Source organism: Camarhynchus parvulus, chromosome 1 (genome assembly GCF_901933205.1).
Source record: "Camarhynchus parvulus chromosome 1, STF_HiC, whole genome shotgun sequence".
Classification (NCBI taxonomy): Eukaryota; Metazoa; Chordata; class Aves; order Passeriformes; family Thraupidae; genus Camarhynchus; species Camarhynchus parvulus.
This window is the reverse complement of record NC_044571.1, coordinates 115191447-115261070: the sequence shown is the minus strand read 5'-3', so window position 1 is coordinate 115261070 and position 69624 is coordinate 115191447. Positions and strand designations below refer to the sequence as shown.

At 46.0% G+C, this 69624-nt stretch overlaps 4 protein-coding genes across 13 annotated transcripts in view; 3 read left to right on the top strand and 1 right to left on the bottom strand.

The window, feature by feature from the left end:
* SYNJ1 (synaptojanin 1) overlaps positions 1-1701 on the top strand; it is a 48124-nt gene extending 46423 nt beyond the window's left edge. For all 9 annotated transcript variants that reach the window (XM_030945592.1, XM_030945676.1, XM_030946010.1 and 6 more), the window contains one exon: positions 1-1701. This exon is cut by the window's left edge. In XM_030945592.1, the coding sequence (XP_030801452.1) occupies positions 1-432 (432 nt within the window). In that variant the 3' untranslated portion in view covers positions 433-1701.
* Positions 1702-2882: 1181 nt separating this feature from the next.
* On the top strand, positions 2883-10014 carry LOC115902757 (cilia- and flagella-associated protein 298-like). Its single transcript, XM_030946565.1, has 7 exons — positions 2883-3537; positions 4606-4773; positions 5951-6018; positions 7515-7673; positions 8002-8133; positions 9429-9524; positions 9617-10014. Exons 1-7 carry the CDS (start codon positions 3399-3401, stop codon positions 9725-9727), a joined length of 873 nt encoding a protein of 290 aa, XP_030802425.1. The 5' UTR covers positions 2883-3398; the 3' UTR covers positions 9728-10014.
* Positions 10015-14258: 4244 nt separating this feature from the next.
* Positions 14259-46354, bottom strand: EVA1C (eva-1 homolog C). Its single transcript, XM_030960417.1, has 8 exons — positions 46192-46354; positions 33321-33517; positions 29906-30029; positions 26830-26982; positions 19598-19741; positions 16327-16398; positions 15611-15703; positions 14259-14790 (listed from the first exon to the last, which is right to left on the bottom strand). Exons 1-8 carry the CDS (start codon positions 46316-46318, stop codon positions 14393-14395), a joined length of 1308 nt encoding a protein of 435 aa, XP_030816277.1. The 5' UTR covers positions 46319-46354; the 3' UTR covers positions 14259-14392.
* An 8975-nt stretch (positions 46355-55329) lies between these two features.
* The window catches only part of URB1 (URB1 ribosome biogenesis homolog), a 39172-nt gene continuing 24877 nt past the window's right edge, over positions 55330-69624 (top strand). For both annotated transcript variants that reach the window (XR_004060866.1, XM_030951778.1), the window contains exons 1-14: positions 55330-55492; positions 55958-56097; positions 57284-57435; positions 58920-59052; positions 60978-61074; positions 62193-62278; positions 63396-63521; positions 64200-64330; positions 64619-64814; positions 65271-65408; positions 65799-65972; positions 66544-66691; positions 69054-69176; positions 69450-69562. Coding sequence is in view for 1 of the 2 variants with exons in the window: in XM_030951778.1 (XP_030807638.1) it covers positions 55354-55492; positions 55958-56097; positions 57284-57435; positions 58920-59052; positions 60978-61074; positions 62193-62278; positions 63396-63521; positions 64200-64330; positions 64619-64814; positions 65271-65408; positions 65799-65972; positions 66544-66691; positions 69054-69176; positions 69450-69562 (1896 nt within the window). In the remaining variant the exon portion in view is untranslated. The remainder of the gene's footprint in view (positions 55493-55957; positions 56098-57283; positions 57436-58919; positions 59053-60977; positions 61075-62192; positions 62279-63395; positions 63522-64199; positions 64331-64618; positions 64815-65270; positions 65409-65798; positions 65973-66543; positions 66692-69053; positions 69177-69449; positions 69563-69624) is intronic.

Here is a 69624-nt window from a genome sequence, read left to right as displayed (position 1 = left end):
CTGCCCCCGCCCAGCTGTGGCACAAGCAAGCCTCTGTTTCCTGTGGGTGCAGCTGAAAACGCGTTTTGCCTGCGCAGTAAATCTCTCAAGGTGGAGAACGTGCAGCCCAGGGGGTGGGTGACGTTTGACGAGGACGAGAACTTTACCGCAAAGCTGAAGCCATCCGCCAGCGTTCCGGATTTTACACAGCTCAGCTCCGGGAAACCGGCCGGGTGCCCGGCCCTGCTGGGAGCTGAGCACAAGACCTTCCTCGCTTCAGACTTTCCCTTTGATGGTGACTGGGGTCAAAGTGCTGCTGATTGCTTCTGTACGCTGCCAGCCAGAAAGCCACCTGCCCCCCCTGTGCCATCCAGAGCAGCCAGCAACAGGTCCCCTGCAGAGCCTTCTCTGGCACCCAGGGTGTCACCAAGTCATGGTTTTACAGAGAGATAGGTGGTCAGAGATGCAGAAGGTTGTATTCGTTCCTACATTTTATCCAGTAGAATAATTGGGCATTTGAGATTATTCTGTGTGCAATAATTAATCGTTAAATGCACTGAAACGTAACTCTGCTCGTAAACAGCCACTTCAGCTTGTGTATAAATTTTGAATGTGTATATATGGTAGAGCACAAAAAATGGTCAGAAGTTTATGAAAATCTCGGTGTAATAGTATTTGAATAGACAAAAAGAGAAGAAGGGTGAGCTACTGTCTCACTAAAACCTGTCAATCCTGGACACAGATTTTGCTTAGGGAGCTCTTTCATTTCTGTTCTCCTCTGTGGAATTCCACAAGAAGAGGCTCCCTGCTGGCAGCCTCCCCCTCCCTTTTGACTGTTTTGTTAGTTGATATTTATAAGTATTTACCAAAGAGCTGCCAAAGTTTATGGAGATTTGAATGTTGACAAGTATTGTTTAGAAGCTGTTTAATTTATAACAGAGGCTATGGGTATTTGTAAGGCTTATATCTGAATTTGAGGCACAACAAAAATAGTTTACTTTCAAAATAGAAACAAAACTTTGCATATTAATATATTCAATTAATCTCCTGTGTCAGTACATTTCAGTTGTTAGATCATATTGTGACATACACTCACTAGCACTAATTCAGAATAATTGTTCCATATCATCCATTTATTCATTACTATTTTAACTATACTTTTTTTTTCCACAAACGGGAAACAGCTGATACAGCAAGCTTTTCCTCAACCTCTGGAAAAAAGCCCCCTTGGCTTTTGAGATACAAAGCAGTATTTGCCAGTTGCAGGCCACGTAGTGTGCCAGCCAGGGGGTGAAACAGCACAATTAGATTGTATGTAGAGTAGTGAAATATCCCAGGGCAGCACGCTTTTGGAATCCTCAAACGCTCTCACAACATGATCCGTGAGATAATCCATTAAATAATCCACTATTCCTTCGGACAGCCCCTGGTGAGCCACGAGCTGCAGCCGCCTAGAGGAGTGATAGTGAGTTTCTATTGCGCTTTTTTCTGTTCAGGTCATTCCAGTTGTACACTCGGAACAGCAGTGGTACTACCTGTGCTTCGGTGTGTGAGTTCCTTGTTTCACGCTGTTGCTGCAGACATCCTTGTGGTTGATGTTTTGGTATATCCTTACATTAGCAAACCAAATTCGGGGGGAACTTTTGCTAGTGGGAGTCACGTGATAAAATATGTTGTCGAATATTTAATTGCAGTGATTAAAAACTATCTGTCTGAACTGTACCCGGCGTGCGGCTCCTCTGCGCCTCACAGGACTGTGGGGACCACAGGGAATGCTCCCGAATTTCGGGGTCTGTATATATATGTGTATGTATATATATATCGTGAGCTGCAGTGAGGCCCTGCCATGTGTTGATGGGAGCAATGAGCAGCAGCAGACGCTCTGCAAACACGGAGGATGGAGGTGAGACCCACTCCCCACCTGTCCCTGGACTCTGTTTCCGTGGCTGTATCCCCCGGGACACCCAGGTATGCCTGAAATACTCCCATTCTTATGGTCATTCTCTTTCTGTGCCCCTGTGCTACCAAATCCTCCTAAATTGTCAGGATAAATAAAACCCTCTACAAACTGTCTTTTTAGTGTCAGAAAATTAGGCATTCCTTTATTCTTGGCCAGGGGCTGTGTGGCTGACAGAATTCCGACCTCCACATGGACACTGATACGGAGCTTTTTCACTTATTTAAACATTTTTAGTAAACAAAGACATTAATGTTCATGGGTTCTAAATTACATCATCATCTTTATTTAATTAGTATTCTGTCATTTACTAGTGATTGATTTTCTCACTTCTTATGCTAATTAGTGCATATTTTTAGTCTTTTTGTATCTTTCCCTTTAGTAGGGAATTTCCAGTGCATATACTGAGGTTTTTATCTGGTATTTTCTGCATAGTGTCCTTGTGATCCATAAATTCTGCATTCTAGATGTCCAACCTCCCCAATCCCTCTTTCTCTCCCGGGCTTTGTTCATTGGTAATACCAGAGTTACTTTATCAAAACTGAATGTTTCAGGCCTTTTCCCAGGCTGTCCCCACAGAAGTAACTTGTAACAATTTCGCTAAATACTGCTTGAGTGTAATTTAAGAATAGTCCACTACTTATAATTTATATACATATAGCTGATGATTATTTAGAACAATTAATTTAAGAGGTAATTAAACTCTTTACCTTCAGTTAGTAAGGCGTTCTGCCGTTCCCCACACGGGGCAGGGTGCGCGGGCCCTTTAAGGGCTCCCGTGCCCTCACGGGGAGGCCGGCAGTACCTCTACTTATAATTGATATAAATATAGCTGATAATTACTTAGAACATTATAATTGATATAAATATAGCTGATGATTAATTAGAACATTATAATTGATATAAATATAGCTGATGATTAATTAAAACAATTAATTTAGGAGGTAATTAAACTCTTTACCTTCAGTTAGTAAGGCGTTCTGCCGTTCCCCACACGGGGCAGGGTGCGCGGGCCCTTTAAGGGCTCCCGTGCCCTCACGGGGAGGCCGGCATTACCACTACTTCTAATTTATATAAATATAGCTGATGATTAATTAGAATTAATTAGAACAATTAATTTAAGAGGTAATTAAACTCCTTACCTGCAGTTAGTGAGACGTTCGGTCGTTGCCCACACGGGGCAGGGCGCGCGGGCCCTTTAAGCGCTCCCGTGCCCTCACGGGGAGGCCGGAAGGGGAAGCGGCGGCGGCACCGGCGGAGGCGCCGTTGCGGCGGGACCGGAGCCTCCCGAAGGATCCCGGCGGATCCCGAAGAGTCCCGGTGCTACCGGCGGGGGCGGCAGCGGTCCCCCCGCGCCCTCAGGGCCTCCCGGAGCGGCGGGCGCGGCCGGTGCTCGCGCTGCCTCCCTGCCGCCGGTATCCAGGGACTCGGCTCCGTTGCTGAGGGGCCGCCCGAGCCGGCCATGGTGCGGCTGCACGTCAAGCGCGGCGGCGAGAGCGAGTTCCTGCTGGAGGCGCCGGGCAGCGCCCGCCTGGCCGAGCTGGCGCCGCTGGTCGCCCGCATCCACAACGGGCGGCTGAAGGTGCAGCGCCTGTGCGCAGGTACCGCGGGGCCGCGGCGGGCGGGAGCGGCTCCGGCAGCTGCCCGGGCAGCGGGAGCGCGCCGCCTCCGCTCCTGATGGGCTCCGTGCGAATTCCCGCCTTCGGTGTTCAGTGAGGGCGCTGCAAAGCGCTGAAACCTCTCCTGCTTCGTGTGCCAGTAGCGGCTGCTTAAATCAGGGAATCGCGGAATGCTTTGGTTTGGTTTGGACCTTAGAGCTCTCGCAGTCCCACCCCTGCTATGGGCAGGGACACCTTCCACTGTCCCAGGTGCTCCAAGCCCCGTCCAGCCTGGCCTTGGACACTGCCAGGGTTCTGGAACCAGGCACAGCTGCTCTGGGCACCCTGTGCCAGGGCCTCAGCACCCTCGCAGGGAAGCATTTCTCCTCAGTATCCCATCTAACCCTGCCCTGTGGCGGTTTGAAGCCATTCCCGCTTGTCCTGTTACTCTGTCCAAAGTCGTCCTTCCGGGCACTGTGAGGTGCTCCCTCCTGACCAGCAGTGCCTCAGTGTGTGTGTGAAGTTATTCTGGCCAGCATCCCCTGCCATGTGATGGAGTCAGTGACATGTCTGAATTAGCGCTGAGTCCACTTCTGAGGCAGCTTTAAAAAACATTTCCTGCCCTGCCGTGGGGCTGTGAGAGCAGAGATTGCTGTCAGGTAAGCCTGACCTGGGGCTGCAGCCCACCCACACCTGCTGTGCAACAGCCACGGTGTTTGTGGGGTGTCTGAGGCCATACTGACGCTGCTCTGAAATCTAAAAAAATCTAACCAGGGAAATACCAAAAAGAAAAGGTTTATGGCCACTAAATACCATGAGGGTTTGCATCCTGCACATGTCATTTGCTACATTGTTTTATGGGTATGTAAAATGTATAAATTTCAACATAATTACACCATCCCTATCTATATATGTCTGTTTATATCCCTTATTCTTTATTCCCTTATATTTACCTATTTAGAAACTAAAAGCTAGGGGCAAGTTTTGCTTGCATGTACATCATGTGAAAGGCTTTTGTAAATGGACTATAGTAACGGAGACTTTTAATATTTTTCTCTAAACTCTCTGAAGAGATGGAGGAGCTGGCAGAGCATGGTATTTCCTTACCTTACAACATGCAAGGACTGACAGAGGAGCAGATCGAAGAGCTGAAGTTAAAGGACGAGTGGGCAGAGAAGTGTGTCCCAAGCGGTGGAAGCGTCTTCAGGAAGGATGAACTGGGGCGAAGAAATGGATTTGGTAAGTCAAATGTCAGTGCTTGTTCTTTCCCTTCAGGCACAGACAATCCATAATATCACAGGGAGCAACACATCCCTGACTCAGGAATTGGGTAGCCAAACTGTAAGTTCCACACACAGGAATTCTGTCTTGGGTCAGAATCTGGGGTAATGCTGATTAACAAGCCTAAAGAGCAGTGTCTCTCTTCAGCACATAAACAATCACCAGGAGCAAGTTTGACTGTTCCAGTTCAGTTTACTCTCCCCATTTGTAAATGTACACTTAAGAACTGGGTTTCCCCAGGGACTCAAGATACATTAAGGGTTGTTTTTTTTAATATTTCTCCCTTTTTCTCCTTGACTGGGGTTCAGATTCACCAAGCATGTTTTTGTAAGTGGGAATTTAGCCTTGTGATATTGACAAAGTTAGAAAATGGAACAGGGTGTGTATGTAACCCAAACCAAGTGCTATCAGATGATGCACCCAAGTGGGACGTAAGCTGGGAATGAGTATGGTTTAGCTGGATTTTTGTTTTTGAGGACAGGCTTTTTATAGCATTAATAAATAGATAGCTGTGATATGAAATAGATAGATAGAAATAGATAACTGTGATATGAAATGTACAGTGTGTTTGTGAAACTGTCTTAGTTGTTAGATTGAGATTTCAATTAGAAAAGGAAGCTGCAAGCCGTTTTGCCCAGTTAAGGCATGTCTGCCAGTACAGCCCACAATAGTCCAGCAGGGAAGGAGCCTTGGGTTGCTGGGGAGGGTATGGGATTATGGTTGTTGCTTTCTACTGAGGACTTTTGTCCCAAATGAAGTTCAGATCGTAGAACCATGGAATCACAGAATAGCTTGGCTTGGAAAGGACCTCAAAGCTCATCCACTTGCACTCCCCTGCCATGGGCAAGGACACATTCCACTAGACCACACTGCTCCAAGCCCTGTCCAGCCTGGCCTGGAACACTTCCAGGGATCCAGGGGCAAATGTCAGTCACATGGCTTTGGGAAAAGTCAGTTTGTTTGTCCCAGGAAAAATACTGCTGATTTCTTAAGTTAGTAGGAAATACAGGAATGAACTGTATAACTGCTTTATGATACAATACCGTTTCATTTGCTCACAGTAGAGTCTGCACAGGATGTGTGCTTGGTTTCTTTACAGTAAGCATAGACTGTGAGATGTGTCTCTTACTTTTAGCTCCAAATGAAAAAATGCAGCAAGTTATAAAGAAGACAATAGAAGAAGCCAAGGCATTGATCTCTAAGGTAAGTTTCCTCAAGTGATGTGTGGGGCTTTCCTAATAAGTGCTGTCGAGTCGGGCATCTTAAATAAAATCAGAGTTTTTTCCATGCAAGAGCTGATAGTTGTTGAGAAATGCCATGAAGTGATGTGAATAGTCTAATAAAACCTGACATTTTGGTTAATGTTTTTCTTTAAGGCTTTTGGCAAGTGGTTCAACAGGTTAAGGAATCAGATCCAAACTCCAAGGGAATGCTGGCAGCCCAGCCCATGTGGAACCATTAAATCACATTCAGTTTTATCCTTGCAATTTGCTACTGCTGTGTTCTTTGGGTGAATGCTTGTCGTGCCTTCTGGTGAAAAATTAACTGCATTCTGTGCTGTTCTTGGAGTTAATGAAGTGTTTTGACTTTTATGGATAATTAATTGAAAAATGTGTTATAATCTCTTAGGTTATCACAGAATCACAGATGGTTTGGTTTGGAAGGGACCTTAAAGCTCCTCCAGTGCCGCCCCAGTGCCATGGGCAGGGATGCCTTCCACTGGAGCAGGCTGCTCAGAGCTCAGTGCAGCCTGAACACTTCCAGGGATCCAGGAGCAGGGCTTAGGCCTTGGATTGACTTGCAGTCATGCGCAGTCCTGCTGAGTGCGCGTGTGTTCAAAGACAAGCACAAGGTTTGCCCTGATGTGCTCTCAGGCATTCAAATTCACGTTGCCAAACCTGTAGGTGCTCTCTGTGGTGTTTCAGCCTTCGTTTGACTGTGAAACACAAATTTAGTAATATTTATGGATGGAGTTAAGGATAGTTTGGAAAGTGGTTTGTTTGGTTTGCCACTTTATAATGACAAAATAAAGAAACATGCCTGTGTATTTGGGGTTGTACTGGCCAGTTAACCAGATCAAGAACGTCCACAAGGAGGCAACATTCCCTTACCCTAGCACTTGAGAAACTGTTAAATCTGCAGGGAAGACCTTTACTTCTTTTCTTCCAGATGTGTCATGTTTCTCCTTTATCCTTGCAGTAGGGTTTGGAATGATCTCAAGTACTTGTTCTTACAGTTCTCTGCATGAGCTGTGCAGTTTGCCAAGCTTTACACTTCTGCTCACATGTGCTCTATTTTTTTCTCAAGTTTTAATCCCCTTCTCTATCCCTCACTTGAATTTTGCTTGCTTGAATCACGTTCATGAGTCACAAGTGCTTGGAGCCACAGCAGCCCTGTCTGGTGTTTGTGGTCACACGTGTCCTGGTTTGAGTCCTGTGTTCCAGGGACAGTTGTCTCCTCACAGCTTAGTGAAGATCTCCCCTTTTTGTTTTCTCCCCCACCCCACTAACCAGGCTAAACAGAGGGCCCTAAGGTGAGAGATGTACTCCCGAGTCAGTATTCCAGTGAGGAGATTTGCACTCCTAATGTCTTTGTGCAGCCTGTCGGCTCTGCTCAGATGTCCCATCACTTCACCTCTGACCTGACCACTCTTCCTGCAGGTTTGCTTGCCTTGCCACTGATCCCTGTGTGTGTTTCAGAAACAAGTTCAGGCCGGTGTGTGTGTTGGTGTGGAGACGGTGACAGATGCCTTGGAGCAGCTCCGAGGGGCTGTTCTGATCGTGTATCCCATGGGATTGCCTCCGCATGATCCCATCAGGATGGAGTTGGAAGATAAAGAAGACTTGTCAGGAACTCATGTAAGCAGTAATGTATTCCCATTGTGTGTAGTCCTGGATTAAACGTGGCCTGTGCTGTTCCTCATCTTATCAGTGAAAGTTGTTTTCACCTTCAGGATGGAGAATTTGTGTCCCAAAGCGTTTATATTAGATCAAGATTGAATGGAATATAAATAAAAATGCCATAGATGAATATGAGGAGAAAGATGTAGGAGTGTAAAATTACACTTCATGTTAGGAATTCCAGAAAGATTTTTTTTTCCCCTGGAAAAAAATCTGGTTTTGAAAAAAAAAACAAAAACCAAGAAACAACACCCTCCAACTCTTCACCTTGTTTATTTTGTCACAGGCTGGAACTGAAGTTATAAAAGAATCCGAAGCACAGTTGTGGTGGGCAGGAAAGCAGTTAGAAGAAACAAAGTTGCTCTCCGACTATGTAGGCAAAAATGAGAAAACAACCATCATTGTCAAGATCCAGAAAGTGAGTATTGCTGGGAGACTGCTCTGCAAGTTCCTCACCCTTGGTTGGCTGTTCTCTGTGGAAGAGAACTATCCATAGGAGTATAAAATGGATTAGATTAGTTCCAGCTTGAGCATCTTAAAAACTCTGCATCTATTTTAAGGTTTGAATGGATTATACTCTGAGTTGTTCTTCAGTAACTCTTTAGCCTGTCAGTTACATACTGTAGTTGCTGTTTCTTGCTCCATGGTGTTTTTGTGAAGTACAACAAGGAGGTATTTAAAGAATAGAGGGAATACAAACTGGGAAGTTTTATGGCAAATCTTGCCACCTGCAGTGGGTTCTGCGGTGCATCCCTGAGAGGTAAGTCAGGTGATTTATGTGGTTTAGGTGATTTATTTAGAAGACCAGATTTGCTTTCCCTTTCCTCCCAGGGTTACTGGGAAATGGTGTGGCATCTCAATATCCCCTGAAGTGTGGGCTCCAGGAATGCTGTCTGCTTAATTACTTGAAGGACTTGCTCAAAGAGCAAGGGCAGTACAGGGGTTCCTCTGTGCCCAAACTGCCCCAGACCCCGTTTGTCTCGAGAGCATCCAAGTCCCCGTTTGTTCTCGAGAGCATCCACCATCTCTGTGTAAGATGCTGTGCTTGCACTTGCTGACAGCACGTGTTTTCTGCTTTGCCCATGATTTCTTCCAGGGCCACAGTGGCCTGGATAAGAAATTTCCTTTCATTTGTAGTGGTTTGTAACTCCCTTACTTCCCTGCTTTACTGAATCCTATGCCAAGCTGTGTCTGTATTAGTAGGGGAGCTAAAGAGAAACGTAGAGTGACCTTAAAACAGATTTATTATATCTTTTAAAGTGGAAATTTATGTCAAATAGACTTAATCCTGTTTGCATCTTCCATTGATGTCCGCAGAATTGACAGCATGATTCAGACACAGAGATGAAAAAATAGCCCTCACTTCCCTGTGAGGGTGCTGAGGCCCTGGCCCAGGTTGCCCAGAGAAGCTGTGGCTGCCTCATCCCTGGAAGTGTTCCAGGCCAGGCTGCATGGGGCTTGGAGCACCCTGGGACAGTGGAAAGTGTCCCTGCCCACAACAGGGGGATGGAATTAAATGATCTTCAAGGTCCCTTCCAACTCAAACCATTCTGTGGTTCTATGAATGCAGCCACAGTTTCTCAGCATTTATTTTCCTGTGCTGAGGGACCTTATTAAATCCAGTTGTCTGAAGAAAGGTTTTGATGTCTCTGTGTAGCAGCTTCTCCTTTGTATGACAAATGGCACCAGCATCATTTGCAATTTCCCTTGCAGAAAGGACAGGGAGCCCCGGGGCGGGAGCCCGTGATCAGCCACGAGGAGCAGAAGGAGATGATGCTGTACTACTACAGGAAGCAGGAGGAGCTGAAGGTGGGTGTTCCTCTGGTGCCCAGAGCTGGGCTGCTCTGACGGGACAGAGCTCAGGCTGTGCCCTCACTGCCTCCCTCCCCTCTCTGCCACAGAAACTGGAGGAGGAGGACGACGACTCCTTTCTAAATGCTGAGTGGGCAGACAACCATGCTCTGAAAAGGCAATTTCATGGTGTCAAAGACATCAAATGGGGTCCAAGATGAAGCCCTGCACACCCCTTCTTAAGCTGCTCGGTTGATGCTCTTGTTTGCAGCAAGGAGTTGTGTTGTGTGTGGTAGATTCTTCAGACAGCAGCTGAAATTGTCACTTCTGTGGCCTTAGATGTTCAATAAATGTTCCTATTTCTCTGTGACTGCAGCAGCACTTTCCTCTGCAAAGAAGTGAACAGATTCTACTGACGTTTGGTATTTTATTAGAAACTTGTAATTTGGAATTGGAACTGTCAATTGTTTCATAGGTAAGAGATGTAGTAAATATGCACTGGAATATTGGTGTTGTTCTGAGTGCTCTTTATACTCTCTTCTCACTCCTGCATTGCTGTTAGATGGTGTGCTCTGGAGGAGGTAAGTTATTTTATAGGAAATCAGTTTCCCCTGACTAATCCAGGGAGAATTAAGGGTTTTTATGTGCTTGTTCACGTTTCAACATAGCTATTTCCAAACTGTCATTTTGAAATTACTTAACCTCTTAATAATTGTTTAAAGGAAATGTTTTTATATAAACACTAGTGACATCCTCGTGCTTCATTTTCATTCTTCGGGTTTAGTTTTTCTTGCTGGTATATAGAGGTTGACAGTAATTTGTGTACAAAAATAAGCATCACTTGCAGGTAGATTGGATAAACTCAAGTTTAATAGGACCAGGTCTTTTAGGGTGGAAGTAAAAAATCATCATAATTTTCTGTATTAGTATGGTTGAGGAGACACTAATCAAGTTGAAAGTCAAGTGTTTGCTGAACTTGCAGCTTGAATATTGGATGCAGAACAGGTAACGAATGCCATTCAGTGAACTATTAATGGTGGTTTTACTTCAATCACTGATTTTTTTACTTTCAGGGAAGTTTGATGTCTGGTAGTTTTTCTTGAATCTCAACTTTACAGTAACATGACTTTTTACAAAAAGAAAAATTTGCATTTCTGAGTTGAAAAACTTAAAATATTTTTAATTTAAAAATTATTTGGGATTATGTCACATGGCAAGAAAGGTTCTTGAAAAAACACTTTGTTCTTACACTTCCTAAGAGGAAAATCAATGTCCTGGAGTTTGTAATATTCTCATTTCCTCTCTGAAAGCAAGGGAAAAGCAGGCATAGCAAACATTTAACACAGATTCTGTGCCCCTTTGACTGCTGTTCTCTGCTGTAATTGGTGCTGGTTTTTTCTTTAGCTGAGCAAACTTTCCATAGCATTGATGCTTTTTGGAATTCTCACAACAGTGTTTGTGGCTCTGCTGGATTCATTTATTGTGGCTGAAATGGAATGTCAGTGGAAAATGACTGACAAGTACTGGAACCCAGGAAAACCTGTGGGTATTTAACTGTCCAAGGAGATAATGACATAGAAACACCACATGCAGGTTTGCAACTTGGCACAAGCGAAGTTTTGTTTTTCTTGTAAACTACTTATTTTTGGGAGTTTGAGAGTAGCTGTGCCCTTTGATGGAGGAAATCCATTTTCTCTCCAAGGAGACACACAGCAGAACATTGCTAAAATGTTTGTTTTGTGGCCATATCTCCATCCTGATCAATGGAAATGGTTTCCACACCTGGTTTCATTCCTTTTCTCCTTTTCACGGTTTTGCTTTCCCACATTGCTCTATTCTCTGCCTCACCCAGGATTTGGAAGGATTTATTTATTGCTTCCTGCAACCTCACCCAGCGTTCCTGTGACAAACTTGAGGGCTGATTTCAAGGCAGGAGTGGGGAGTTCAAACAGCCACACCAGCAAGTTCAGCTGTTGATGCTGGGTCACAGAATTTCCAGATGTGTGTCATGCCCACAGCTGTGTGTGAGGCATGAAGCAGTTAGTCCAAACAACGTGCTAGCTCTCCTTTGCAGTGCTTTCCCCTTAGGCTGCTCTTCTGGGAAACTGCAAGGATATTCCTGCTGAAGCTCCATCCCACAGGCAGCCCTGAGTGTCCTTCCCACAGCATTGCTGCTGCCTCATGGCACCCTCCCTGTCGATCCCTCAGCCCAGAGAGGTTCCAGCTGTGGCACTTCAGCTGCTGGTTTTTAGGGCTTGGGACAGAGAAGTGCATACCTCATTCATTTTCTGTTTTGTCTGCTGGTACTTTGGGTGTTGTTTCAGAAAGATCTAAGTAATTCAATGTCTGTTTATCAGGTTTTTCTGTGTTTATCTTCATTCTGACTCAGACTGCTGCAAACAGTGAGTATTTGGAAATGAGGTAAACCACTAATTGACAGCTTTCCCCAATTAGACTCGGAAAGTTTATGCAAAAATAATAAAATAGCAACTCGAATGCAGAACCATAAATAGTTCAGTCAAAGGAACAGATCCTGAGTGAAGCCTCACCTCCCAGCCTGGAGCAAAAGCTGCTCCCCTGCCCTGCTGGGTTGCTCCTGCTGCTGGGGTTTGGGTCTGTCACTGTGTTTGAGGATCCATTTAAACAGGCATGCATTATTAAGCACTGCACTGTTTTTTCCCTCAAAACACCTTCCCAGTGTCTGTGAAATGCTCCATCTTGGGAAGCAGCTGCTTCTCTGGCACCTGGAGGAATTTCTGTCTGTCTGCCTGCTGGTGAGTGGTGGCATGCAGGAGGTAAGTCAGGAGGGGATCAGGTCATCAGTTAAATCACTATTTCAGTGTAAAATGTCTTTTTCCTCCAAGGCTGTAAAGGCAAGGAGAGGACTGGGAGTTGGGAAAAGCGAAACGTTTTGGCCCAAGGAAGGGACTAACCTTAGGTTTCTGCTGCTCTGCTGCCACTGCAGTTGTTTTGCCACCAGGAGTGAAGACCCAGGTTTGAGCTGGGAATCCCAACGAGAGAGGTACCAGGTGGATGGAGGTGTGGATGGAGTGAACCGGGTGGGGAAAGCTCCTGTGTGCCCAGTGGCAGGAGCAAAGGCAATGGACACAAAGTGGAACGCAAGAGGGTCCCTGTGAACACCAGGGAACACTCTGTCACTGTGGGGGTGGCCAAGCACTGGCACAGGGTGCCCAGAAAGGTTGTGGAGTCCCCTCTTTGGCTGGACCAGGTGTTCTCCAGGTGGCCACCACCAGGGCATGCTGACTTTACCTTGTCTTGAGTAAAGTGAAGTCTGAAGGAAAGATAACTCCCAGCTTTTGTTAGGATGTCTGCTTATGGGCTGAAACCCCACTGAGGCTTCCCAGTAAAAATGAGGGAAGAAAATGCACAGATTTTAGTGACTATAACCATTAACTGCCAGCCAGATAACTTCCAAAAAAGATCAGCTGGGCTCTGGGCCCCAGGCTCTCCAGAAGGGAGTGTGACCAGGACTCGGAGTTTTGGGGAGCCCCTGGAGCCCCTGCCCTCAGCCCTGCAGGTCAGAGCCCAGCCTGCTCCATACAAAGATGAGGATCAGGCTTTTGTCACTAGCATGGTTTGTCAGCAGGAGGAATTGCTGGGCTGTAGGTCAGTCCCTTTGTGTCTGACTGGGAGATGGGTGGCACCTGCCCCATGAGTCGGGAGGAAGGAGCCAGATCTGGCCCAGGGCCCTCCCCAAAGGCCAACTTGCCTTCTTCACCCTCAGGATCAAAGCAAGGGCTTCTCCAGAGCTAAACCCAATGATCAATAATCAATATTGTGCACAGCACAGGCTATGATGAATTCCTGCTGAAGGGGAGAGCAGCAGGATTGCAGCCAGGCTCTTGGGCTGTGCCGGCCTCTCCTGCAGTTTCCCAGTGCTCTGGTGACCTCAGCCCTCCGTCCAGCTCCTCAGCTTCTCTTCCTTCCGCTGATAGGATGCTGCTTGCTGGTGAGATTTTCCAGTTGAGCACAGGATTGTGCCTTAGTCATCTGAGCAAGGTCCCTTCCTCCCTTTAAAGCTTTTCCAGGATTAATTTGACTTTGTAGCAGCAGGAAATGACAAGCCATGTCACTGTTTTCTTTCCCAGTGTTTCATACTACACTCTACCTGGGCACATGGCATCTAAGTGGGGAAGCACAGTGAACCCATGAAGTATTACCAGTAGGAAGTGACATTTTTCCTCCTTTTGTTCAGTAAATTCCCTGTGGGCTGCAGCAAAAATATTGGAGACATTTTTAAGACAGGAAGGCTGTTCTGGTTTCAGCTTAGACACATTACTGATTTAATTTGCTCTCCAACTGAAACCAAATCTGACTAGGCTAACAATTTTCAAGCGAAGATTGTGAACTGATAAGAAGTCCTGAGAATATGACCTGCGTTGAAGTGCTGGCTCTAACCCTGCTTTAGGATCAGAAAAATGAACCCAGTGTTTCCCTTCAGTAAAGTGTTCTTGGCGTGTGGCAACTTCAAGAGTCCTTTATGAGAGCAGCAGCCATTTTGAAGCTTGTCCTTCACAGATTGGCCAGCACAGGTAGCAGCAGGAGCACATCTTGGGCAGGTCTGTTCTGATGGTTGAATACATCTGATTAAATGTTTTCCACCTTTTTTAATATTCCCGAACATGCATTTGGCAGTTACAGTGAAACTGTAAATTACAGTGGAAAGTAATCCGTACCATTAGTTAAAACTGTAGGGTGTTTTTCACAGAAGGATTTCTTGACAGTCAAGGGTATGAAACCCTCTTTTTATTGTATATATTTCTTTTTATTTTACAAATAATTATATTCACTGATAACGAAAGTTCCTTCACAGAAGGTACATTTTTTTTTTAAAAAGGGGTAGAGTGTCATCCAAAATAAGCCATTTATTGTTCATTAATATAAAATGTATTCATATTCCTAGGGGGTGTCATATCCAAGCCACTGTTCATCCAGATTTCCTGTATGATCTGCTCCCTGCGCTCAATCCTTTCGGCCAGCTCCGCTGCCTCTGCCGAGTTATAACCTGAGTAAGGAGGTCTGTACAGTCCGTCTGGCTCATCCTGGGTGTCTGAAAGGGAGGAATCCTCCCCCTCCTCTTCCTCCTGCTCCTGTTCAGTGCTCCTGTAGGCTCTGGCGCTCTGTGGCACCAGCTGATCCCTCTTCCCGTGCAGTTTCCGGATGTCACCAGGACAGAGCACGCAGATCACTAAGGCACACAGCGTGAAGATCAACCCCACACAAACGCTGGACACAAAGAGCAGAGCGAGTCTTTCAGGGTGATCTGCAGGCAAGAGAGCCAGGCCTTAATGTCTGTGCAGACTGCCCAGGCTGGTTACAAACCCCAGCAGCCATTCCCCGGTGTTCCGTAGCCACAGGGCGCCCAAACCTCCTGACACTGCCCAACCCTGCCAGCTCTGCCTCTCCAACTGCTGGGCAAAAATCCATTCTGGTTATAGCACTGTAAAATAACAGCATGGCCCCAGCCCTTTGTGAGCAGCTCAGCGCTGTTGTCAGCCAGCTGCCAGAACTCTGCACGCCTTGTTTGGTCTCTCCAGCCATGCTGCCAGAACAAACAGGACCATGAGCAGAGTGACTCTGGGCTCTGCAGGGCCTCAGCAGCACCTCCAGGCCAGGCTGAGGAGGGAGCACTTTTCTTCCTTTGCTCTTAGTGTTGCTAAGTCACAGAACCTGCTTCGTCTCACAGCAGAGAAGGCTGGCTTTGGGATGGCTTTTTCCTTTTTTCTTACTCCTTGATGATCCATGTATGTATGCAACCCAACCTTTCCAAAGATTGATGTCTCCAGTGCTCTCACACGTCAGGGCTGGGTTTTCAAAAGTACTGAACAACCAACAGTCCCCATCGAAAATTTAAAAATATCTTGGCTGCAGTTGCTAAGAGAGTTTGATTTCCTTCAAGGCAAGGAATATTCCCTGAATATCAACTATGCTGGGATTGTCTCATCCACAAGATTGTGATGATACTGTAATAATATCATTACTATAAACATGGGATTACTAGTTGTAACCTTTGGAGTTGATCCCCCCTTTTCCCACAATGCCACAATCCAGTGAGCCAAACAATGTGAGCCTCATTTTCCTACCTCTAATGTATGCGAAAGTAGCCAAGTAGTTGGAGCTAACAACAGTTCCATCTTTCTTTGGAAGCCTCGATTCCCTTGGATCAAGGTCGGCACCTGTGACACGAGGAGGTAAAGCAAATTCAGTGAAGTTACTAAACTGATGTTTTATAAACCCAGTAACTTTTCCACCCAAAACACAGGCAGGCCAGTGCTGTGCTCAAGGAGCTGCAGAACACTAGACCAAACAACGGCTGGTAAGTTAAATAGAGTAGAAATAACAAATTGTTGAAAATATCAAACGTCTAGAAAATGGCAAATTCATTTAAAAGAGTCTGTTGCCAAGTGAAACCCCTTGTGCCTATTCCCACTGGGGTTTCTGAAATAATTTTACTTCATGAGGCTTCACAGTTCTCCAGTGGCCTTCCCAGCCCAACCAGGCCATGTGCTCCTGTTACTGGGGACACGCATCAGGCTCATCCTTAACTTGCGGCCTTTGAGAGGAGCTGTTGTTGGCAAAACTTGTAAAAGATTCTCCACCCTGAAACAGCTACAGTTTCACTTTTACTCTTCCCAGCATGCTGGCTCTGGGCAGGTCACTCTTCTGCAGCTTTGCTGACTGCAGGACTCTGCGCACACCCCACTCCCAGGCTGTCCTCTGCTCTCCAATGGGAAGAGCAGCTCTCTCAGCAGGGTTTCCAGTGCTCCATCCCAAGCCCTGTGTCTGTGCTGGTACCTACCATCGTTCTGGTTGATGGAAGACTTGTTATCAGGGACCAGGGGGTTGACTGCTGTGAGGATAAATTTGGGAACTGCAGAGACAAAAGGTAAATTGTGTTCTGTTAGTTTTAAGAACCCTCTCCCCAGGTGATTCCGAATCCCACTGCTCACCCTGGGGTTGTTAACTGGGTTTCTGAGAGTGGTATTGAAGGTTGGACTCTATCTTGGAGCTCTTTTCCAGCATGAATGACTGTGTGGTTCGTGTGAAGCCAGGGCAGCTCTGGGCTGTGACTGGATTCATTCCAGCCTGCTCCAGGAACATCAGTGCGTCTCCATCCAGCCTGGCACCCTGCCCCTTGTCCTCAGCCCCTCAAGGGTGTGCCAGCCATGGATGGAGACAAAACTGGCCTCTAAATTCAGCACAAACTGGGCTACAGACAGATGCTGAGTTGCATTTAAACGCTGGGTTTGGAGGAGGATAATTCAGTGTCATTCTAAGATAAATGGTGAAGTCTTGTGTGATGTCATTTGCAAAGCCCTGAGATGGACAGTTGCTGAGGAGGGGAATCAACGAGCTGCATCTTTCTCATTTCATTATTTTATTCTCTTGATAAGTGTTCACAGCCTTCTTCGAGTAATTAAAAGAACTGCAAGCAGGTGCATTGTACAGGCATTGGGAGTTCACATGTTCTGTAATGGATGAGTGGCCCCTTCAGCCACCCAGACCTTGGCACCTGTTCCTGTGCTATGGGAAGGCAGATTGATTGAGTGATTGATTTTCAAACTGACAGGGGGGGTTAAAAAGGAAGAAATTTCAAGTATGACACTCACCTCTATCCCACATAGAAACACTTGCCAAGAAATAGTGTTGAGAGAGTTAAATGGAACAGAGGAGACTGAGGTTTGCAGCTTAGCATAGTTTTCGCTTGGAAAACAACTAAAAATAGCACTTCTTTCTCAGCAGAACTTTTCTTTCTGTGTGGGCTCAAAGTCAGAGCTGTTTCCTTTCCTGATGAAGGAATCCTTCTGGGAGTCTTAGCTCCTGTTTGCAGTGGAAAGCCAACAGATCGAGGGGTAAATAAGCTCATTTCTATTTTGTCCTGTACCTCGTGGTAGTTTGTAGCTGTTTTCCAGCAGCAGAATACTTTCCCTGGCATGTGGGGCAGACAGAAGCAGGATTGTTTCCAGCCTGCATTTGCAGGCCTGGCTGTTCTGAACAACATCCTGGGAGGATGCACCTTCTCCAGTGCAAAGCTCCTGTTGTGGCCTGGGGCTCCTTCACCTGTGCTGATGTTCCTCCTCCTAGGGGAGCTCCCCAGGGCTTCACTTGTTCTTTCCCCCTGTGCATTCAAATATTTATTGCAGGGGAATGTTTAGTTCAGAATGGCATGGACAGAAAGAGCCCCTGGCTGCTTGCATTGCTTGTGTTCATTGTGGTGCCTTTCAGATGCAAGGATTTGTCTGGTATAGGCTACATCAGGTCACTGAACAGAACAGCTGGGACCAGGATAGGAATTTTTATTAAGACAATCACATCTGTATTACAACTTGTGCCAGCACTGCTTTGGCAAGTAGGAGTCAGTCACCTCCTGCCAAAGGCAGCCCACAAAGGGACTCTGGTGTCCAGGGAGTGCTAAACACCACAGGGCTGAGGGAGCCTTGTTTCCTGAGAGAGGTTCCCTGATCCTGAAGGGCAGGCTCAGCCAGAGCCAGGAGGTCCCACCTGGCACAGACAGGAGCTGATGCTGAGCAGATCTCTGGGGGCACTGAGACTTCAATAAACCAGCACCTCCCAGCTCCTGTCATGTTTTACTGTCAGGAATGAAGTGCCAGTGTAAGAATGCAGCCAGACACGCTCCCCATAAACAGCTGCTGAGCACTGGGTGGGCAGTGTGGGGTTTTTCACACTCCTGACCGTGCTAGAAATACTTTGAAGTGTGGCACGGCCCTGAGAACAACACTGCTGTGCTCTGTTGAGTTCCTGCCACTACAGGGGGAGATCTATTTGCATTATCTTGGGAAGCATCAGATTAGCAGGCATCCTCTAGTGAGGAGAATGAATGGAAACTGCCATTCTGGAATATTCTTCCCATGTTCCTTAGACGATTACAAAATAATCGGATCAGCAAATCATTGGCTAATGCTTCAGACTGCACAGCCCAGTAAGATTTGGCAGGAGAAAAACTCTTCCAAATGTGCAAGCAGCACAAAAGAACGCTATTTGTTACCCACGTGTTTTTGCAAAACCACATCCCTAAATAACAGAATGCATAATTCCAGTGCTAACAAACAAACTCACTCTGCCTTTCTGGTACACAGACATGCAAAGAGGAAGAACTTCTTGTAATTAGAGAGAATTCCATTAGCTCATTCATAAAGGCAGCTGCACAATAATATAATGTATTGGTCCAATGGCAGATTCCCAGATCTCTCCAGTAATAGGAAGCTGAATTGCTGCACCACCTTTCACAGCTGACAAACCAATTCCTGGGGACACTGAAAATCTCCTGGGGCTCATTTTCCTCTGATCCTCAGGTAGAGGGGATCTGGCCATCAATCTTAGTGTTCTTAAAGCATGTCTCAGGTAACCTGTGCCCTTCGAGTGCTGCTCACGAGGGATGCAGCCACAGGACTCTGCAGGATGTACCTGTGGAGCTGCTCCTATTGAGGTGTTGTAGGGAATTCTGCTTGCCTCTTATGAAATTATATTAGTCTAGAGCAAACAATATGGAAAACTGTTCCCTCTTGTTTGAGGAATGAGCTGAAGTACTTTTCAGCCCTGCAAGGGATGTATAACCTCAAGCCTTTACTTTTCATAAACCTTCCCTTCCCTTTCCATGAGGAAGGAAACCCCTCTGTGAGGGGGAAGCTGCAGATGTACTCACATGAGTCGGGTTTCAGGACTGGCTTGTACACAGTGCTTCAATTATGCTGGGCTGTTTTACCTGCACTGATGCCAGGCAATGCCAGTTTGTTTTTCCTAGCTCTGCTGCAGGTGAGCTCTATGGAACAAACTCTTATCTTGATAGTATTTCTCAAAAATATTGAACTACACAGTTGATATTTTATGGTTGGTTGCATTTTTTATAGCAAAAACCCCCTTAATGCCAGAGTCTTTGTGAGGTGCCGCTGTGCCCAGGGGGTTGTTCACCTGTTTTGTACAGCTGTGTCACAAACTTCCTGTGATAAAGGGAAATGGGTATTTAGGAAGGCTCAGTGCCTGTATGTGGACATGTGTGTGTCTCTGCAAGCAGACACGAGGCCCTGGAAATGATGTGCATTTGCTCTTACCACATGCATAGCTGACATTTAGGGATTTTGTCACTCCAGGCAGGCACGGACTCCCAAAATCCCGGCTAGTGACAATGACTTTGCATCTCTGTTTCCCATAGCACCTTTTTGATAACACTTCCAGCGCTGTGTAAGACAAACAGTCTGAAAGAAAAAATGCACACAATAAATATACAGCACCCTGGTGCTATCTGAAATGAGAGCTGCTGGATGCATGACTAGAGACAAAATCTGCACCTGATCTCAGGTGTAACTTGGCCTTAGCAGGACCTCAGGGTTAAATATTAAGATTTGTCAATGCAAGGAAGTCAGGTGCAATACAAATGTGAACTTGCAGTGAGGTAACTCTCCCATGTTGCCTTACAGGTGCGTACTAAGGGTGCAGAAAGTCTCATCAAGCTCCAAACAGGTGCCCAATGTAAGGTCTCAATGTTCCATTCAGGATGTGTTGGAAAGAATGAGCGCATCCAAGCAGCTCTCCATCTATGCCATCTCACATCTAGAGAGATTAAATGCTCTTTCCAAGTCTGTTTCTCAGTCCTGGGTTACTGAGATGACTCAACTGGAGATCCAAGTTCAGTTCAAGTCAGGTGAGATCAGTTTTTATGTGTTGCAGCAGCTCAGGTTACAGGGAAGTTCAGGGTATTAAAAAGTAGCTTTTGGTTTGCTATGAAGAGGTCAAAATGGGCTCAATATTTAACCAGGGAAACGTGTGCCTTCCAGTAATGGGTTTTGCACTGGAGCTGAAATTATTTGAGTGGGAAAGTGTGTGAGTCACACTCTGCTTTAAAAAAAAGAACATCTCTAAATGTGATTAAGTTATTTGTATCCACATGAACTAAACTCCAAGCCACAAAGCAAAAAACACCCTGTAGTTTTGGTTTCTAAACAGAAAGGCTGCAGAAAGGACAAGTGTGGAGGCAGTAATACTTCTCTGAATCTTGGTGCATCGCCCCACAGACTGCAGCTTTCTGTGTATGCCAGATGTTTCACTCCAAGCTTCTGAGGCAAGGGGCTCTAAAGGTCTGGAATGTCATTGTCTGGGGATTAAAATAGTCCCTACAGTAAAGGATGGCCTCCAGCCGCCTGCAACTGCAGAAGCTCAGTTGTGCCTCTGTAGAGGAAGGACAAACACTGTTTGCAAAGATACTCCAAAGGTTCCACGAATCTGTTTGAACAGAAGAGAAGGTTTGAGACTGAGTTCTTGACATTTAATGTTTGAAAATGGGGCAGATTTGTGATTTTTGGAGTTAACTCCCTGACACCAGTACTAAATAAGTCCTACACCTGGGCAAAGCTATCAGGAGATACTGGGCTGATCTGTCATGGGGTGCTTTGGACATGGATTTTAGGACAAAACTCTTTGACTTTTCAGAGACCTAGAATCCCAATACCTGTGTGTCCCAAGAGAGTGCTGGGAAGGCAGGGAAGGGCTGACCTAAAGCACTGAGTAGTTCTGATTAAGTAACTCAGCTGTTTTAGTTTCCCTCCCTGGCAATTCCAGATGAGTGAGGATATATTTGGATGGATGTTTTAGGCTTACTTTGGCAAGTACAAAACCAGCTGGTGAATATCAGGAGGAGTTGTCAAGTGGTTAATAAATTAATAGATTGGGAGCACAAAAGCAAACTGGCAAACCGAATTATGTTTTCTATAGAATTTCCTGCCCTGGGAGCTACTCTTGGTGCCTTATAAAGCCAGGAGGATGCTGTGCTGATGGTTTTCTACATATTCAGTGATATGGCAGGTGTATGTTTCATTGTGCCTTTGCTCATGTTTCTGTGGGACTGAGTAGCTTCTTATCCTCTCTATCCATGTTGGATTTGGCTCCTCTGCCTCAGGAACCAGTCATTATAGCCTGCAGGTTCTGGGCAGGCCAGCTTTGGAGAGCCCCCAAGGCTTGCCTGGTGTCACAGGTGAGTAAATGCAAACTGGGCCTGCTTCTTCTGCAGGACAGGACAGACATTACCTGGAAAGTGTTGTAACACAAAAAAACGTATTTAAAACTTGGTGCATTCTGAAAAGGTTTTGGGTTTTGGTGATTTAGTAAAAATTCCTGTCTGGTTTCCATGTGGCCTTGCTACCTTCCTAGCAGTTGTATGATGGGATTAACTTGAATAACTAACTCTCCTCCTGGTCCAACACCTTATTGCAGTGACTGAATGAGGAGAGGTCAGGCTGTGTTTGGAGTAAAGGAATCCCATGGAATGGCCCCAGAGACACCATGAACTGGGAGATGAACATAAATACACCACGTGGCTTCTTCCTGACCAGGTCTTTTTGGTGTGCATAGCTATCCCTGGGGTCTGTCAGACTGGTACATCCATTTTCCATAAGCTGCCTCTGGAGAGACACATTCCCAGAATGCTCCAAGGCTGGTGGCATCCAGCGGTGGCGGACAAGGCAGCAGTGTGTGCCTGGGAACGCTCTCCATTCTCCATGCCTCTCTCCCAGAGCTGCTTGTGACACACCCAGGCTGTCGTGGCTCCTTTGTCCCAGACCCTGCTGTGGATGGCACGGGGACACGGGTGTCAGGAAAGGTTCTCAATGCAGCAAGAAAGTATCCAGTCTGACTGCAGCTATTTAACAGTTGGAGCAGAAAGCCTTGTTTCTGCAGGAAAGGCTCTTTCAGCTCCCTAATTAGCTTTGTTTTGGAAAGTTTTGGCATGCAAATGACATGCCATAAATCACACAGGCTTTAATGAGAAGTAATTTGTCTTCTGCTTTCTTAAAGCTGCTCTCAATTCAGACAGGAGGAGCTTTCCCTCCCTTCTTGCCACCCTGCCACACAAAACCTGCAGGTGCTGGGGCATCTTGTGCCTGTGTCAACCTCTCCAAATGCTTCCAGCTGCTTTCATCCCCAACTGCTCCTCCCTTACTGTGCCCACACACAGAAGAATAAGGAGCTGGCTTTTAAAATCAACTGAAAGCAAAGATTTCACACCTCCAAATCAGGATGGCTTGTGCTTTGTGGAGCCCAGAGATCAGCTGTGGGGACATGAACGGACAAGGGGAAACTGTGGAGTTTGGAGCAAGCTGAGGCTGCAGGCTCCTAAAGGAAGTTGCTGAAATAAGATGGTAATTTATGCAAGAGCATGGCACACAGGGTCCTGCCTGTGCATCAGAAAAGGGCCACTGGAACTGCTGATTCCAGCAGAAACACACAATTGAGCAGCAGCACTTGTGTACAAAAACAAAGCCCCAAACTTGGTGTCTCTGTCCTCCTTGCAGATGTGAGTGCAGAGTGGGGGGTCCATCCCACCAAGGGCCAGGTGTGGCTGGATCTCCATCTCCTGAGAGCAGGAACCACGCTCCCAGCTCCTGCACAGGCACGAGCTCCTGTTAGACTTGAGGGCCAAGGGTACTTTCCAAACCCTTCACAAATGTGAGCCATGACAAAAATAGACCCAAGAAACCCCTGAACTGCTGGTAAAGAAAACATTACTGGTTGAAGGGATGTGTGTCTCAGCGTGCTCCAAGCAAATTCCACCAGCAAAATCTGTTCATCTCAGAGGAAAGTTATTTGGACTCTAAAAATGGTGGCTGGTCTCCTCCTCCCTTCAAACAATCACTCCTCATCCTGCTGCTGCACTGGAAACCTCTTCTTTTAAGGGAGTTTTGTCTTGACAACATTCACTGGGGCAGAGGGGTGCAATGGCTCCTACTGGCACCTCTTGGGGCCCGAAGCACCAATTTATCTTCTCAGTTTGCTCAGGCTGACACAGGCAAGGACCTTTCCATAGCTGATGTGTGCACCTAGAGAGAGCTGACTTAAGGAGTTTTGTGGTGGAAGCAAAACTGAACTGTTTTACCCTTACTTTTGCATCCACAAAATTCATTTGGTTCCTGTCTCCCATGCCCAGAGTGCCAGGGCAGTGTGGAAGCATTTCCAGATCTGCCTAAAGCTGCTTGTACCTTCCCAGGGCACAGGCAAAGAGAGAGAAACCAAAAGCTTTTCAATCAGTCAGTGAATAAGAGGCCCTTTGAATTGGCTACAATATCCAAGCAAACAAACAAACAAAAATAATCACAGCATCATAGAATCCTGTTACATTAAAAAAATCATGACACCTGGTTGGACTGGAAGGAACCTGCAGGATTTTGAAAATCCCCCTTGCTTGACTTGCTCAGCCCTTGTTCTTACCTGAATTCCACTGGGAATAAAGCGGAGAGCAGGCAAAGCCCAAGCCCAGGGTATGCCTTGGCACAGTGCAAGCTGTGAGGAGAGTTTGAATTCTCCACGTCCGCTCTGAACCCTCCAAAGTGGGGCTGGGTAAAAGAGAGGGCAGTACTGGAAGGAGCCCCACCTTGCAGCAATGAGAACCGTGGCAGGGCTGTAACTCGGGGCTCTGCTGGCCGTGGTGCTTGAGGGAACACACATCTGACCAGCCAGTGTGCATCCAGAGAATTTCTGGGAAGGATATTGCAGTGTTCTGGCTTGCAAGTTGAACCTGGAGACGACCTGCTACTAAGCCTTCTTTCAAGTATTTTCATGTATTAACAAGAGTAATTTATTATTTGAGAGGTGTTTGTTGACCTGAATCTTCCTGGTGCTCTCTATGGTAACCTGTTCTGGCAGAATTCTTTAACTTTTTCTGACCAATAAATTTTCTGTTTCCTCATGCACATGTTAGTACAAATAGAAAAGAGATAATGGGTCAGAAAAGGCAGCAATTCTCACAGGAACAAACTGCTATGGTTTCCTGTTGGGGCACAATGGATTCCTCTAGGCAGAACAGACAATCTGCTCCAGAACCACACCCAGAATTTTCTTGTGAAGTTTTTGATAGTCTTAGTAAAACAGCAAAGTTGCTGGCTGGAAATTCTGTACAGGTTTAACAGTGCCAGGCATTGGGACAGCTGCAGAAGCTGGCTTTTACCATCAAACTGGCTCAGAAAACCAGCTCCATGACTAGATACTCATGCTAAATGTGGAGGCTCAGGGTCCTACAAGTGCCCAAGGCCACACAGATACCTCCCACAGCAGAGATGGGTTTATATAGTTTATTTCCTATATGGGAAAGAGCCTTTATGCCAAAGAAATGTTATGTTTTCCTGGGTTCCCTTTGAAGCAAAGCTCTGAAAATCTGTCAGCTGATTTACAGGTGGTTCACAGAACAGCAGTGCTTGAGAACAGAACCCAAAGCTGCTGTCTGTCCCTGCTGTCACACACACCAGCAGGCAGCCACCATCTCGAGGAGCATCCCATCAATACCCAGCACACCTGGCAGGACCCCATCAGGTATGGAGAGATGCAGACCTTTGGAGCTCACCAGAGACTTTCTGGGCCTGTCACTGGGACCTGTGGGTGACTTCTCTTCTGCACAGTGCTACAAAAATCACCTCACAGTTTCTCTGTGATGCAGTGAAAGAGCTGGAATGGCTTGAGCGCTGCCCTTGGGCTGAGTTGCACCAGTGTGAGCAGAAACAACAATGGATGTGTGTTGGAGCCTTTCAGCTTTTGGTGCAAACATAAATGGGTGCATGGGTTCTGATTCAGGAGGGAAGAGCTGCCTCAGGTCATTACATTCAAATCACCAATTGTTTGCTCTGAGAGAAAGGTGCACAGTCATTGCAGAAATCTAATCATGCACCCACTCGCATCTGTAGGTGCTTAAACAACCACATAAATGAGATTCAGGCTCGAGACAGAGAGATCTGGAGCCAGTTGGGTCTGGCTCCTATGTGCCAAGTTTTCTGTGATAACTGAATGTGAGCTCCCACACCACACAGGGGCTTTTGGAAATTCCAGCAGAATTCCTGCAGAAAGTCCCTGGTACCACACAGGAAGCGGCCAAGCACTGCCATTAAGTAGTGGGAAATCCATACAAGGATCTACCCTCTGTAGACCTGCTTTGTGTTTGTCTCAGGTTTTATGCCCCCTCCTGCTGTCCTAGGCTGCTTTACATAGCACGGAACCAGTGCCAGCCAGGGTGCTGCTGCACAGCTGCTCCTGCACGGGGGCCACAGCAGAGCTTGTGGCTGTCGCAGATTCTTTCTCTTTATCCTCGGAAACTTCATCCTTTAGGAAAGTTTGCAAGATTCTGGTCTGTGAACTGTGAGTGCTGACATTGGAGGCAAGGGAGGGATGTTGAGAGGTCAGTGAAGTGCAAGACATGACTGTGGTGGCAGCCTGTCCTGATCAGAGAGGCTCTGCCCTGCCTTGTGTCACCCGTTAATGCCACTGTCATGAGGGGTGTGGGGGCCTGTCAGACACCTGCTAAAATGTTTTCTTCACAGAACAGACAGGCACAGCTAAGTCTGTGTGAAGGCCCAAGAGAGCCAGTGTGAAACACAGACCTGGCAATATTAAATAGATTCTTGTCTAAGAACAGATTGTGATTTTCAGCCAATAAATTTTTAATAGCATCTATGTAACTAAATAGAAACATTGGCTTGCAGACAAAGGGCTCTTAAGATTAATTAGTGATCTCTTCTTGATGTCCAGAGATGCTTCTCATAGGCAACACGTAAAGCATGTTTCTTAGGAGCAATGTTAGGCCTTTGCACAGGGCTGGTGTCAGTCATGCCAGCCCTTCCCTGTGTGGTACCAAGGGGTTGGAGCAGCACCCTCATCTCGTGCTGGCCTTCTCATGGTGTGCAAAGTTACCGTCCTGCCCTTGGTGTCACCACTGAACCTGTTATTCAGTTTAGTCCTAGGTACAGAGGGCATTCCTGACTTGGTGCCAGAGAGAAGTCCCAGGTACATTTAACTCCCCAGTGTGCCACCACAGCCTTGGGCTCTGATCATACAACAGCATCCAAAGCAATGGCCCTGCCCCAGGGACCCTCTGTACAGTCTGCAGCTAGTGCAGGGAATCTCTGGCACAAACAGGCATCAGAGAACAAGGAGCAGTAAGACACAGAATGATGACACTTGGGTCACCTGGTCATTGTCAGAAGCTGGAGGGAGAAGAGAGACCAACAGCTGATATTTATAATATGTCACCTAAATTCAAGACAGGCAAGGGAACTAGTTCTTGATGCTAATCATACTAAGAACTGATTAGCTATATGAAAGTTCATTACTTTGTGAGAAAGTGCATTTCTCACTCTATGTTCCTCCCTCATATTGGGCAATTTGTTTGAGTTTCAGAAATGATCTCTCTCACTTTTCCATCACGGATGCTTTCAAAACACCATTGCTCCTGCGGCTGAAGTTTCTCCCCACCTGTGTTCCTGTTCCCTGTGCTCCTGCCTGGAGAAGGCCCCTCAGTGGTGCCCAGACATACCAAAGGGGGGTGTGTGCTCCGCCTGTGTTGAGCAGACGCTCTCCTCGTGTGCCCATCTGCCATAGGTGGCCGAGTAGATGATCAGGAACTTGGATTCCTGACAGTGGAGCTTCAGTTCCTGGTTCTCACATGCTGATTTGGTTTTGTATTCAGCTAAAGTAGAAGCAAACAGCAATATGATAGCGTGAGGCAATTTAAATAGCTGGGCTGTTAATAGCAGATAGCAGCAGGACAGAAACAGCTTTCCTACAAATGCTGTTGCAAGTGGCACGTGGCACCTGTACAGCCAGACACAAAGTCAAGAGCAGAGAGCTCCTTCCAAAGGAATTGTGCCCAAATGACTGTCTAGAGCCTGGGCTCCATCTTGAACAGAACAGTAAACCCTAATTTTGCCAATCTCCTTTCCCAGTGAAACAGCCTCCCTGCTTTCCTGGCTTTCTTTGCACTCCTGCTCAGCAAGAGAAGCTTCACCCTTCCCTTTTGTGTCTCCTGGGGACCCTGTTGCATTCTGCACGGGCCTCAGCCACCTGGCACTGCTCAGTGACAGCGCTGGGCGAGGCAGGGACAATGGCAGGACACAAGGGCAGGACAGGTCCCCATCCCAGCCACACAGTGCTCTCAGCTGTACCTGCACTGCTCCACAAGGTCACTGCCTTTCCCTGGGTGGCACCATCCAGCAAGGGCTCATTTCAAAGTCTGGCTGGCAAAGTGCTGTGATTTAGGAGCCTGAAATAATCCCCCCTCCCCTGCTCAGCTGGCAGAGGCACCCTGGCAGCACCCTCAGCAGAGGTGGGGAGGCACTGAGCTCATCTTCATGGCTTATCCCTCCTTTAAATCTGCCACCCGGCCAGCAGGGCTCTTCCTGGCCTAAGCAGCCGCTCTGCTGGTGGCACTCCACCTTCTTAAGTCCTTCTGGTTGAGCTGTGGCCAACCCTTTTTACTGCAGATAAGGTCAGGGAGAAGAGTTTATTCCCCTCCAATTTTTCTGTCCTCAAAAATGTGAAAACAGGAAAAGGAGATTCCTGAGCTGAGCAGAAGAAAAGGGAAACCTCATTGTTAGTGAGTGGTGTCCCTGTGAGTGGAGGGTGGATGCTGGTTCTTTGGGAGCTGGAGAGATAAACCTCCTCTTTACTCATGAATGAAAACATTATTGTTTCATCCAGAACAGAACAGATAAAGCAATGGGTTCATGTTCTTTGGTAACATTCCAGCTTTTTCCATTCGCGCTCATCAACAGCCACAAACTTAAGTGTAAAAAGTGATTTTGAAAAATATTTTGAAAACATTTTAGAAAACACTTGGCCTGCTGCAGGTTGTGACTTGTGCAGAAGCACCTGCCATGCTGTGCACACACAAACAGGCCAGAAGCCTGGGGTCTGTGCCCAAGGACTGACTGAGAGCCTGCAGCTGGACCCTGAGTTTGCCTGGCGGTGCTGGAGAGGCTGTGGAAGTTCGTACGACCCCAAGTGGTACCAGGCAAGGAGAAGAGCCCGACACAAACCTCTGCAAAGATATGGCAGCAATAATTCTAAATAGCTGAAAAACCAAGGGATTTAGGCAACTGCTTCAGTGCCCACTTGAAGGCAAGGGGACTGCAAAATATACCTGAAGTTATCCTGAAGGGATTTCCTGAGTAAGGATGTTTTCCATTGCTAAGACTAACAATATTGGGATCTTACCCACAAATATAAATTTCATGTCACTAGAAATCCTGTCATTTGCACTGGAATTGGACTATTCCTCAATTCTGAAGGCAGCAGCTGCTGTTGAATACTCTTTTGACCAGCTTTTTAAAAATTCAGATCACAGAAAATACTATATACTCAAAGAAGCTCCCCTCCCATGGGAAAAAATATTGAGCAGCTTCTGAAAGTAATGAACAGGATCCCAATTCACTTTTGATTAGCAAAAAGAGATTTCTAATGACACAGACACTGCTATGATATTCAAATCCATCTACTATTAATAATGGAGTATGAAACTACTTCTAGTAATTGCAATATACAAAAATAATTAAACTATTGATATAATAAAACAGATAATGAACATTTTCAATTTCATGCATTTTTCCCCCCTAATGATTGTCCCACTGTATCTCCCTGGGAGTTCCTGAGTCAGTGCTTTACCAAAGGTAACATCTGCCTACTCCCCTCCATCTCTCTGCTCTGACTTCCATTTTCCATTGTGAGCTGCCCCTTCAGTTTGCTTGCCACCTGCTCCTGTTCTGCCACTGATATCTATCTTAGTGCCCTGATCAAAGAAAACCCCTTGGTGCTTTCTCTGAGGTTGGTGTTTCTGTGTTGGCTGGTGAATCCACCCATAAATCAGCACTCAGCTGTTTTCTTTGGGACCCACTGCAGCCACACTGGGAATTCACTGGGAAGAACTGAGCCCCCAGGCCACTGGAGCTTGTTCTCACATACCACAGCAACAACAGGAACGATTAAAAACCACCAGTAAAGGAAACCTCATGAGGATTATCTTAATCGTTCTTCCCCTTTCTCATGTTTACAAAGTGGATTCTCTTGAGGCAGGATTTGTCCCTAAACATATCAGCATCGAATACCTGCACAGAGCACAGGTGATTCTACAATAAAAGCCTCTACCCAAGTCAGCACATGTATCTTCTGGCCATTATTCTATAAACAGCAGGTATTTTTGAATCTTTGAAAGCTTTGGGCCCAGCTCCCTAAGTATTTTTTGCATATTCCTTCCTAGGATACCTTCTGCATTTGGATCCTTAGGCCAAGCATCTGGTTTTGCTGCTCAGCTCTTTCTAATATGACATTACCATTACTATCTCACTGAAAATAATTTCCATAACATTTTTCCTTTCTAGTCTGATGTCTGACATCTGCCCCTGCCAAACTGCACTGGTCATTAACCTGGCAGCAAGCACCCTGAAGCTGCAAACACAATGGAGAGCTAAGGTAAAGTAGAAAAGAACAATTTGTTATCAATCCAAGAGCCCCAAAACCTCACACGGATTTATGCAAAGCCTCGTGCAGCGGCATTTTAACCAAAACAAGCAACAAAACACGCAGAAAAACACATTTGCCTAATAAAGATTACTTACTAGGTTTGCATTTAAAGGAGACAAGGAGGAATTTAGTGGTCCCTGGACACAGATCAGGCCCAAAAACCCGACTATTGACAAGGAGCTGGCAGGATCTCAGGTTTTGGCATTCATCCAGTACTTTCTAGAACAATGGGCAAAAAGGATAGTCTTGACAACAAGGTATGAAGCTATACAGCAATGAAAACATTTAGTTGTACTTTGTTCTACACAGGAGAGAAATCACAACTTTTAGGCTGCAAACATGTAAGAAACATCTGCATCATTGGATCCAGGCCACAGCTCCGCTGGGCTTGGAGTCATGGCCAGCTTTATGGGAACCATTCATCACAGCCACCCTCACAGAAATCAGGATGTCACCAACTTCTTGTTGTTTGTCACTTTTCCCTCTGCCCCTGGGGAGGCTGGCCAAGGTCCCCTGAGTGCCACCACAGTCTCCATGGTGCAGAGCACATGCAAACACACAGAGCCCCCAGCTGTTGTACTTGAGGCACTCATACACTCCTGAGCACATTTATGGGAGTGCAATGTCCAAGGAAAGCAACAAAAAAGGAGTCTTCTTAACCACTTCTTGCTCTGCTTACATGGGCCTGAACATGCTGTGTAAATAATCTTCACTGACTAATGACAAGTGCCACTCAAGCTGTAAGCCATGTGTAGGAGCTCCTGTTTAAGGGACAGTTCCTTCTCACTTGCAGTTACACACATTACCAGGTATTCACCTGACTTGCCACCAGCAAATTTCAGAATTGGTTTGATTGCAGAGCACAGATGTGCAAGTCTTTCCTCAGCCTCCTTGTCTGGTTTTGTGGGGTGTTTTCAATGCTGTTCTAAGGCCATATCTACTCCACATTTACTGGCCCAGCAATATATCCTGGTTCTTACAGTGCGGCATCCCTGGGAGTCGCAGCAGAGCCAGACCACCAGCAGGGCAGCAGTGTCATGCACAAAGTGTTGTGTGGACTCCCTCCCAGTCTGGCAGAAGGACTGAGTGCCTGTACTGCTCACACTGGTGCTCCCACTCCAGCTGTGCTCTTGGAACTGGAGCTGCAGGAAATATGAACACATTGCCAGGGCCAGTCTGTCCAGCTTTTAACAGTCACAAGCCAAACACCTAAAACCACCCAGGTTAAATGCAGCAGTGCATTTAGGAAATTCTTATTCACCTCCAAAACTCAATTAATGGAGGGCCTTTCTGACACTGTTTCTGGATAGTCTGTGTGGTTGTACACAGGATTCATGATGTTTAAAATCATAGCAGGCTGTGACAAAGTAGGGTGTTTGTTATCTCCAGGTCACCCCACTCTTAACAGGAGTAACTGTATTAACCATTCTGATAGTTTGAGGTAGTCACTCAAAATCTATGGAAATTTCACTTTTTTTCTCATCAGAAGAGGTCTCAGTGATACCAAGAGACCAAATCACAAATTTCCCACTGTGGTGGCACAAGCTGCATTGCTATTTCCAGGCTGAGAGAGCTGGCAGTGGCTGGATCTCTGTGTCATCACTGGAAACCTTCCCTCCCAAGCAGCAATGACACACATTGGCAGCACACTGCAGTGACCCTGCAGCTCCCATTGTCAGGGGAGAAGACATGCATCCAACACTTTTACAGCATTAAATGCACTCTAAAGAGTTTAAAAGGGAAGGAAAGCACAGCAGACTTAATTTTATCAGTCAATTTTCCTTTTACAGAGTTGCAAGTCAAAAAAATAACTCCTCCTCAATTGGGACAGTTCTGGAAGGGACCAGTGAAACAGAGTTACGTTTTTAGTAAATAGAGATAGCTGTCCCCTGCTGAGTCACCTTCTGTTTGCACCTGAGCTGAATCATCTCCTGTGCATCTGTTTGTGTTTTCTCCTGCCTAATGTGAACAGCCCTGTCATGATGCTGTGCAGAGCACGCAGCCACAGAAGCAAACAGTGATACCAAAATAGCACGAGGCAGTCGCTGTCTGCAGCCAGACCCAGCTTTGCATGAGCCCTCTGACAAGAGTTCTCTGTGATACAGAGTGCCTGTGGTGCTTCCTCCAGCCACAGGGCATCATCAGCTGCCTGTGCACACTGCAGAGCCACTCCCAAAGGGAAGGGAACGAGGGATGAGGTCACTGCTGCTCTTTTCTAAGAAATCACTTTACAAGATGTAACAGAACTGGAACTCCCTGAGATGCAGAGCATTTGTATGTGACACAAATTCACGGCCTTGCCAAAATGCTTTCATGCCTTTGATCAGCCACAGTGCCCAAATGATGAGGGTAGTTTATATAACAGTTACCCCATGCTGTGTTTATTATATTCCAGGGGGAAAACTGCCCATGGAGACCTCACAAAGGCACTCACAAGCCCAAAATAATAGTTGGTGCCACTTTACTGCAGCCAGCAATATAACATTAAGGATGCATCTGGCCTGCTGTTTTTGGTGGGGAGATGTACTTTCACATGGCCCATAGGTCATGTCTGGAATGTCCTTAGAAATTGCAGCACATCATGGGTGAGCCACACTTATAAAACTGCCCTAACACTGTTTCTAGAGAGAAGATATTACTGCCAAGCCACTTCATAATACCCTTCAGCTCAGTAGTGGTGGGAACAGACAGTCCTTGATGTCAAGAAGGAACGTGTGGCCTACAGACAGAAATGGAGCTGCAAACTCCATCAAGACTTCTGTAAAGCATTTACAAGTTTAACAAACAGAACATGTTCAGACTCCACTGACTACTCATTTTTGCAAGGATTACTGAATTTGGAACAACACTGGGTATTTTTCACTAAGATGGAACAAGCCTTTGACAGCAGGGTGAGTCAGACCTTGTTACAAAAGTGTCTGCAACAGAAAGTAATAATTGATGAAGTATAAATCATTTTAAGCTATACTGAAGCAGGCCCAGCAAACAAACCATAGGATGTTGCTGATACAAATCAGGCAGTCACAGAAATGCAGGTACCTGCAGAAATTCTTGGGATTTGCTGTTTAGCTGTTGCTGTGCCTTTTCAGTGAGGGAAGACAGGCATGCAACAAGCCAAATGCCACCCAGCATGTCATCTTATTAGCTGGATTTGTACCCCTGCTCTGTCCAGTGCTTGTATCCTCCCCTGGGGTCAAGGAGGGCCTGTGTGATAGATTAGGACTGGTCAGCTCAGTCATGGCCAGCCCTTGAATGGAAAGGAGCGGGCTGTTTTAGGAAACTGTAGGAATGGGGTTTCCAAAGCAAGGCTGATCACAATGGAAGGCAATCTCCAAAGCTCTCACAATCCCATGGTAATACCCTGCTTACCGGACAAACCCTTCCAGCTGTAACACTTTGGGTGGTGAACTGCCATAGCTACAGAGCTGTCTCGTTCAAGGTTGAGAACACTTGCACAGAAACAGCAGGGAAACCACTGTGTACCTCGAGAACGTTTACAACATGAGGTACCTGCAGAGAGGTGGGTGCCACGCAGTTCCTGGGCTCTGCCATGCTGGTTTCAGGCTGCCCAGCAGTGCACATGTGGGGGTCCTGCCCATAGAACGCTGACTGAACGCTGATGGTGGAGTGCCGAGGGCAGTGCAGGCTCAGGTGCTGCCCGTCGCAGGCATGGGCCGTGTGGTTCTGCAGGAGCTTCGTGAGGTAACCTAGAAAACATTCAGCCCTGTTACAACCAGCACAGGAAATTACAAGCTCCTTAGATAACAAGGAACCCACAGCCAGCCTCCGGAAAGGGCACTGGAGTCAAGGTTATAGGTCTGGCCTGCAGCCACCCCGTTCCCTGAATGGGTCACCCCTGACGTGCTCGTGGCACTCTGGGCTGGGAACACGAGGGCTGGAGGCAGGGCATGAGAGCCCTCCCAGCACTCCAGCACTCCAGCAGGATGTGTTGTTGTAGGGACAATCCCGGGCTCAGTCCTGGCTGCTCACAGTGTCAGGGTGTGTCTGCAGCAGTCAGAAGGGCACTGCTGGGTTTTTTGGGCCAGGTTCTTGCATTCCAGCTGCCTAAGGTATTCCTTATATGTTTTGTTAAAAGGATGAGCTGCACTTTTGGGCTCGTGGGCAGCTGTATTTCACACACTCATATATATATATATAATGGAGGAAAAAAAACCCTCGCATTTTCTTGTGGGAATATTTTCTTGTTGTGGCTGACTCAGGGGCTTTTTTGTACTGATAAAACAAAAATTAGTTTTCTTAAAGAAAATAATGAAAAGAAGTTCCCTCCTTTTAATTAATTAAAATTTGCCCTTAAAGTAAAATGTGCCATTTTATTTTCATACTTCTGCCCTTCATAAACTTTCCCCAAAGACATGAGATTTCAGAAAAGTTTTTAAATAGAAACTTCAGTACTCCGAGCAAAAGATACGAACATCATGTAGTCATAGAATGGGTTGGGTTGGAAAGTTCCTTAAAGATCTCCTAATTCCACCCCCCCTGCTACCTTCCACTAGAACAGATTGCTCAGAGCTCCATCCAGTCTGGCCTTGAACACTTCCAGGGATGGGTCAAACGTGTCAGTCCTCTGGCATCTTTTCCAGCTCCAGCTGTGCATCGGGATAACGAAAATCAGCTTCCCTGTCAGTTATTGAGTCTGGAGGAGCCTGCTCCATTGTTATCTTTCCTGTTCCCTGTCTAGAGCCCGGGGAGGACAGGAGCCAGGCAGATGCACTTCCAGGGGGGCAGAGCTGTAGCTGAGTTCCCCCCTCCCTGACCTCAGGCTGAGCACTGGAACTGGGACAGGACAAATGTCATGCCCTGCATTTGCACTCTGGATCTCCAGGAGACCAGTCTGGCAGCAATCCCCACAGCTTCTCACGGGTTAAAAAGAATAACCGAGCCCACAACCAAAGCCATCCCCTACATTTTCTGTGTAACTGAGAGCACAAATAACTGAAGTTCCTTGCCAGAGCCCCTCCTCTGTCAGCCTGCTCCTGAGAGGTGCCAGGAAAATGGGCCGGATGCCCAAGTGCACCCAGGTGACTCCATGTGGCCAGGGCTGCAGAGGGCTCCTGTGGCACTGCTGAATGCCTCTGGCATCACCACCGTGGCACAAAGGCTCACAGGGGCAGGGCATCCAGCCCTACATGGGCTGTGGGCACTCCACACCCTCACAGGTACCACCCAATATTTTTAATCATTTCAATTCTTCAGGTTTTAAGTTACTTGGGGCCAAGAGCGCTGTATACAAAACAGTCCAGTATTCCCTAAAGAATATCAGCTATGCTGTGATTTGGATGAGTTCCCTGGCATCTTAACTGCTACTTTGATCCTGCAAATTCCTAATCCAGCACCTAAGCACCTTTCTCCAACAATTGCAACTATTCAATCCTCTAAGAAAATGTCTTTATAAAAAACTTGCTCTGATTCTGTGGGAGCAATATGGTTCACTTGTAAAAATGACATTAGATGGACTGGTGAAAATAAGATATCTTGCTCTCCAGCCTTCCAAGCAGCTTAAACATGACTCTGCTGTTACTAAAATCCTTGTGTATTTGCACACAATAAGGGATAAAAATAGTAATGGAAATTGCTGAAACCTCATGTTCTCTGATAAGAGGAGTGGTGACACAGTATCTGAACTGCTCATCTCACCAGGCAGCCCACATAAGGCTGCATTTTTCATTAATGCACACACAGACACGCGTGGAGCAGTCAGTCAGTCCTTTGCAGCTCACAGCCCATGCTGAGGGAGGACTCCCACTCCAAAGTCAGGATTTCCTCTCACCCTTCTCTGAAAAACTCCCGGTTCTTTCCTGTCCCCATGCTGGCCCTCTCCTTAGAGTGGGGCACTGCCTGCTCTGCACTCATCAGTTTTCAGCAGCTGCTGCTCCTCCTTCCCTGGGCAGTGTGGGCTGCAGTCCCCCTGGCAGAAGCTTCACCCTCTTGAGACCATGTGCATCCCTCTACTGTTACTGACTTCTGCTCAGAAACAGATTATCCCAGAAGGAGTGAATTCAGCCAAGCAACAGGGTAAATCAGGTGGGGGAAATCAGGTGTGATCTCTACCAGTAATAACAGCAGTGGTGATCAGAGTGAGGGCATTGTGAGGGTTGAGCTCTTCCTGGGGCAGCTTCCTGTCCTCTCCTTCTGTGTTACTACATCAATATCAGTTAGCTGGGAATCTGGGGAAAACTTTCTTTTACTATATAAATATGGGAGCTGGACTACAGCAGCCCTCCAAGTCCTGGTCCCCTGCATGCCAGAGAAGCCTTCACCAGCTCCTGGATGGCCTAGGAGATTCCCTTTCCCCAAGAGCAGGGCAGAGGGAGGGCTGGAGCACAGACAGCATGGATGGAGTGAGCTCATGGCTCTGCGTTCACTTGGGCTGGCAATCAGAAAACTTGTGAGTTTTGGCGTTTCTTACCCTGAGCAAAGAGAATCATAACCAGATCCTATAAAAAACCTTAGATTACTTAATGTTTTAAACCTAATATTGGGGCTTTTTTTTTCCATTTTTTCTGGGTTAGGTAGTGGAGGGGAAGATGGTGTTCAGGGACAGCAGTTACTTTTCCAAGTGTCATTCTGTAATGAGGAGGGCTATAAAGTTCCTCTTTTTTCAGGAATAATAAATGTCACTCTTTAAAACAATATGTAACTATACCAAAAAAGCTAACTACCATGAGAATTGTCTAAATTAGAAAACCTGGCAATACTGCAGTGTCCCAGTAACATCTCTACCCCCCTGTGTGAAAGCCCCACCAGGCACTTTCCCATTTATCCAGGACACACATTCATGGCAATGTATGGAGTGCTCTGCATCTGGAATCATGCACGAGACCTTAGAGACTGGCTCAGAAGTTAAGCCCAAAGCACACAAGCACAAAAAGATCCCATTATTGCGAGGCCAGAAGGTATCATCCCATCCAACTGTCTGCCTAACCCAGACTACTCATTCATTGTAGTCTTTCACTGAGACTCAAAACACCAGTACAGAATCCAAGCGTAATCCTTTCTTCCAGAATTAGCCAAATTAGTCACAGCATCCACTGGCTTGACAAAGAACTTCAACTAAAAAAACATAGCACCAGAGAACCACACAAAACACTGAGGCTGAGCAGCTGAACAAAGCCTTACTGATCACTTTTTACTGAAAAGGACAACTGATAAATGATTTTAAAAATGACTGACAAAAAAAAAAAACTGCCATAGGAGAATAAATAGATACTTCTTTGTATGAAAAAGAATTCTTAAGGTGTTATAGCTTCTCATACTTAACCACTTGCTCCTGGCATAATCACTTTGAATAGCAATGATAAGGGTAGCAGTGGACGTGAACATATGGAAATCCAAATTTTTAGGTTTTTTCTGCTGAAAACCACTGAGAATCTGGGAATTTAGACAGTTCTGTGCGTGTTTGAGCTCCCCAGATGCAAGGATCAAGGAGAAGAGCATTCCAGGCTGTGAGCCCAATGCCCAGCACACGCTAAAAGCAATCTCAGCATTGGCTCAGGTGATGTCTTCTGGGTAGGAGAGCAGCTTTGCAATGCAGTATTTTTAGAGGCTGAGGCTGAGTAGTCCACAGGCTGTGGAGGTTCTCAGAACTGGGCCTTCATACACAGATTTAGTAACACAGTTCCTGTGTATTGTTCAATTTAGTTTAATTAGCACAGAAATTTGCCAGCTCATTTTAAAGACATACCCATCTATTTTAGAGCAAAATGGATAGAAATAGCACAAGGATTGTTGTGGGAGTCCCAGCAGGCTAATCCATCCGGTACATCTCCATCAGCTCCCACAGCTCTGCGGAGAATTGTGCCAACTCTCATTAAAAATACACAAGCCAGCTTGGTGAATTTGAAGGAAGATATTTCATGCAGTGATAGCAGAATAGTTAATAACCTCTACCGCAAACACCATTAGAAGCACGGCTCTGATATTGATTGGTGTTTGGGATCCAGCTGCAGGACTTCTCCAGCAGTGTTTGCTCCGTTGGCTTGTGAAGGAAGCACTGAGGAGAAATTAACTGCTGAGTTTCAGCCCCAGTCCCACCTGCCATACCCTCTGCTGCTCTCGGGGCAGCTGTGCCACAGGTCATGCAGTGCCAGGGCTCTCTGTCCACAAGGACAGGGATCTCTGGGCATTCCCTGCCACCTGGCTGTCTGCAAATTGACTGCAGTGTTTCTAAAATTCATGGCACTATGTTTCTTGCTTCATCATCTTATTCTTTTTTATCTGTCTTGTCAGCATTCTGTTTGACTCATTCTAGCCACACTCCACGTCTCAATCTTTAATCAGTAAGAAATACACTTAGACAGAAGCATTGATTATTCTTCTTGCTGTTCAGAAATTAGCTTTACTCAGCATATGCACACAAAAATCTGTAATTCTTTAATATATGCCTTCTTGCATGTCACCAACCTGCTTTAATTTCCCTCCATGCCTTATTTTTTCCAGTGTGCCTTTTTCCACTGTTCCTCTCAACCCTTGCTCTCTTTGCTAGTGACTACCACCCTACCAACTCCAAATTTTCACTTGTACTGCAGAGATAGCATGAAAAGTTGGTTTTCTGTGCAAGGAAAATGTTCTTCATATAATCACTCTGGTTTTTTGTATTAACTAAATATGTCTTAAAGCAAGGATAGATGTTTACTTGGAAAAACTAGGCGTAATCTAGTTTCACTAATAAGACAGTGACCACAAACGCCATTCCATTTCCAAATGCCTGCTTTGGCTTCAGAGCACTCAAAGTTGCTGCTTTTCTTATAATCAGTCCTTGAGACTTTTCAGGTGCCCATTTCTAAAGGAGAGGAATCTGGTGAGATCCTGACCTGTGTCCATCTGCCATTCCTTTACTCAGCTCAACACCTTTTAAGCTTAATGGCCAGTTTCAAACTGAGGGGTGCATGGCTCAAAGAAATAAAGTTCCTACAAGTTTCATAGAAATTGAAGCCTGAGCTGCCACTTCCAATTCAGTCTCAATGCCTAATGCTGCAAGTGACCTGGCAGCTGGAGAGGCAGGATGGTTATCCTGGAGAGCCAGCAGCCTGATGCCAAGGGAGCACTTTGTTTCCACTTACTTACAGATGAAGGATGAAGTCTGCAAGAAGAAAATGCTGAAGTTAGTGGTGAGGATGCTTTTGGGGTAGCATGGCAATCAAAGCAGTGGTCAAGACACCAGTCACATTTTCCATGAACTGCTCTGTCTACATGAATGCTTTCCTAAGGAGGCTGTCTTCATCTTTCCCCCTCGTGGATCATAACATGAATCATAACCTGAATTACTGAATCTAATTCCCACTGTGTGTTAAATCTGAGGGTCAAATTAAGGAAGAGCTTGATTCTGCTTAGGCCAGAGAAAAGGCCAGGTAGCCATCAGATAATTGAGTGCAAAGCCTCACTCACACTCCACTTTAAACAGGGTTCATTCAGAGAGCAGCAGCACACACAAGAAGCCAAGCTGTGAGCTCCTCCTAGAGAAACAAAGCCAAACCACCAGGAATAAAGAACAGAACTGTAACTTTTTGGTCACAGTTCCTCCAGGAACCACAGAGCCTCTGCCTCTGGGTGCCACTCAGCTCAGACTTACAGTTCTGTGAGTTACATTTTTGCAGAGTGGGGAGCCCATGAACCTGCACTTCCACACCACATGATCCCTGCATTTACACACCACATGAACCTGCACTTACACACCACATGAACCTGCATTTACACACCCATGAACCTGCACTTACACACCACATGAACCTGCACTTACACACCACATGAACCTGCATTTACACACCCATGAACCTGCATTTACACACCACATGAACCTGCACTTACACACCACATGAACCTGCATTTACACACCCATGAACCTGCACTTACACACCACATGAACCTGCACTTACACACCACATGAACCTGCATTTACACACCCATGAACCTGCATTTACACACCACATGAACCTGCATTTACACACCCATGAACCTGCACTTAGACACCACATGCCTGTTCTGTTTCTCACATCCTCCCACAGATGTTCTCTGTCCTTCATACCTGCACTTCCCCATTCCCTCGTTTTGTCTCCTAGGAATGATGCCCAGGAGTTTATTGTATCCCAGTGGCTTTCTGAGGAAACTGGAGAGGTCCAGTTGCACTTCTGTTTTCTCACTTGCTTTCTGTTTTTATTTCCTTCATGTGTCAGGAAGAAGAGGCAAGCTGCTCTTGATGCCCAGAATCTTGGGTCTGCAGTAATCCCCGCCCTACACTCAGTTATATTTCTCTCAGCTACTCCATGAAGCCAGAATGGCAAACACATGTCCTGGGACCTAACATGGAACTACTGCAGTAGAAAAGGAAGATTTTCTCCATCCCATCTAAAGAAGCTGACAAGAGGCATGGGTTAGGGGAGAGTTTAAAGCTCTTTTCTGCCCTTGCCAAAATCCTCCTTTGAACTGGAGACAGAGTAGCCTCTTCTAGTGCCATTAACAAGAAGTAACAAGAGAAAGGCTCTGTGGGCAGCAACTGTTCCAGGAGACAGAATGAGAGACTCTTTATGCCCAAAGACAAAAAACTTTGAATATTCCCAAAGACTGCAAGCAGGAGAACCTCAGGGGCAGGAGGAAAATGTTTGTCTGAAAACTCAGATGTATGATCATGAACCTTCATGTTCCCCAGGAGAGCCAGGGGCTGTTCATTGCCATCTCAGAAAACAAAACACAGGTTTTGGTTTGCAAACACAACTTTGACTCAAGCTCTGCATTTTTCTGTATCCCCACTTATATCTGACATTCAGAAAAAAATCAGAAGATCTCAAAAGATCAGAAAAAATCAGAAATCTGGCAGCTCACAGATCTGCAGTGCTATGATGGTTTATAGTACAGTAAGTCCAAGCTAGAAAAGCAAAAATACGCTCCCCACTTCACTCTCAGCACTTAGTGATTTTCTTTGCACCAACATTTCTTTGTCCTCTACTCAGTTCTAGCCCAAAGAAATGAAAAGTTTAAAAACTGCAAAACTATTCTGAAGGAATAATTCTTGTCTTCCCATCCAAGATTAAATACAATGAAGAAAAATAAACAGATATTTGTGGGTTTGAGACCCTCATCCAAAGCCCAGTGAAATCCTTGGGAATCCTTCCAGTGGCCATAGGCTTTCAATTAGGTCTTATATAGTGAGTGATGTTTTAAAATTAATTCTAAATTAAGAGCCAAACCTCACTGGTATTTAATTTGTTGCCAGAAGCCACACAATAGACCTTTGAAGCAAAACTCTTAAAATGCCTAGAAATTCAGATTAAATGACTCACCAATGCTGAACAAATAAGGCGTAACCACGCCTCCTTCTGCTCTTCAGCTCCCTTAAGACACTATTTTCTCTGTGTTGGGTAATATATCAAAATATTTCTATTTCAGTTGTAGATTATGGCTGGCAGATGACAGAATTCTGCTAAGTGTTGACTGCTCAGACAGTGCCTTGTCTGTCTGGGGACACGTCCAACAAAAGCTGAGTATTTGTCTGGAACAAGACTGTAGTCCCTTTCTCCAATAAAGGTGAGACTGGGAGCTCTGCCCCACTGGGAAGGACATCAGCAGCAGATGGAACAGGAAGGCACAGGGGAGCTAATCCCTGCTATGCATTTGGAATAAAAATAGCATATGGTGTCAGGTGCCAGCAATCTGCCCAGGGAGAACACAGAGAGTTCTGCCCCAAAATTGTGAGAATCTGATAGACTCAAATGTGTGGGACTCTGAGCAGTGGAGCTCAGGAACTCAAGTTTTGTGTCTCGTGTCTGAATTCCCCAACATCTGTAGGGGCGAGGGCATCACACTATCCCTTAATTCATCAGTGGATTTAACAAAAAATATTAGCACATCTGAAATGTGGTTTCATAAGTTACACTTCCTCAGAAAGGCAAAAAGAACTGCAGGAAAAAGCCTGAAACAAAACCTTGGGTCTCAGCACCATGATCTAAACTAAAATCTCTGTTCTGACACACACCTCTTTATTCCACAGAACAAATCCCAGACCAGAGCCCACTTCACTCAGAGAAACTTTAAACCAGACTTTGAGGTTTAACTCACACATTACTGAAATGAAACACGTTTCTGAAATTAAATTATTTTCTTTAAATGTAGCAATGAACACTTGACTTTTACAAGGCAGTATTGAGAAGATGCATGGTTGCATCACTCCTTGCAGCACTTCTTTAAACATCCTGCTTGAAGGACATGCTACAATTGCCACGGTGAGTCAACAGAACTGACTCAAGAAAATTTGTACAGGGTTTTATCTGACCAACACAAAGCCAACAGAAAAACCTCTGCATCACTGTGGTTGGTAGTGATTGATCCTGCCACATTACTACAAACAAAGCGTTTGCTCCAAGCATTTGTTTGCTTTCCTATTACCTCGGGGAATCTGGGATGGGTGAATGCCACAGAACTTAATGGAAACTTTTAATGCAGAAAGGTCACAGGAGCAGATTACATTTCTTGGGTGAACTGGTTTGCTTTTTCATTAGATCCACTTGTTTCTGTGGTTGGGTCAGGAGACCAAGTGTATGGAGTTAAAGCGAAGCTCAGTTCTGTCTGAACTGTTTTGCAGGAAAAGACAGAAAACGTGACACCAGTGGACAGAGATTAAAAGGTTCTACCCCTAAGCAGTGGCAGCTTTCTGTTAACGTCCAGAAAGTCATTCCTCACCCCAGTTATGCAATCACAATTACTTCATTTTTGATCTTCAGTTACAGGCACATTTCTTGAGAGCTGCCCAGAAAACCTGGCTGGGACTCAGGTAAGGAAAGGGAGACTGAGTGGTGAGTGAGCCAAGGAGGCGAGGTCAGCCTGAGCTCAGAGCAGCAGGGAGAACAGGAAAAGGAGGAAGGAGCATAAAAAAGGGGTGAATGGATGTTCCTCGGTGCTGCCAGAGAGAAGGAGTTTGTTCCCAGACAGAGAAGGGGTCAGTTGACTTGGTCAGCAGACAGGGAGAAGGAGTGGGGATAGGATGGAGAGCTGAGGCCTTTTCCCACTCCAGCATGGAGACCAGGGGGATGGGAGGAGATAAGGAGCAGTGGTCCCTGCTCTCGGGAAGGTCCAACAGAGTGCCACCATCCCAGCCAAGCCAGCTCTCCCTCAGAAGCTGGGCTTTCTATAGCACCAGGACACCCACAGTGTGAAACACTGGGGAGAGTTTGCTGCGTTTGCCAGCTCCTTGTCTGGCCTGCTTTGGGAACCAGCCCTCAAACACTGATGGGTTGTGAGGAAATGGCTCTCATGAAGCCCTGATGTCCTGAAAAGTGGCTCTTCTGAGAGTGTCCTGAGAGCCCAGGGTGCTCAGAGACTGGAGAACCAGCAAAATTCACAGCAGCCCCCTGCAATGAGACCTGATCTCAAATGTGAAAGCTACCAGTGATCACTGAGAAAATAAAGAAGTATTTTAGTTAGAAGGTGTGCTTTGAAGAACAGGCATGAGGGGAAGAAAACTCTGTAGCTGGAGGATCACTCTCGTATTCATGAGGGTCTAAGGAAAGAACTGTGGATCAAATCTCTCTTCTTCCGAACCTCCAGCTTTCAGTTTAAATTTGGGCATGAATACTTGGATTCCACTTTGAAAAATTAATCACACTGAGGACTGCAGACCTCAGAGCACATCTCCACTCTCAGTAACTAATGGAACTAATAAATATAGATTCGTGGAATCATTAAGGCTGGAAAAGACCTGCAAGATCATCAAGTCCAACCTTTAAATTTCTTGTTTGTTGCTTCAAGCTGCTAGAGAAACATTGATTATGCAGATCTTTATTGTGTCAACATAAGAGAAACTATTGTGTCAAAATAAGAGAAACTCTTATTTCCAATAAGAGAAACTATTGACTTGTTCTCACAGAATTGAATTTTGAACTGCTGCTGGTGTCTTATTTCAGAACATTTTTCTCCCCTAGAAAATACCAATCTACAAAACGTTATTGCCCAGTGAAGAAATGTCTCTCTTAAAAAACCCAAAGAAACAAAAAAGCCAACGAAATAGACAGATTTTTTTTCTGATAGTTAAAAGCTAGACAGATGAGAGCAAGAACCTGCAGCTGTAGGGAGTAGAAAGGATACAGACCCAAATACAAGTCAAACTTATAAATATTAGTAATAATAACCCTTCACGATACACTGCTCCCTGCTCCCCTTTCCAGAGCATCCCACGGATCCCAGAGGAAGCATCTCTGGGTTGTTACCAGCACACAGCGAGCTCTGGTGACGGACAAACGGGCTCTGGGCAGGGTGGAGCTGCTGGCACAACCGAGACTTGCATTAAGGGAACAACAGAGAGTGCATGGGCAGGTGCTGGAGCCTGGCAGCAGTGCAGGAAGGAACTCTGGCAGCTGTCAGAATGGTGAGGAGAGGAGGAGAGAGGAAAGGAGTCTGGGCTGTGGGGGTAGAGGCCTCATTGCACTTTCAGCTGCAAGGCACTTGGAACGGGCCAGGTTTGTGGCCATGGATATTCAGCAGAGTCAAGGAAAGTCCAGCTGCTGCTCCTGCCGAGGGAGGGAGCAAATAAGGGAAATCAGCAGCTCCACAGACTCCTCGCGCAGCGGCTGTTGTGGAGCTTGTAATCCTTTAACAGCATCAAACGGCCTGAGGATGGCACTGCAGGGTGTCACCTCACCTCTGCCAGCTCCTGGCCCACAGCACCTGCTTTTGAGGCAGCTCAAAACTTCTCCCTGTGCTCTGCATACTTCTGTTTTTTAAAGGTTACAGTAACATTTTGGTCTTTTCTGCCATTCTAGATTAGATCTCCGTGTTAAAATTAAAACGTGAGCAGAATTTGTTCAGGCCTAGGAGCTTCCCAGTCTGGTAGGAATTGTGGAGTCTGCTTTCCTTTTCTATATTTTATTTACTAAAACGTTTGCATGTCATGCTCAATACTAATCTCTGGGGCGAGATAGCTTATTTCCCTGGTCATTCTACCTATTTGGAAAGCTCAGTGCACAATGACAGCTGTACTTCTGAAATTAATCTTGGATAACCTTATCTAAATAACATCATTTTAAAAATGAACAGACTTTTTTGAGAGGACCTTTCCTACATAACAGGGATAATTTTTAACTCAGTGGCTAGTTGAAAAGGAAAATTTGAACATTTGTTTTATGTTATTGTGGAGAACCACCATGTGATTCCAAAACTAACATCCCAAACCAGCAGTTAAGCAAAAAAAAAAAACCCACCAAAGAATGAGACAGCAAGCATTTAAAAGCCTTTTACATGTGAAAGGAATTAATTATGAGAAATGTAGCTTATCCAAGTATGTAATTCTTTATATTTCATGGCTTTATATTTCATGGCTGCTTGCTTAGAAATTTTCAGGCTTGTGGAGCTGGACATAATATTAAAAACTACAAACTGTATTTTTTTGCTGCTGAGGAAATAGTTTCTGCAGAACCATGACCAGTATATTGAACTGTATCAACACAAACTATATTAAAATGCATAACAACACATATTGGCTATTAATTATATATTAACTTTGTTCCAGTGCACTCGACTGGCTTTTGGGAAGTTCTGCTCTGTTCAATACGGGTAAGGTTTGCTTTCTGCCCTAGAGGCAGCTCCTTAAGCTTCCAACTGCCAGGAATATGCTATGCTCACTGTGACACATTGAGAGGAGAGAAACAACTCTTCTAAACAACTTTCTAACAGCAGTGGGATGTCTTGGAGCACTAGAAAAGTTACAAGAGTGCAGTTTTCACAAAGAATAGAGACTGCTTCCTCATGTTGATGGAGACAAGGATATTTTTCCCAGTTCCTGCAGTCACTTCACTTTGCAGTGATGCAGCACCTTCGCAGAGATCTGCGATTCCTGGGCAACAGCTGGTGCCTCCGCTCCCTGGGAAGGGACTCCCCTCATCCACCCCTCTCATGCTCCGAGGCTTCCCTCCCAGCAGAGAGAAGTGCAGCACTTGTTCGCTCCCTCAGGGCCCGACTCCAAGTCTCCAGGAGAAAGTGGGAACCTTTCCAGGGACTTCCACGCACTTTTGGTCAGGCCCTGGCCGATCCACGCCCAGCGTTCCCACCGCGCAGCGACAGCTCCGCTGCTCGCGTCCCTTCCCACCTGGCCCCTCTGGCAGCCCTTAACCCTCTCCTCCTCCCTGCCTCCTTGGCGGCACATCGGGCCCGCGCTCCGCGGGGTGCAGGCCCGGGACACGGCCCCGCACGGGGTTACGGAGCACGGAGCGCTCCGGGAGCCCGCGGCGCTGCCCTGGACGCGGCCGGTCCCCTCGGGGCACTGCGGGGTCTGACAGCCCCCGCCGGACCCTGCCCGGGAGTGTCCGCCTCCTCCCGGAGCCCCCCGGCGCTCCCCCGCAGCCCCCGCAGCCGGGAGCCGCCACTCGGTGCCCGCCCGTACCTGAGAAGTCGGCGAGAGCCGCGACCTCGGCGCCGCACACAAGGACCACGCAGGACAGGAGGCGGAGGAGCCGCCCGGGCTCTACCTGTGCGCGGCGTGGGTGCAGCCCCGCATGCCCGTCCCTCATGGTGCGGGACAGGGCGGCTCGGGCCGGGGGGGCAGCCCCGCCGCTTCACATGGTGCAGCCGGGCCCGGCTGGCGGCGCGGCCCCCCCGGCGCCCTCGGGGCTGCCCCTGCCCCGCGTGGGAGGAGGAGGAGGAGGAAGGCGAGGGCGGAGCAGCCCTGCCAGCGGCCGCGGCGGGAGCGGGTCCAGCCGGCGCGGGCACTCGGGGCGCGGGGGCGGCGGGGAAGGCACGGGAAGGGACGGGAAGGGACGGGAAGGGACGCGGGCTCCCGGCGGCGCCGCGCCGGGCACTGCCCTCGGCGCACATCGTGCGGCCGGGCTGACTCAGAGCCGGCTGCACCTCGCCCGCCCTCCCCGGCTCTCCCCACCCCTCTCCGAGCAGTTCGCACCTCCCTCCTGGACAAGAGGCTCGATTTCAGCGTCTCCCCCCCCTCATTCTTGCTTGGCAATGGTTGGAGGAGAGTCATGGACTTAGACACACACCGCGACTCGTGACCACATTTCCCCGCTTGTGTTTGTCCCGAGACAGGTGCAAGGTGCTCCCCATCACTCCGTGTCCCCCGCAGCCCAGCTTCCCTGCGTTCCCTACTCCAGACACCTCGGCTCTCGTCCCAGACCCCTCCAAGGCTGCTGCTCCAGCCCCGCTCCTGCCCTCACACCTCGGCTCACGGGTCTCTGAGGGAGGAAACATCTTGAAGTTACTTTGAGAGACTTCAAGTCGTTGCCTGAAATCTTTTGTGATACAGAAAAGTGAACCAGTGAGAAGTTCAAACAAATTGTCATTACTACCTGCTAAACTACCTTCCAATGTATTTTGGTGCTTCTTTTAAGGTATGAGGGACCCAAGGGAATAAATCAGGACAGCTCCCAGCTCCTGTAAGAGCTGTCCTCATGAAGAGAGCTTAGAACCAACACTGGAAATGGGACACAAAAGCATCTTTCTTCCTGGGGCTGTGGGTAAACATGAATATCCAGCAGTTTACATCCTGCCATGCATGATCACACTGATCTTTCTCCTGAAAAAAACCCCATGGGTGAGTCAGTGAAAGACGATGGAACCAAAAGAATTGTGTTAAATCTATTCCTCTCCTCCTGTTCCAACTGAAGCTGGAACGCATCCAGATTTGAATTTCCAAAGTCTGGCACCTCTTTTCAGAGGTTACACTGAACTTTGACCAACCTGGTCTTCATGTTTGAATCTGAATCCAGTTTTGTTCCTCTTCACACACAGAAAAACAACGGGGTAACACATATATTAGCCTGTGCTTCCTTACTCTTGGGCAGATAAGAGCAAAACAGGTTTCACATGAACCTGTCTGAGGTCAGGGACACTCCATCAAGTGTTACTGAGCTCAGATAAATGGGATCAAAGATGCCGAAATAACAGTATAAAATCACGCTGCAACATCTGCAACTGCAAACACAGATGGGGAGAGGGAACAGTAGCTCTGCAGGTGAAGCCTTTGCTGCTGGCTGCTTCAGATAAGGACAGTGTCTGCCTTTAACTCAGCCAGTTACCTTCTGCCTTCCAGCAGGGAACTGGAAGGAGACTTGTGGGAGTCTCCCCCTGCTCCCCTCCTTTGTCCCCCTGACCCTGCACCTGATCATTCAATCTCACACTTCCTGCGCTTGCTGTCTCAGGTCAGTCCCACCAAAGGCAGAAATGAATGCTGGGGAACAAGCAGCACAGATTTTTACAGAGAAAGCATTTGGAGGCCATACTTGGATCCTCTAGAAAGGTGTTCAGGTAATTAGGGTGAACTTACCTGTCTATCCCAACTTCCTAGCTGCTGTAACCTCGCATCTGCCACAACTTCAGGTGAGTGCAGTCAGCCCATCTGTGGCTTCAGGATGCCAAACCTCCACTCCCTGTACAGCCAACGGAGACATATCTCATGTTCAGGCCACCTGCTACAGCTCCAGCAGGAAGTGTTTCATCTCCTTCTCTCACATCTGCTCACTAATCCCTGGAACAGATGTCAACAATGACCACTCAGTGTGTTGTGATGACTGAGTAGACAACAGATCTGTGACAAGTACACAATCAATGCAGAAGAATATACAAAGCATCAAAAATAACTGGGAAGTATCCCATGCTTGTGCTTGAAAGGCTTTGAATCAGAAGGTCTGATGAACACTTGTGAGCCTTCTGTTCCCAGTGAGATAACATAGCTTTTTCTAGCCTGGTGGTGCTGTAAGCAAAAGACCATCCCAAAGTGCAGGAATGAGCCGGGGATGCTTTTGGCACCCTGCAGGTATAACCCAAAGGCAGAGGCAGTTTCCAAGAGGAATGACTGAACTGGGAGAGGTTCAAAACATAGGTAACCTCCAGGGAGGTGAAGCGGTGAGGGTTGAATGACTGCACAAGAGGCAGCTGGCTGCTCCTGCTTGTAGACATCTGCCTTCAAGGGAAGCCTTCCTACGGAGGAGGAAAACTTATGGACACTGTGGCTGACAGGAATTGAATGGCATTTATATTTTTTTACACACATACATATCTATATATATGTATGTATGTATGTATGTATATAGTGGGGTTTTTTCTTCTCCCTCTGAATGGGGGCTACTTTGTTATTCAAAACTAACCTAAAACCAAGTAATCTAAAATATAAAAAGTAGTCTTGCAATTCTCTGCTATTCCCTGTGATGGATAGTGCTTAAATAGTAAACTTGGAGACAGGAGTGTAAAACACAAAGGCAGGAAGGGAGAAAGTGTTTACCATGATGTGCAGAATGCAGCTCCCAGAAGCTGGCAATACTCAGTTGCTGCAAGACAATATAACTAATCCAGACATGTTCAGCATGTAGAATTACAGAATCTCAGCCTTGTCCTTTCCTCACAAGCAACAGGAATTAGATTCCTTTTTTTTTCCTCCAAAGGAAAAAAAATCACACGAAACTCCAGGAGTTAGTATCCAGGAGGGATATCACATCTGCTTCAGACAGTTTCTCTCTTTTGGACTTGGGGAGAAAAGAAATAATTTCACAGTGCCAGAAATGCAGGATTTGTGTTGTTACATGGAAGCTTGGCAAAAGCAAAGCCAAAATCTGAGCACTTAACGTATTTTTCTCCACATTAATAATTTTCCCCTGAACTTCACTCCAACTGCCAATTCAAAGCTCATATCATGACTTAGTGCATGGAAATTCCAATAGAATTAATGTGTCAGTTAAGAAGTAAACAATGTGAAATGAAAGAAAGCGAATGTGAAAAAATAGCGAAATAAAATAGACAGTTGAGTTAGATGGCCTAAATTTTCCTATTAGTGAAAAAAAAATCACTAGATCTATTGTACAATAACCAAAATTGTCAGAAAAATATCTCAGAAGCACTTCTTCTCACAAACACACACACACACGTCTGTGTACACTTCTCACCACTATACCCCTTACTGCTTTTCCTTCCTGCTTTCTCCCCTATAGTTTTTTTAGGAGCTGATATTTGTCATTTTCATTTTATTCTCCCACAATAAAGTTTCCAAGAATTTCCCTAATGTTCTTTTTGGCTTTTGAGGATTAAAACAAAACAAAAAATTAAGAACAAAATCCCAGGCTTTTCCCACATTTTTAAACATTTTATATTCCTGCATTCTGCCCCAGACAGAATCTACAGGACAGTTCAAACAAGTGGGTTGCTATCCTCTGTCTGTTTCTATGGAAATGAGTGTCAGACCACTTAAAACAAAGCACATACTTTACAGTAATCGCTGTATGGTGATTATTTAAAATAACAGACCACGTTTTTCCCAATCCAGCCTCTATTTCTATGGATACAAGCTGAAAATGGTTGTAGGGAAGCTTGTTCCACAGTTTTTTCTGATTCTAAGTGTGCTTTGGGTGCTGTAAGTTCTCACAAGGTACTATGGACAATAAGATCTAACAAGATCTTCATGTGTACTGTAATTTGCACTTGAGAGGACCAATTTGGTGAGCCAGAGTTAGAAACACTCTAGTGTGTGTAAATAGAAATTTGAATCAATACTGAGTGAGCACTCCACACAGCAGGTTTAGAAGGAGGGAAAATATTTGCTGTTTTCTACTATTTTTTGACTCTCTTCAGAGAGAGCAAACTCAGCTAACAAGTTTTGAGTTTTGTGCTCCTGAGCTGCTCCTTGGCCAAACTAGCCATAACACCAGAGAGACCCTGAGCACTTCACAAGACAGAGGATGTGGCCCATGAAGTTTGTAAAGCCAACCTCCTCACGTTTCACTGGAATGAAACCTCACTCCATTTCCTCACCAGGCACAGCAGAAAGTCCCCGCTCCTCACCCTCCTGAGCGCTGCCAGTCTGGCTGGCACTTCTCCTGTACACAGATTGCTTCTTCTAGCAGTGCACCTGGCACTTGTATAGACATGAAGCAAGAGGCATGTCCCATCTCACAGAGCTTACTGCTGGAAACAAGAGAAAACATGACCTAAGGTGGAGGCAGAACAACTGCACCAAGGAAAAGGTCCTGGTTTTGTTGTTCTTGCCCTCTTAAAGCACCCAAGTCGTCCCTGGTCACTCCTGACATGATGCTTCAAATATAGACTGTGTGTCTTGCCTCTCAGCTTAGGAAGGACATTAGGACACACTTGCTGGGTGGACCTCGGTCTTGGAAATCAACCTCTTTGTGAAAGTGCTTTATTATGGTTTTATAAGCCTGCCTTTGACGGGTTGTTGTCACTGTTCCCCTTTAATAAATAAGTATTTAAGCTAAGATTTTCCAAAATGACTAATGATTATGTACTTGAAATGCAAGACTGAAGCTTTTTAAAGCCACAGAATCAACATCAAAACACTGAAAAAAACTGTGGCTTTTCCAAGAGCCTTGAAAAAATCAGGCTTCAGGGTCTCTCAAATTAGGTATGTAAAGGCATGGAAAACTGGTAGTGTTTCAGAAAAGAGGAGCCCATATCAATATCTAATCAGTGACAGTTGACAGTTCTGAGATCCAGACCTCAGGCTAATTCGACCTGAGCACTGTGAAATTAAAAACAAATAACAAAATTTGAAAATAATATTGCAGTGTTTGTAAGTGCCTGCTTTTCCCATCAGGACTGTAAGGGCTCCCTGGTAAATTCTGTGACTCAGTGACTGTGTCAAACTAACTCAGAGTGGTTGATGCTTGGGGATGATTCCATGTGCAGAAGGTGGGAAGGATTTCAGTACACAGAAGATACCCTGAGTGTTGCAGTAGATACTCAGAGGTGCTTCCAGCTCCTCTAGCTTTTCACAGCCTGCTCATTGACCTCCCCACTCTTCTGTCCTCTTCCCTTCTTTTCTGATCTTTCCACCCATTTTCAGCACCTGGGCACTCAGCCCAGCTCCAGACTCACACCATGCTCTGACTCAAACCCTCATAATGCCTTGTCCATATCGACAGGCTCTAATATTCCTTGTGGCAGGAACACAAACTGCCATTAGTCAGGCCTAAAATGCACTCCTTGCACTCCAGCTGAAATAACTCTGGGATTGGGGGAGGAGGGAGAAGAGGAGGAGAGGTGGTTTTGTTTTACAGCATCTAGAGCAAAAAAAGTTGTGGTTTTATTTCAGCCTTGCCAGCCTCTCATCTCCTGGGTCCACACACTGACCTTGCACATCCCCTGGACTCCTCAGTGCCAAACTTGTGGAATTCAAGCACTGCAATGACTATGTCTGACTGTGTCTCCAAGTGTATGGCCTAGCACTGGGCTGATCAGGGTCATGGGAGCATGGGGCACAGGGCATTCGGACATGTGATGGCAAAAAAGGGATTGTGTTGGGATATTCCCTTCTCAGGAGGCTGTGCTGAGGAGGGGGTCCTGATATCCCATCTCTTGGCAGCATCCACCCTCACTCCTTATGTGATCCCTCAGGGTGTAAAAGGCTGGAAAGCAGGAACATTTGACAAAGAGCTCTATATCACACTTGAAATTTTGGGAAAAACCAAAGGAAACTTTTCTGTGGAGTAATTGTGTAAACTAAAAGCAAACATTGAGAACTACAGCTTTAGAGATGGGATTTTGGATTAATGCCTCTGAATGCTTTCTATGGTTGATTTATACATAAAATTAAAAAATTATTTTAAGAAATGAATGCATTTCTTACTAGTGTAGGGTAGGGAATCACAACTGACAGATGGCCTTGAAGTGAAGCCACCACAGGGGTTACTTTAACTGGGGCTCCAGTACCCCGACACCAATGGGTTTAAAGGACAGGTTTGGGCTGGGATTAGCACAGGCTATGCTGGGATAGCTGGGCTCATGCACTGCTCTGTCAGCAGTCCTACTCAGAGATGGTCCCTTGTCTGTAGGGAGAGGTTGCAGGCCTGGAGATGAGGCTGAGTTTGGGAAGGGTCATGAGGACACGGTTAGGGAGTGATGTAAATGCATATCAGGAGACTTAATCCTGAGGGGCGGCAAGTATTACCTACAGCACCACAAGATCCATGGCTAAAGGCTGGAGAGAGGGGCTGGCTGAGAAGGACAGCAGTGTTTAAGGCTGAAATCAGAGGGGAAACCTTGTGAAGCTCTGTGTTAGAAATGTAGATTTCTAACAAATCAGATTTTTGTCTTCAGGAGTGCATGGGTGAGGATCCCGCAGTGCAGAAAAAGGTTCAGGTTTGGGAGGCAAAGGCAAGCCAGCAGGACTGCAGGGCTGGGGCTTGGCTGGTTACACACTGTTCAGGGCAGTAAAGGCTGCAGAGGCCCTCACTGAGGCACGAAAGGGTGCCTTGCCTCACTTAGTCTGGTATCTAGAGCTGTTCCTTGAACAAGGCGGAGGGCTGAGGTTCATGCAAGGGACCAGAAATTGTTTTTCAGGCTTGAAAATGCCAGAGGGGCAGTGTGTAACTTGGATATGATGATCTGTTCATCTGGCAAGAACCACAGAGGAGTATTTTGATTTACTGAGAACTGGGCAGCTCAGAGGTTGCTGCTTGGCTCATTCAGTGCTCCCATCTGCTGCACATACAAGCACAGCAGAGCAGATGAATTTTGTCTGGGCCTGAGGTCTCCAACTGGCCCTCCATAAATGCTGCTTGCCAAAAAAACAGACTTGGGGAGGAAAGCTGTCAGATATAACAGAGAAAGGAAAGAACACGGCTTCAAAGTGCACTCCAGCAGATCATGGAAGTGACCTGGCTGGAAGTGAGAGCAGCAGTCTGCTTCCCCAGCCTCCTGGAAGCCTCTGACAGCCACACAGGCAGCGAGGGGAGAGAATAATTGAACATAAAATAAAGTTAAATAAAAATGATTTTCAGTACCATTCTGCAGTACTTTTTAAAATACTAGAACTATGAAATATGGTGTGATGGTAACTATCAGGCTTGTAAGTCTGGTAAACTGGACTTTTGCCTTGAAGATCTCAGTATCTCAGTATCACTATTGAGCCTTTTAAAAGCTGTGTTAAATCAAATCTTTTTTCCTGCTTCTACTAGCTATGGCCTTCCTTTTCATCCCCTCAGTAACACAGCAACTCCCTCTTGAGAATGTTAATTACCTTCCATATTTTGTGCCTATCAGTTTCTGGAATTGCAAATATATTTGGATACCTGCATAAATTTAAGTTTCAAGAAAACTATAAGGCTGAAACAAAGGTTTTCCATCGTCCAGAAGAACCACCAAAAATGTTTTATGGAAGAACTGAGAAGTCTGCACCTTTGCATAGAATTTGCTATACTGAGGTGAATTCCAAATGGAACTGCCTTCTAAACAAGCAGAAAAATAGTTGGAATGTAGTGAGTTAAATTTAAGTATTCCTAGAAATAGGAATTATTAGCAGAGTTTGGAGCATGATGCCACTACCAGCAGTAATATGCTTTTGGCTTTGTCCTCATAAATTACTCAAAAAAAGCCCTTGTACCTAGTGTCTAGCAATTCATACTTTCCCATTTCCTTTTTTCCCCCCAGTCTTATGTACTCCCTTTATTTTACCCCTTTCTGTCTTCTAACTTCAGCTGCTTTTATTTTGTTCTGTCCTCTGCTCTCAAAGCATCGCAGCATCTTCTGTCAGTGTGAAAGCATTTGCTTGTCCTAGGTCTCAGAATGGCTGTGAATGTTGCCCTCTTCTGGATCACTCTTTTTACAGAATTTTGCTAAAAAAAAAAAAAACAAAACAAAACAAAAAAGAAAAACAGTTTGAAAAAGCCCAGGAAGATACTAATGCTACTTTTATTACTTGCACATATGAAAAAAAAATCTGCTTTGGATTTGGATAGATCTTTAATTTTTTCTTACTGAACTAATCTACTCTATCTTCCACTACTGTTTCTACTGTTGTCATTCCATATGAAACAGTTTATTGGAAGAAGGCTTTTTCCATTCCTCCTTATCACTGTGCTTGTCCTGGAATAACTCTTGCTGAAAGCAAGGGAAGGGTTTAGATTTTAATTAATCTAAGCCTGCCCTCTGGCAGTGGGAAGCCATTCCCCCTTTTCTGTCACTCCTTCCCTTATAAATAGTCCCTCTCTATCTTTCCCGTGGGCCCCTTCAGGTACTGGAAAGCCATGGTTAGGTCACCCCGAAACCTTTCCCTCTCCTGGAAAGAGAGGAGTATCTGAGGAAGTTCTCTCCCCTCGGTGCTTTCCCCTTCCACTCCGAACTTTAAGCCGTGTTGGTTCAGGATCGCAGGGGGCTGCGGTCTGGGGAAACTGGGATGACAAAAACCTGCTTGGCCTTGCAAGCAGCGATGGATGAGAGACTGCTGCAGACGGGACATTGGGAAGGAATTGTTCCCTGTGAGGGTGGGCAGGCCCTGGCTCAGGGTGCCCAGAGCAGCTGTGGCTGCCCCTGGATCCCTGAAGTGTCCAAGGCCAGGTTGGACACTGGGGCGTGAAGCGACCTGGCCCAGTGGAAGGTGTCCCTGCCCATGACAGGGGGTGGGAATGGCTACGGTCCCTTCCAAACCATTCCACGATAACTATTTTTAACTCTTTTCGCCCACCTCGGCACTGGTAGATGAGAAAGCCTTCCCGCTAGGGCGGTCCGACTCCTCCACTGTCCCGAGCTGCTCCCGCCCCTTCCTGCGGGAGCGGCGGCGGTTCCGGGGCGGGCCTGGGCCGGGTTCGGCTCGAGCATGGCCGTGAAGCGGAGCGGCGAGGCCGGGGAGCGGAGCGGGGAGCCTGCGGCCAAGCGCGCCTGTGGCCCGCGGGACGAGGAGTTCAATGGCGCCCGCTTCAAGGCGCTGCTGCGGGACCCCGCGGCCGTCGCTAAGGGTGAGGGGCTCTGCAAGGCGGGAGAGGCGCGCCCTGAGGCGGCCGGTCCGAGGCGGCCGGTCCGGGCTGAGGCGGCTGCCCTGGGCCGAGTGGGCTCACCCCGGGCTGAGTGGGCTCACCCGGGCTGAGGGGGCTCACCGGGCTGAGGGGCTGCCCCGGGCTGAGGGAGCTCACCTGGGCTGAGGCGGCTGCCCTGTGCTGAGGGGGCTTACCCGGTCTGAGGGAGCTCACCCGGGCTGAGGCGGCCGGTCCGGTCTGAGGGGGCTCACCCGGGCTGAGGCGGCCGGTCCGGTCTGAGGGGGCTCACCCGGGCTGAAGGGGCTGGTCTGGGGGACGTGGCGGGGATGTCACGGATGCTGCTGGTGGGGTTGGATGCCGCACACGGGCACGGCCCGGCCCCTCTGTGTGGCCCACAGCGGGTCCCACACGTGGCACTGGTGGCTGGGTGACGCTGTGGCTTTGCAGGGCTGGAGACCTTCGTGTCCATCGCCAAGACGCTGCCGTCACCCCAAGTGTACGATGTCGTGGAGGGATACGTGAAAATTTCCATGGAGTGTGCTGAGATATTCAGGCTTCTCGATGGAGAAAGGAAGCCTGAAAGTGAAGTAAGTTGGATATGGGGGCTGTCATTCAGGGGCTGGCAGTTACCATCCCAGCAATCCCACCCTGGAGAAGAACCAACAAAAGGTCACCAGGGAATGGTCACAGCCGCCAAGGCTGCCAGAACTCCTGGAGCATTTGGACAGCGCTCTCAGGCACAGGGTGAGATTGTTCAGGTGTCTGTGCAGGGCCAGGAGTTGGACTGGATGATCCCTGTAGGTCCCTTCCAGCTCAGGATGTTCTGTGGTTTTATGAATAAATAGTGTTTGTGGTGTAAATTACTCTGTAATTTTTTGGTTTTTTTTTTCTGAAGTAGCAGTGGCAGGAGCACCTACCAAGTGGGAGATGCTCCTTTCTGTTCATAGATGTTCCTGGATTTAATGACACACACAACCAGTAATCCTCTCCAAATCAAGCTGTTAAGGTTCTTTAAATGTTACCAAAAGGCCTTTTAGGAAATGAGGGGATCAACAGAAGCAGTTAAGAAAGCAAAACAAAAGTAGCCTAGTGAAAGTAAATGTTTTTAGATATCTGCCTGATACATCAGCATTTCTAGGAAGCCACTGGTAAAATTGACTTCATTTTTCTTATGTCAGCTGGACACAATTTTATCCTTCTTAGAATATGATGAATTAACAAAGAGTTCAATAACTCTTCACTGTGAATGCTGGTGCAGCATTGCTTACAATGTAGTGTTGCTTACAATGTAGTATTGTATTGTGTGGCTTTTTAACCATCACTTGCTGTTCTTTGCCTTTCAGTATCATTTTTGTCTCTGTAATGTTCAGTGACAGCCTTTCCTCAATATCCCGTTGCTAGCAGGGGCTGATGTTTGTAATGGGCGCAGTCCCAGTGCTGTATGGATTCTGAATTCTTGTGGCAGGATTAATTGAAAGATTGGAACATGATATTTTTCTCCAGCACATTTCATTTTCTGTCATCCACTTAGGAGCAGTTGTCTCTTGAAGTGTTGATTCCTTGAAGCTTCACGCTCTCAGAAGTGATGTTTTCAAAGAGGAAGCATTAATTTGGGAAAGAATTTAGAAGTTAATGTCACTTTCATATGTGGAAGCTTTCCTCTTGGAGTGGGGTTGCTCTTTTTATTAATGCTGGTTACTACCATTTGCTCAGCTAATAATTTCAAGTCTTACCTGATATTGTCAGGTATTAACATACTTTTTTATCCTACAGATGCTGTTAATCTTTCAAGCTCTAGAAGCCATTTTACTGAGGACAGCCAGCGACCTCTCACATTTTTCTGTTGTGGGAATGAACATTGTCAAAAAGTTGATTCATTCCTATATGAAACTGGTCTATGCTGCTTTGTATTCTGAGAATCACAGGTAAGTCTGCTTGGTGCTCTGGTGGAGAATCTCTGTCAATTGATCTGGAGGCCCTGTACTAGATTTGCAAAATTCATCTTGACTTATTGCTGATAATCCACCTTTATTTAATAATCCTTTTCCACTTGTCGTAAAATAATGGCCTGTGGAAGTCTTTGCAAAGTGGAAACTGATACATCAAACAATCCAGTGCTGTAGGATACTTTCTTGAAGCTGTAGTTTTCATCAGCTGGGGCTGTCCTGGTGAGAGCTAACATGGGTTTTACCTTGAGTCCTGTTATTTTAATGCTGCTTCATTTGTGGGGTGACACGTATGGTGTGGAACAGGGCAGTCTTCCTGTGATGGCGAAAAGAGCTGCTCTTGAGTGCTTTATTTCCCTGTGTTTTTTGGAGTCCATGTTTATAATGGATTTTTCTCTTTCAGACTGGCTTTTCTTCTGCGATTTTTTCAGTCTCTTAAGTCTGAGATCATTTTAGGGTGTTCAATGATTGCATTATCTAGTCCGGACCAAAAAATGTCTCATGCTCATGTGGATAGGGGAAAAGTTGCAAATGTCAGACATTTCAGTACGAACCTGGGAGGAAGATGAAAGCAGAGGAAAAACCAGACTGAAATTGGCTTGTCCAAGGCCAATGATTCATCTTTCAGTCTTGGAGCAGAATTGGAAGTATTCTGTGCTTTCCCAGTTCATAGACTCCACTGTGCTTCCTGCACTGTGCAGTTGATCTTACTGCAGCAGGACAAAGAATCTCAAATAGGTACACTGGGAACAAATTCTGAGGCTGTGCAAGATCTGCACTTCTGATTAAGTGTTTAAAGGTTGCAGGTTCTGGAGAAATCCTTCTAGAACCTGCACAGAGGAGGCTGCAGATCTCTGATGGGAGATGCTCTGCATTTTCTGTGCAACCTCTTTGATGTGCAGAGGTATTTTCTTTACTGTATGTCTCGATGGGATCTCTGCTTGAGTCACGTGGCTTTTTGCAGTTTGTCCATGACAGAACATGATGGACAGGTTACAGATCTGTTCATGGCAGTGGCTGTTCAGACGATGCAGGTCTGCAGTCTTGTGCATAGTGGCCCTGACATATTCCTGTTGAACTTAATGGCAAACCTCTATGAATTCAGGAGTTCATTGAATCATGGTATAATTAAGGGTTGTCTAGTCCAACTCCACTGCCATGAACAAGTATCTTCAAGTTGTTAATTTTGTCACTTTCTCCCTTTTAAACTACTTTATAAAGGGAATATCTAGCCTCACATTACAGCTTAGTTTTGGGGAAGAGCATAAAAAGGCATTTCCTTCTCCTTTATCCCCTCACCCCTCTTTCCCAGCTGCTGTTATTACTGCCTAAAACAATTACTTAGATTGTTTAACTTTCCTTCTATTTTCTCTTTTAGTTTTAATCTCTTGGTTTGGCAGTTTGTATAACCCTCACCCTGGGAATGGCCTGCAGGTTTAGCTCTGCTTTGTTTTGTTTTTTAGGATGAGCCGGGGGTGCCTGACCCTGCTGTCAGCCATGGTGGCTCAGGGCCCGGATTCTGCAAGGGACGTCTACAGTCATTTTGATTTCAACAACAAGTACCTGCCTGGATTGTTGAAAAGAAGATGTAAGCAGGTAAATTGAGGTGCTGCATGCCATGGCATGCTGTGCCATGGCTCCACCAGCTTTTTTAGCTATCTGTTCAGAACAAAGCTCTTGCCAATGTTTGCTGCATTTTCATCTGCAAGAGCTGAACTCTCCCTTCCTGTCCTGTGTCAAGCTGAAGTCCGTGATTGTGCCCAACTGGACACATGAAAATGCCTCATGTGTTTCCAACAAGCTATGGAGAAATAGAAATGTACAGTGTCTGTGAACTGCCCTTCTAATGTCTGAAGCAGAGTGAAAGTGATAGTAAACTCCTGAAAACTAGTCTTTTCTTTTGCAGTTTGGTCCCACTGAAATAAATGGAAATTGGAGAGGGGATATTGCCCAATACTAATACAGAGTAATTGCATTTGAAAACATAAACAAAAGTTCTAAATAATCTTTATCTGGAAATCCTTAAGAAGAATATGTGAATGGAGAGAAAATCACTCCTCTTTTTCCAGAAGAAACTATGTCTTGTTCCCTCCCTGTTTGCTGAAAATAGTCAGGATTGACCTAAACCAGTGCTTTAGAACAAGAATATTTGTGTCATTCCAAATGCAAGTGTATAATGAATCCAGAATTGTTTGCAATGTTGACGTATTGTTTCTGGATTTTAAAGGTTACTTGCAGAGCGGGTGTGTACGTTTGTGTTGGGTTTGTGCCATCTGAGATGAAAATTCATTCTTTTTCTTTATAAAGCAATCAAGTGGAAGGCAAAAAACCAAACACATCCCTTTTTCCCTGGAACCACCTTTTATAGCTCCGGAATTGTCAGATTCCATGGATTTTGGCCTCACTGCAGGAGCTGTCTGCAGGAGTAGCTCTGCCCTTGATTTTAAATGCTTGGGTGTAGTGTTTTGACCACAAGCTGCTTAAATAAGGTACAAGGAGTCTAGCATCCAGAAGGTCTTAGTCCCGTACAGCTTTCAGTGAAATTGTCACAGCTGGCTATCAGAGGTGAGCTTTTAACACAAAAACACCAGGCCCAAAACTTACAGCAAAATCTCATTTGTTTCTCTTTATTTCTTCTTTCAACCCTTTCGTGAGTCCCTGCTGCCTTATCTTTTGCTTACTTAGAATCCTCTTTCAGGCTCCTTTACATGCAGCTTAATTTTGCACAGCAGGTTTCAAAAAAGTTGTAAATCATGACAGGACTCTGTGGGGGAATGCAGTGGTAGGAGGAGGGGGGACTCTTTGAAAGAGGGTGTATTTATTTACCTTGGATATTGGGAGGGGATTCTGGGCCGTGAGGGTGATGAGACGCTGTCCTGCAGTGAGAAGGAACTGCCCCATCCCTGGAAGTGTCCAAGGCCACATGGACAGGGCTGGGGGCAGCAGGGCTTGGGGTAGTGGAAGATGTCTCTGCCCATGGCAGGGCGTGGAATGAGGTGATCCTGAAGATCCCTTCCAACTCAAATAATTTTGTGATTCAGTGTTCATATCCTGTGGTGCTTCTACAGGTCAAGTTTTCACTGCTTGTGCCTGAGCGGGCAGTTTTATATTCACCCTTTTTAATGGGCATTTCTGTGAACTGACGAAGCAGTGCACAAGTGAGGAGGTTCAGTGATGCAGGGTTTGGCATGAAATGGCTGTTACTGTTTCCTTTTTATTTAAATCTGTGGTCTGGTCTCCTACATTGAGAATTGAAAAGCACAGGAGCCAGTACATTTTCCTTTTTATGTAAAAGTGATCTGTTTAATGCAGGAAGTTTTTTTTTAGCTGAACACGCTGTGAATGTATTGCATGTAAATGTATGTCTGTGGCTGCATGCAACATTTTCATAAGTTGTTTCATTCACCCATTTATGGCACTTCTAGGGATAATCAGCAGTTGCAGTATCAGTTCTGCAGTTGGGTACCATCTGTGTGCTAACATAATTTTTTAATTTTATATTTACATTTGTGTGTTTCCAGGGGAGGCCAGATGTCCGCATGGCCTATATTCAGTTTGCTCTCTCCTTTCTCATTGCTGGTGACAATGCAATCTTGGCACAGGTGCTGGAATTAAAAGGTACTTCAGAACTTTTTGTTTTTAAGGCACAGTCATTTATATGTGATAATAAATATTACCTAATTAAAAATGTGAACTGGGTAGAGAGCACTAATAAGAAGCAAAATATATATTTTTAATCTTATTATCTGAAAAGCTTTAAATTTCTTTGGTAGTGCAGTAAATAAGCCTCTCCTGCTTGAGAACAATATGCTATCTGCTAAAACTTTGCAAAAATAAAGGCTTTGGTGACACAGATCAAAAAAAAACCTGTAAATCTAATAGAAAAGTTTGAGGTCATAGAGTCAGTAAACAAAATTGATGGCTTCCAGCCTTGCTTATAAGACAGTAACAGTGGATATGTTGCATTAATTTTCTTTTGGAAAGGGTGTACTTCAGTTGCCTTTCTGCCCTGTGAATTGTGACCCTTGGAAAAGTTATGAGACAATTTAGAAGGGATCTAGAAATATTGTTTAAAAAAAGTGCTTAAGCCACTAGCTGGCAGAAAGTAATGGCAGGGGGCTGAGAACTGGCTGTAATGATTGACTTCTCTTGCTCCTGCCACCCCAGGGCTGCTGATTTCCTTGAGGTGCTGGCGGCTGTTCAGTTCTTCCAGGCTGGGGATTGCCCACGTTGGCCCAGTCAGTGCAGATGGCTTCCATTCCCCTGTAGGAGCCCCAGGTTCTCTATAAACTGAGGTTGTCTAACTTTGGGATGCACTGGTGAGCCTAAAGGTGATGCATGTAGCTGGAGATGGAACCTCCCAACATTTGAGAATCACTCAGTGAAGCAATTGCAAGTGCTTCAGGGGGAGGAATGTGAAATTACTTGAATTTTAGTGGGGCATTTCAGGGCCCAGAATGTATTTAAAGTTGACAGATGCTGTAGCAGTGTTAATCAGCAAGTTGGCAAATTGGCCAGTCAAGATGAGAGTAGCTTTGGCAGCATCACTGGTTCATAACCATAGTCACAGACACATCATCCTTCTGAACTCTGATTGCTGCCTTTTGGTTCATCCTGGAATGTAACAGCAGGATAAATAATGTGACATGGAAGAGGAATGGGTGTGAATTCCCTGAAGTATTTTAGTATGAAAACAGCTTTCACATTTTGACTTAACATTTGAAATGTCCTCTTAGATTTCATTCCAGCTATTCTTCGCTCTGAAATAAAGGAAGACAGAGTTTCTACTGTCAATCTCCTGCTTTCCACACTGACAGCTAAGGTATGATACACCCTTGAAACTGTTGTCTCATGTTTTCTATTTTCCTTACTGCCGAAAGCAGCTCTGCAGTGATTTCTCCGGCAATGTTCAGTTCTTAGGGCTGCTGGCAGTGTGCTGCTGCAGTGTGTGACTGATGGTATGTGTTGGAGGTTGGTAGCTTGGCTGTATTACTGGGCCAGAGTTGGAAACAGGGAAGCAGGAATTGCTGAAAGGTGTGAGAGTTGGTTTAGTGGTGGCTTTTCCTTTGCTCTGTCACCTTCTGAGCATGGCCCTGCCTCTTTCGTGGCATACTTTTGTTGCTTGCAGAGCAGCTGCGCCTGAGATGTATTTTATTCATTTAAAAATATTTTTAGCTCCAGAATCTATGACTTTTTAATCTCTGTTCTGAGCTCCTGTAGCAATGTTGCATAAGCTGTTGCATGGACAGTTGAGAGAATGAAGAAAAAAATAGTTTGAAATTTAGAGTGTAGCCATAAGAGTCTGCCTCAGATGGGCTTTTCTCAACTGACCAATTAAAGCCAAAAATGTTCATTCGTTTTGCTGTTGCAATAATGTGAAAAAGAAGGATAATAAAAAGCTATCATTTAAATGTAAAATAAAGCTCCTTGGAACTTTGTTTTTCAAATGAAGCTTTCCCTATGTGGGAATCATACATCATGAGCTGTTGTGTTATTGGTGGATCCCAGCACGCTGCATTGCTCTTTCAGCTTAGCAAGAAAGATGAGAATTAAAACAATGCCCGCAGTAAAGCACAGCCGAAGAACTTCTGAGAAACTTCCTTCCCTTTCATTCAAACTTCACTTGTAGAAGGCTTTACTATGCCTGCACCCGGGTTCCCCTGGTTCTGCTCTGTGGCTGTGATGCTCTAAACATGATCTGTGCTCTTTAACATGAACATCAGTCCTGTCCAGCACGTGCAGGGTGTGCAGAGGTCGGTGTAGGGTCGGGGTGGAGCAGGAGCATGTGAGAGAAGTGTTGACAGGACAGGCAGAACGTTTCTGCTGCTGTGTGAGGGGAGCCAGCTCTGGGTGTACTAGAGGAATGAGGCGTGTTGCTGTTTTGCCGTGATTTTGCGACAACTTGCAATAAATAGAGTTTGCATTTTTCTCATTTTCAGGTGGTTCATAACAAAAACATCAGCAAGACACAGAAGGTTCGTTTTTTCACTGCAGAAGTGTTGCTGCACATTGCTTCCCTGTACCGCTGGAATGGGATTACTGATGTCAGCCCTGAGGATTTAAAGGTCTGGCCATTTATTTCTTGTTACTCTTAGTCCTTGTGCTGCCTTTATTTCCCCTCCTCTTGCAGCCCCCAGCTTTTGAAACAGCTCCCAGTTGCTCTGAGCCTGATGAGCTCAAAAAGAGGAATCTTAGGAGCCTGTTTAAAAAGAACCCCCAAATTTCTGCTGCTTCTCACTGGGTTTTGACTACAGATATTTCACCTTTGTGTGTGCCCTCTTGTATTCCTCTACCATGTGCTTATGACCCTGCCACTCCCATGCTGATGTACTGTAAACACCCTTTGGAGGAGATCTGTGTCTGGTAGGGATCTGCTTGGAGCTGTGCAATCCCTGACCCCATTCATAAGCATACATTTCAGTTCTGAATTAAGTTCTTACAGTTCCTGGCAGTCCCTATCAGTCATATGATTAATGATTTGCCAGCCACAGTTGTCTAGAGTCTTCTCATCCCTAGGCATCTTGAGTTGTTCTGGATTTAGAAGGGTAATGGAATTGTAGAATCACAGAATGGTTTGGCTTGGAAGGGACCTTCAAGTCCTGAAGTTTCTCTTTTTGATCTGAACAAAAGCCAAACTTTGTTCTAGTATTTCTCTGAGAGGATCCATATAAAATGTAGAGTGAGGCTGATATCTGTGATGCCGAATCTCATATGCCTTTTTTACTCCTTTTTGGTTCTTACAGGTGGCTCAAGGTTCTGAGGAGGTGGGCAAAGCAATGGTGCGAGAACTTGTGCATGGTTTCTTAATGGACCTGTGCTGCTCTCTGAAACATGGCATAACCTTCTATGACCCAAGTCTTGGCACTTCTGGCAAGTAAGTCACTGGGCAGCTGGGATTCGACAGGGATTCTTTGCTAGAAGCCAAAGAGACCTTACCAGTTATTGTGTCTGCCTGAAATGTGTGGTGTTAATTCACTGCTTGTCATGCAGAAAATGTGGAGGCACATTAATTTCTTTGAGTATAAACTCAGAAATTATGCCAGGAGGGTGAGAGATCTTGCCTGCAATTAACAGTTAGAGAAGCTGCAGAGTTCACAGCCCATATAAAGTATCAAAATAAGGATTTCTTATTCAAAATATTTTTTTTTCTTTTCTTCAACAGGGGAGGAAATGTGGTACTTCTGCACTTCCTGCTTGGTTTAAAAACTGCAACAGAAGATGAAATGGTTGCTGACCTCGTGGTGAATATTCTCAAAGTGTGCCCAGATTTATTGAACAGATACTTCAAGGAGACCCAGTATTCCTTTGTTCCTAGAGTGAAGTCTGCTTGGATGGACAATGTGAAGTTACTCAAGAAGGTGAGAGTGTGGGTGATGGTAAAAAGCCATGCTCAGAGCAGGAGGCTCTATAAACACTTAAACTTAACTGGTAAAGAAGGAATTGGTGTGAGAAACAGTGGAAAACATCACATCAGGGACATATTTTTTGAGATGCAGCAACATCAAAGCTCAACTAGAAAAACCTTTTGTCCTTTGTGAGTGCTCCACTGCCTCTTTGTTTAGCTTAAAATGGGCAAGTAGGGTCTGGAATCTCTTGAAAAGGGATGGCCTTTAGCAGGGATGCTGGTTGCATACAGAGGTTTCATTTAGTTGAGTAGGAGTCTGTAGGATGCTCTGTAGCATTTTTGCATAAAAATTGACATTTAATGTTGCCATTAAATCAAGTCAAAATCCTTCTGTAAAATGCTCCCCAGAAGAAGCTGGCATCTCCAGAACTGTATCAATGGGCTTAAATTTTTGTTTCTTTTCTTTCAGATCTATGAGGCTCAACCAGAGATCTCCAATGCTTTTAAGAGTTCAGAATTTATTCCTCTTCCCAGATTGCTTTCTATGGTGATGGTGACAACAGTCCCTGCAGTGTGCAGTAGAACAATGTTCACCCAAGGGTTAAATGTAAGAGCAGTCTGTAGTATTTCAGTGACTCTTCTGTGCTAGTTTGTACTGTTTCATTTTAGTGTGGGATCATTCAAGAAATTTCTTAATTTGGTTAATTACTTGTGGTTTATGTTGTCTGCCTCAGCATTGATCTGGCTTGGTGAAGCACTGGGAAATGGATTAAAATCACTGATATTGATTCCAGGTGCCTTTCACAAGCACCAGTTCTCCCTCTGTCCGCTAGTGTTTTAGGCTGGGAATCTGAAAGCCCATGGATTCTTTACTGCTAGCTAAGATCCACAAAGTAAGGGATTCATTGACCAATTTTAGCACACATCCAGGGTATGGATTCTGTGTGTGGCATAACGGGAATCGCTGAAATGTCATTAATGCACTTCCTTCTTTTAGCTGCCCAGCACAGAGGTGAAGCAGAGCATCCTCTCACTGGTGTCCATGGTGCTGAGAAGAGCCCTGAGGAACATTCAGCACTGCTTGTCTGAAGAAACCTGGCAGAGGTCACAGATCTACACACTGCCAGCTCTGCAGGAGTTTGTGCAGCTCTACAGAGAAGCTGTCAGCAAGGTAGGGAGAGAGAGACAATTGCAGCAGACACCTGCTCTCCCTGTACTTTGTCCTGGAGTGGTGCAGCTGAGGAGCCAGGGGATGGTACCTGGGGAGGCTGTGGGTTAAATGGTGAGGGAGGAGCCTGCACTTCCTGACATATCTGTCTGATGGGAATGCAGATACAATTCTGTGGGAGACAGGTCTGCAGCATTAATGGCTGTGCTGCTGCAAATGATTTCCAGGAGCAGGAAGCATTTCTCTTCCTGGTTCAAGTCAATGCAGCCAGCAGAGGTTACTCACAAGTTCCTAGACAAGATAGCACTTGAGTTGAAAATATGCCATGAGGAAGAAGAACCAAACAAATTTGTCACAAGAAGCCTTTTCAATAAAATGTTCTTTCCAGTACTTACGTTAGGCAGAAGTGGAAGTGCGGTGCTTGATTTGAGGTCATTCTCTGATTGCACACAAGGTCAATTCCAGCCTTTGTGAAGAGCTACAGATCTTCCTGTTGGGTGTTTGGGGATGTATTTATCACAGGAGCTTTGTCTTACAAAGGAGAGCTGTTGCAATTTACCCTGTTTGCTTTCAGGTTTTACCAGACATGACCAGCATAGTGGCTGTCTGGCAGTCCCTTCTGAAGCAAGCGAGAGAACACAGCAATGGCCCAGCTGAGAAAAAGGAAGGTGATGTCTCCACTGTGAAGGCAATGACTGAGCCAGAAGTTGCTGAGCAGCATGGTAGGCAAAGCAGGTGGAGTTACAGCTTCTTATCTCTGTGGGAATGAGTGATGTGAAACCCTCCTCCCACCCTTAACTTCAGCAGAATCCAGAACTCACTTGTATTTGCTGCTCACCTTTTCTTTGTTCAGTTCTTCAGGCTGTTAGAATTGCCTGAGAGCACAGTTCTACACGGAGGCTGCCGCTGTTACTAGAAGGTGAAGCAGTTTGCCTTGGCTGTCCCAGGATCACAGGGTGGTTGGGGTTGGAAGGGATCTCTGTAAATCATCTTGCCTGATACCTCTATGTGGTTACCCAGGTCCACGTTCACAGAGCTTCTGAACATCTCCAAGGATGGGGACTCCAGAACCCCTTTGGGCAGCCTGTGTGGGTGCTCAAGTCAGAAAGTGTTTCCTGATGCTCAGAGTGTTCCTGTGGTTCACCTTGTGCCCAGTGTCTCTGCTCCTGCCCGTGAGTGCTCCTGGGAGGAGCTTGGCACTGTCATCTTTGCACTCTCAGGTGCTCATATGCATTGATAAGAGATGCCCCTGAGCCTCCTCTTGAGTGTGAGCAGTCCCAGCTCCCCCAGCCATTCCTCACAGGAGAGATGTTTCAGTCCCTTCACTGTTTTTGTGAGCTTCTGCTGGACTCTCCCCAGTGTCTCCGTTTTCTGGGGAGTCCAGACCTGAACAGAACACTCCTGGTTTGGGCTCCCCAGTGCTGAGAGGAAGGCAAGGAGCAGCTCCCTGACACCAGGGCCTTCCCTGGCAACCTGTTCTCTGCTTGGGTGGCTTCAGAATGTCCTGGTGAATGGGGCTGTTCCTCCTCAGGTGCAGGGCTCTGCTGTTCCTCTTGTTGAACTCAGCCCTCCTGCCCTTGACCTTTCCACGCTAGGAGCTGTTTCACAGCCACAAAATAAAACTGGCAGAAAAAATGCCTGAAAAATAATTTTTGGAGAGATTTTTGTTTGTCCAAGTTATTTCACCAGGAGGTCTTTTTTTTAGCAGTTAGTTACTGTGGCTACACAAATGCTTGTGTTAGTGTAACACAGGAGTGGAATTATGAGTGTTGGAAGAGGGGGAGAGGGATGGAGCAAGGGCCTCAGTTTTCCTCTCTCAAATCCAGTGTCCCTCCCAAAGGGCTTCCTTCCTTCCACAGTTCCATTGAGGAAATGGGGAGTTTCAGCATTGTCTGTATCTTGGCCAATGGCCTGTGAAGTTTCTTTGTGAGCTAGAGATTAATCTGCAACCAGTTTTACCCTTCACGGTGCATATTCCACAGAGAGACTGCCTGGAGCAGAAGGCTTTTCAGTGGGTGTCCTTCTGTGCCTCCCTTTGGGCAGTGCCAGTGTTGTTGCCCCTGGCAGTCCAAGGCTTGGAAAGCAGTGGAGCAGCTCATTTCTGCAGGCTTGGAAAGCAGTGGAGCAGCTCATTTCTGCAGGACTGTAGCTGTAGTTCCTCAGCATTCTGAGTGGTAATGCTGTGTCACTCACTCCCAGCTCATCTTTTACACCTTTATTTGCATTGTGGTCACTAGAGAGTTCTATCCTAATAGGAGCTGAGACCCAGGCAAACAAAGTTTATCTGTGGCATTCATCCTGTTCTTCCTAACTCAGTGAGGGAGACCAAGTAAATAAGGAAAAACTGGGAGTTAAATGTTTGGGCCGGTGTTCTTTGCTTGCTTTCGTTAATGACTGGGTAACAAGTAGCTTTTATGGCTCCTCATGTTACAACTGGAACCTGAGGTGGCTTTTCCTAGGAAGTGAACGGTTGCCTTAAGTGCTATTGCTGTTTCTCTCTTACGGGTATTTGTTGTCTGCCTCTTGCCAGGAGCTTACACTGAGAAAGTATTACTTTGAAAGGGGAAAGGGAAAGAAAAAAGTTTTTAACTGAAATAATAAATTTGCACCAAACTGTAGTGCACTGTCTCCTGCACTTCTCCAGCCAAGCCTGCCTGACATTAGCTGAAAGTAGTGTCCCCAGAAATCAGCAGCATGGCCATATCCTTTCCTTCACTTTTTCCTGTTGTTCAGCCTTAAATAGCAGCAGGACAGGTGGGATTCTTACAGTGAGCGTTCACATGTTCAGGTTGTATTTTATATGTGTAAGCACTTCTGAGTCAAATTAGAAATGGCAGCTCTCAATCTAAGCACTGAATAAGCAGATTTAGTTTTGAAAGTATTCATACAGGAATGCTGGGGAATGGAACTGGAGATTCCACAGGTGTTTTTCTCATTCTTCTTGTTGGGAAGATAGCAGGTCATTCCCTAGGCCAATGTGCTGGAAATACAGTTATTAATTCTCCTGCTGGCTAATGGAGGTGTGGCACTGTGCACTCTTGCTATGAAACAAGAAGAAACTAATGATGGAAACATTTTGTATAGGTTCAGATGATGCTGAGACGCTGCTTCTGAAAGCTGCACTGCTTCAGGTCATATGTCTGTATCAGAAGGTTGTGCCCCACTTGGTAGCACAGAGCAACTTTGATTTCAGCAAGCTGATAAAGGGTATGTGATGGGTATTTGTATTTCCTCCACTGTTTTCTCTGGCTGTTTACACAGTCCACAGCAGAAGGGGATGTTTGCTTTTCTCCCTCTGAGGGCTGGATTCTCACCTTGAGCTGGCCAGCCTTAGTTGCAGTACGTCTGGGGATCCCATGATGTGAAGATCTTTGAATGGCCAGCCTGTCTCACAGTTGTTTTAAACCCTGACACATGAGTATTCTGAGGTTTCAGGAAGATGGACCAGACTGAAGCTGGTTTCTTGCTTTCACCCCTCAGGTATAGTCACTGAAAAGGGCCTGAGGGAGGAGGTCCCTCCTCTCCTGCAGCATCACATCCTGAAGGTGGCTTTGGAACTTCCTGCCAATAAATTTGCCTGGTTCAAAGTACAGGTAAGAGCCCGATGCAAATTCATGTTTTCTTGGTCTGTTGTCTTCAAATCTTCCCATCTGGC

What these genes read in the sequence shown, in the direction of transcription:
- LOC115902757 (XM_030946565.1), top strand. Translation starts at nt 3,399, where the DNA reads ATGGTGCGGCTGCACGTCAAGCGCGGCGGCGAGAGCGAGTTCCTGCTG. An exon ending in CCAAGGCATTGATCTCTAAG is followed by an intron (nt 6,019 to 7,514) that starts GTAAGTTTCCTC and finishes TGTGTGTTTCAG; the next exon opens with AAACAAGTTCAGGCCGGTGT. An exon ending in TCATTGTCAAGATCCAGAAA is followed by an intron (nt 8,134 to 9,428) that starts GTGAGTATTGCT and finishes TTTCCCTTGCAG; the next exon opens with AAAGGACAGGGAGCCCCGGG.
- EVA1C (XM_030960417.1), bottom strand. Translation starts at nt 46,318, where the DNA reads ATGAGGGACGGGCATGCGGGGCTGCACCCACGCCGCGCACAGGTAGAG. An exon ending in TGGCACCCACCTCTCTGCAG is followed by an intron (nt 30,030 to 33,320) that starts GTACCTCATGTT and finishes CCATTGTTCTAG; the next exon opens with AAAGTACTGGATGAATGCCA. An exon ending in CTCCTTTAAATGCAAACCTA is followed by an intron (nt 26,983 to 29,905) that starts GTAAGTAATCTT and finishes CTTCTACTTTAG; the next exon opens with CTGAATACAAAACCAAATCA.